This window comes from Malania oleifera, chromosome 12 (assembly GCF_029873635.1).
Source record: "Malania oleifera isolate guangnan ecotype guangnan chromosome 12, ASM2987363v1, whole genome shotgun sequence".
Lineage (NCBI taxonomy): Eukaryota > Viridiplantae > Streptophyta > Magnoliopsida > Santalales > Ximeniaceae > Malania > Malania oleifera.
In genome coordinates, this window is record NC_080428.1 from 34,437,194 (window position 1) to 34,509,282 (window position 72,089).

General features: G+C 36.8%; 1 protein-coding gene and 1 non-coding gene across 2 annotated transcripts; one reads left to right on the top strand and one right to left on the bottom strand.

Annotated features, from left to right (window-relative positions):
* Positions 1-33,678: 33,678 nt before the first annotated feature.
* LOC131145258 (small nucleolar RNA R71) lies at positions 33,679-33,784 on the bottom strand. The gene has a single exon (XR_009134044.1). It is a non-coding gene; the product is annotated as a small nucleolar RNA R71 (small nucleolar RNA).
* A 1,983-nt stretch (positions 33,785-35,767) lies between these two features.
* Positions 35,768-36,520, top strand: LOC131143864 (uncharacterized). Its single transcript, XM_058092228.1, has 2 exons — positions 35,768-35,998; positions 36,131-36,520. The coding sequence occupies exons 1-2, from the start codon at positions 35,768-35,770 to the stop codon at positions 36,518-36,520; spliced, it is 621 nt and encodes a 206-aa protein (XP_057948211.1).
* The last annotated feature ends 35,569 nt before the right edge of the window (positions 36,521-72,089 follow it).

Consider the following 72,089-nt stretch of genomic DNA (forward strand, 5'->3'; position numbering starts at 1 on the left):
AACAAAAATAATTAACTTTAACACTAACTTAAGAATTAAAACCAACTCAACATAATAATAACCTAACCAAAAAAATAAAGCAAACAAGACTCATTCAATAATAAACTAAACTCAACATGATAATAACTTAAATAAAGAAATAAGACAACAAGATCTTAAATAAAAACAAACTAAACTATATAACAAACTCAAACAAAATGATGAAATAATAACCTAACAATACTTAAACAAAAATGCAGAATTCAACAACCAACCCAAACTAAATATTAAAATAAGCATGACAATGATAATGAAGTAAAACAAAGTAAATAGGCAAGGACAAACTAAACTCAAATTAGGCTAAAAAAAGTTCTTCAATAATAAAATAACTTTAACACACAACTTAAAAAAAATATTTAGATCCAACATTTATTTTAAACAAACGCAACCAAGCAAGCTCAACGAATAATATAGCTTAAATAGGATTTAATGGATTTAAATAGAAAGGGAAAAACAAACCGAGTCTAATAATAAAAACAATCCAAATTAAATTTCATTCCAACAATATTTTAAGTAAAAGGAAATAAAGACAAGCTGAATTTAATAATGGAAGAAGCCTAAACAAATGTTTATGTTATAATTGGTGTATTCCAAGAGGGGGGAGGGTGAATTGGATATTTAAAAACTTCTTCTTAGGTTTAATCAGATATTAGTAGTACACAACCTAAGGTGTTTCTAATCATATACCAATTGCCTAGAATATGACATGCGAAAATTAAATCATGCACAACATTCACAATATATTAAATATAACATACATGTGCAGGAATATAAAGTGCTGAAAATTAAAGTAGACAAATGAAATGTTGTCGGGGTTTGGCCAATATTGCCTACGTCCCTGCCTCAGCTCACAAGCCCAAGGATTCCACTAATGCTCACTTAATGGGTGGAGCGGCACCGGTTACAACACCAGGTCAAATTACCAGGGTTAACCTCAACCTTTACAACCGATCCTTATGGGTTAGATTAACACCCCCTCAGGCCACGCCTGGAATACAACAGATAATCAATATAATTTTGTGTACAAATAAAGATGCTTCTAACACAAGAAGATTTGTACCGATACGCACAAACTATATCCGATGCACTTCAATATGATGGGAAATATAAGCTCAGCGAAGATATATGAAACTACTCTCAATATAATGTTAATATGCAATCAAAGTGTGAGAGTGAGTTTAGCAAAGTTTCTTTGAAACAATATATATATATATATATATATATATATATATATATATATCAACCACAAATAAGGTTTCAAAGATTTTCAAGAGTGTAATCAAATATCTCAAAAAGATTTCAGAAAATCAAGCACAAGAACTGGAGATTTGGTCGATCGTATTAAGGCGATTTTGAAAATTTTGAGGTTCGGTCGACCAACAAAGAGGTCGGTCGGCTACTCATACAATTCGATCGACCATGGCCAAATAGAACTAAAGATTTGGTCGATCGAGTGTAAAGGGTGTCAGGCACGTGGCAATTCGGTTGACTGAGGACACTGTGCTCAAAACTGGACGGTAGACCGTACGAGGTAAAAATGTTGACTTTTGTACGGTTCGGTTGACTGCATCATTTATACTGCACAAGTTTGGTCAACTGAGACTTAATCTCCTCAACCAACAGTAGTTCGATTAACTAACATAGTATAACTAGACTGGTTTGATCGATTGAAGCCTTTTTAATGGTCATTTTAAGTCCTGATTTTTATTTGAAGTCACCCCTGTTCACATAATTATAACTTTTGAGTTATAGGGGATTTGTTATGAGATGCTTGGGGACCTAAGGTCAGTCTATGACCTAAGTTTTTTAATTAAGCCCAAAAAATCCATTCGGTCGACCGATGGTGATCCCTAAGGTCATTCTATGGTCTTTGAGCTTATAGTCCCTACCATGTATGCCATGCATTAATTATTACAGACCTTTGAATAATTATTACAAACACGAAATGAATAAAAGAAAATATAATACAACTTGAAAAGGAAGTCAATTTTCATGCCCTGCTCCTTTGCAATTCCATGGAATATGCCAAAAGATGTGCTCGTTTAAGTGCTTCTTGGCTTCCATTTCTCATCTATCATCTGTGCTTAGAAAAGTAAACCTGTTCATATACTTAGCACACAGATGAGATACTATGGTTTGTTATAATTAAAATAGGGGACAGACCCAAAAGGTCAACAATCTCCCCCTTTTTGATGATGACAAATACATGAGCAAAATATGGGTTCGCTTGACAAGGCTCCCCCCTAAGAGTATGCACAAATACAAAAAGATATTCAATAAAGTTCACAAACAAGCATGAAGACTTTAGAAATTTTTCAAGTTATGTATTTAAGTACAATTATCATTTTTCATTTTAAGTAACAAAAGTTTAGGGAGAAAGGACTAATTTTGCTCTTATTAAACATCTCCTCCTTTTGTCATTAGTAAAAGGGCATTGTTGACTCTATAAGTCCAATTCGTTTTTTGATAATGACAAATCACTTGATATTTGATCTGTGCATGGAGTTTGTGAATAGGAACTATATTAACCATGCATGGAAAGATGACAAGTCATGGAGCCTTCAAGTAAAGCTTACAAATCTTGGTAAGATCCATGGAACTCAAAGAGTACGAGAATCAAGGTGCAAGCGGCAAGGTTCAAGAACATCTTGGGAATGGGTATTTAGAACTTATGTATTTACATTGTCATATGATTTAATTTGAGGCTCAACATAACTTAGAACGATTCTAGGATTCATGCTTTTCATGTACATCATTAGGGAACTTCCATGGACTTAGAAATGTTTTTAAAATCATGGAAAAGTTGTTTTATAAAAGACCCAAGCAAAGGAGCAAAGCAGAATTTTAAACTAGAAAAGAAAAATTGAGAATTAATGGGAAACTCAGTAAGTTGGCAGAGGCTCTTCGGTCGCCTGACCTTGGAACCTTAGGCACCTGAACTCACTTCAAGAGCCTGAACTTCCCTCTTTAGGCACTTGACCCTGTATTCCAACTTGATTTTTCAAAGGCTTAAGGAACTTCGGTCGCCTGGACTTTCGACCTCAGGCGCCTGAACTTGCGGGAAATTTAAAAACTTGTTTTTTTATTAAAATGACTCGCGAGCTATTTTATTGATCCAACGGCTGAGATCAATCCTAAGGGTAAGATACTATATATTCTGAGTATCTAAACCCTAGAACAAGAAGTAAGACACACAAGAAAGAGAAGAATACACCTTGTTGAAAGAACGTTGAAAATCTGCTCCTAGTGCTATACGATTGCCTACACTTCAATCTCTAATCTTCGAGTTTGGGCAAATCAACTCAGATTCTCAAAGGGAACTTGTTTACTCAACTGTACTTCAATCTAGTATTGAGGTTTGATCTTTCAAGTTACTATTCTTAAGAACTTCTCATCTCATCTCATTACGTGCTCTTGACTATTATTAGAAAAGTTTTGATCTTGAGTGTGCATATTCGTGTAAAAATTGATTTTTGAAAAGATCATTACTTGAGAAAGTTTATTTAACTTGGTTGATTGATTTTTGATTCAAGAGTATGTAAATATATATATATATATATATATATATCATTCATTGAGCTTATTATTGAAAAACCTATTTTGATTAAAAAGTTGATCTTGAAAGTACCTATACGTATGTATAGTTATTCTAAACAAGATCATTACTTGATTTAAATTGTGTGGTTGATTGAAAGGTTTGATTCAAGTGTGTGTTTTCCAAAGGAACTATATTTTAGTTATATTAACACTTGAATAAATATCCTTGGTACTTGTAACTATATATTTTATTGAGGGATAATTTCTGAAAAACACTATACTCAGTTTGTGATTGAATACTTGAAATAAAACTTTGTGATTTTGATTCAGTTAATATTCAAGACAAAGTTTTGTGAACAAGTTCACATCAAACATACTTGTGCATTTTTGCAAAGTGAATCAAGAACCCTAGCTTACTCCAAAACATTTTGAATATATCTTTACTTGGGAGTTTTGGTTAATTAGGGATTTGTGTATTGAACCATATCATACATAAAATGATTGTATCGTTTTCATACATTCATGAGTTTCAAATTATATCATATGTTAATGTATTAGGAAATTGAATTGTACTCACAGGCTTTTGTTAGAAGCATTGTTTTGAGTGTTATTTTTCAGATTCTATTGTATACACAGTTCAGTGTGTGAATTGGTGTGTGAGGAGAGAGCTGTATCTCTTGTAAGCAGTGGAGTAGGAGGAAGCTATGCCTCTTGTAAGCAGCGGATTGTAAGGGAATCTCCGTCCCACTTTAAGGAGTAGGGATTTAGTGAATCCTTGAGTGGTTGCTCAAGGTGAGGACGTAGGCCAAGTTAGCTGAACCTCGTAAAACCGTGTTTGTCCTCTCTCTTCCCTTTACTCTTTATTTTTCAGAACTGCATTTAAATTGTGTATATTGCATGTTTAGGTTGGATAGCCTTACACCTACATAATTGAGTAACAAGAATTGATTGGTAAACATATAAGAAGGGTTTAAGAGATAAATAAGTGTCAAAGAATTTTTAAATACCCAATTCACCCCCCTCTTGGGATTACACCTGATTCAACAGGCATGAAAAAAAATATGACTATTTTTGAAAAATATGGCGATTAAGTACACAAAACTGTATAACTAGTCGTTAAAAGATTTAAGTGACATGAAAAACATAGTTAGACCAGAATTATCCACAAACCATTTCAGTTCAAATATTTTATAAGACCTGTAAAAGATTTTAGTTCAAAGGACATGACATATGAAAGCAAATAGAAGGTTCGAGCATAAAAATGGTCTAACTAGTTTGCATGTATTTTCATGTGTAGTTACCGAACTAGTTATACAATTTAAAACCATATATATAAATATATAAATAATAAGACAAGACATAAAAATTTTAAGTTTTGAGAATTTTTCTTGCCAAAAAGTATATGTAAGTATATATATATATATATATATATATATGTGTGTGTGTGTGTGTGTGTGTGTGTGTGTATAAATATATATCCCCCTTTGATGTTTGCAAAAAGTCATTGGGGGTTGCTTGCTGAAAATAAAATTTTTTTAATTTAAAGCAAGTAAGCAACAATCATTCTGGTTTAGCATTTAAGAGCCATACAACATATAACCAGAAAAGGACAACCATATAGATCCTAAAATTTAATCAATCAAATGCAAGATCATATAGCAGCACAAAGAACATGTGGCTAATTATTATATTTTTCAATTAAGATATTCAACAAGATCATCATAATTAAGCACGAGCCATAGTGAATAACAAACCAATCTAAGCCAAAAAAAATATTGGTGAGCATAACAAGATAGGCATTTTAATTTTTGGATGCTCCCCCAATTGATTTGAATTCTAACTTAGACGAAATAAATTGCTTATACTTTACAAGGAATTGATTTCATTAAATATGCTAAAGTATAAGTGAGCACTCAAACAATTCTTCAAACACTATACTGGATATTTATTAACCATATTCATCTCTGATCAATATAGTTGTCCCTATAGGCAAAAAATGCATCGAAAATAGATATTAAGGTATTCTATAATGCTCTTTAACAAAAGCAATCCATATCTCAATCATGAAAGCTGGATATTATGCTCAAGGTTTTCAGAAGGGCCTCAATATTCAAAGAGTGAAGTGATGCATGTGAGTCCTTTATGATCTTTCTATAGGGATGGAGTTGCTCCTCTAACTATTTGATGATTATGCTAGGATGAAATTTAATATATAATTAGTTTTTGCTCATCCTTTCAAAAATGTTTTAACTTTTATTTTAACTTAATCATCTTTGGACAAGGTTTTATGTTGGGAAACGTCTTGTCAAAATTTTGGCAGCATGCCTTCTGTAAATCGGACATTGTCCTATAAAACCTGTACCTGATAATTAGTTGTTTTCATCAAAATAGATCATAAAAAGCACGCAATAACCTAAATTCCACTATTAGCATGCAATTCACGTCCACTGCATCCTCCATGCGAGAGGCATTCAATACTAAGCATGCAAACATGTAGCAATTATCAATTCATAAAAAAAATGATCTATCCATAAAGAAAATATAAATAGTAAAAAGCAGTGGATAGATTTGAGTTCAATATAGTGTTCTTATTCATTAAGGCATATGGACATAAATCTTATAAGATAATGAGAGCATTTTAGTTTATATGACCATGAGAAATATATGCTTCCCCTGAGTTATGCAATTAATCATTTTATGCCTTTTTCATATCTAAATATCTTAGCCAAGGTTCTTAAGATTTTCAATGGTTTAATCTTGGCATTGATTGCATTAGGTTTATCGAACCAAAAAGTCACAATAAATATTTGTTAAGGTAATAAGCCGATGTCTGCCTCTTTTCTTATGAATCTTAACGTGTGAGAGACACAAGTTGGAATGACTTTCAATATTAATTACATGTGCATAGGTCACTTTGAGATATACGCATTTATCAAGATTAGGACCTACGCAACCAATTTAGCCATTCAACACAATCAAGGTATATAGAGCTCTAAAGGATTTGATTTAAAAGTTGAGAGCTATGTGAAGCGAGTTAGGACAAATACTCTCGAAGGTTAAACTGATGAGTTCAGAAGAGTAATTTTCTGAGTGGACAATATTCAAGACATATTCGTGCTAGCGTGTATGTCCAAACAGAATGGGCAAAGAGCAATAAGGAGTATTTGAATATATTGACCAATGCTCTTTGGAGGATGGAAGGTATCCTTTAGATGTGATCATGATTTGTAGCAAGGATACAAACCGATGGATAGGCATAGTCTTTTCCAGATATAATCATGGTTTAGTAAAGAGTCCTATGGAGGGGATGGTGAACCAAAATAGAGGATTTTTATATTTCAAGTATGAAGGGAATAAATTTATGATAACTAAATGAAGACTTGATTCCCTTAGTGGATGCCCCTAATTTAATTGAGAAGGGATGTCTTTTAAATAAGCACCTGATGAAATGGGAACTTGATAATTATTAGTGCTTAAGCCTAAAGTGATGACAAAACTTTGATCATACTTTTATGCTCAAGAATAAGCTTAGCGTTAAATGATATACAATGGATTCCCTAAGTCCCAAACATGTGCGATGGACATAATATGCTTAACTTAAGATGTTCATAATTAAATATGTGTTAAGCATTTAAAATAAATTACCAGGCAAACATGTTTTGTCCATTTGGAAGTGGATTTTACTTTGACATACTTTGATCAATATTTTCATATTTTACCCAATCATTAAGATGTAAATGCATTAGGTTCAATTTGGATAAATTTATTGAATTTTTCGTATTGGTATGATTTCACTAAAGTTCTTAGTATACAAATAGTAAAGGCATATACTAAGATTTGAAATTATAAGCACGCACCACTTCCTGAGCTTATAGTCATCACAACCCTTAAACATAGGAACTAAGGAAGAATTAAATAGTTAAGTAATATTAATTTAAATCCATTTTCCTTAGGTCCTACGGGGTTTGCTTTCATGATAATCCATTTCATTTTCTTATCTAAGCCTCTGACACTTCTGAATGGGCAAGTAGATAGAATGTGCCATTTGATTTTATGAAAAAAGCAAGTTTTAAATTTTCGTGAAGGGCCATGCTTACTAATCTTGTGTTTGCGAGATGAGGCATGAAAATTTGTATGGGATCTATTAAATGATTTTGAACCCTTTTTGAAAATTATTTTCTTTTTGAGCCCCGAGGGTTTATCATTTCCCATTTCTCCCTCTTGATAGATTATTTTCAATATTTTATTCATCTTTTTCTTCTCTAAGATGGCATGATAAACTTTTAATTCATCTAATTGTTTAGCAAACCTTTTGTTTTGATTTTTTTTGGAAAAGTTTTATGATAAGACATTCTAACTAGAGACTTATGATTTTTGAATGAATCCTTTTTTGGTTGTCTATTCAATGACATGCTTTCATCATAAAACTCATTGCATGATTCAATACAAGATTTAATACAATAGTTTTCACATGAATCATTGCATACAACATTAGCAGTATTATCACAAAGTTCGACAGATGATTCAAGACATGATATTTTGCAACAATCAACACAAGAATCATCGACTGCATCATAAACTGAAATAAGAGGTGAATCATATACCTCTTCATTGATTTGCATTATTAATACATGATTTACCTCCTCTGGACCATTTAAGTGTAAATCCTTCAGAGTGAGGGTCTCCTTTTCTTTTGCCTCTCCATATTTCCTATCCAACTCTTCCCATATATCCTTTGCACTTGCATATGCCATAATCTTAAGTGAAATATTAGAATCTAACACGCAATACAGTAAATCCATGACATGTGAATTTGCATGCATTAAACTATTATCACTTTCTACTAGCATACAAATTCCTTTATCAATCACCTGCTGGACCCTCCAGTTCATAGATTTTATAAAAATGCTCATTCAAATTTTCCAGTGGTGCGGTTAACACCACAAAATAATGGAGGACTAGTAGGTGACTGTCCCTCTCCGAATGGGGATACACCATTGTGAGCCATCTCGATCTTTAGCAAAAACGTTTAAGTCAATGCCACGAGGCTCTGATACCAATTGTTGGAATTGGTGTATTCCCAAGATGGTGGGTGAATTGGATATTTAAAAAAATTCTCCATAAATTTAATCAGATATCAGTAATACACAACGTAGGGTCTTTCTAATCATATGCCAATTGCGTAGATAATGACATGTGAAAATTAAATCATGCGCAACATTCACAATATATTAAATATAACATACATGTGTAGGAATATAAAGTGCTAGAAATTAAAGTAGACACACGATATGTTATCGGGGTTAGACCAATACTGCCTACATCCCCGCCTTAGCTTGTAAGCCTGAGAATTCCACTAATGCTCACTTAACGGGTGGAGCGGCACTGGTTACAACACTAGGTCAAATTACTAGGGCCGACCTCAACTTTTACAACCAATCCTTACGGGCTAGATCAACACTCCCTTAGGCCACGTCTGGAATACAATAGATAATCAATATAATTTTGTGTACAAATAAAAATGCTTCTAACACAAGAAGATTTGTACCGATACACACAAGCTATATCCAGTGCAGTTCAATATGAAAGGAAATATAAGTTCAATGAAGATATATGAAACTACTCTCAATATAATGTTAATATGCAATCAAAGTGTGAGAGTGAGTTTAGCAAAGTTTCTTTGAAACAATATATATAAATGTATTAACCACAAATAAGGTTTCAAAGATTTTCAAGAGTATAATCATATATCTCAAAAAGATTTTCAAGAAATCAAGCACAAGAGATATTTAGAACACAAGTTTGTCAAAAATTATTTTCTTCAAAGAAAACACAAGACAAGCTCAAGAGTCTTGCAATAAAAATGTAAAGACTCATAAGCTAATAAAAGTTTCCCCACAAAAAGGATTTATGAATTAAATCTATGGGGAAAAACTTTTCTGCTTAACTCTTAATAAAATCAGCAAGCAATCACAACAATGAGTGCAAGGACCCAACCCGAGAAATGTGGATTAAACAAATCAGAAAAGGGGAAGGAATTTAAAAAGGTAAAAATAGCAGGGCTCGTTGACGAGACTCTTTCTCTCATTGATGAAGTCTCTTCTTTGGCTCATCGGTGAGGTTCAAAGGATCATCGAGGAGAGGATATCGAGAGATTTTTGGAATTTTAGAATCTCAGGCTCGTTGACGAGGCTAACTCCATCGTTGACGAACGCCCTTCTTCTGTTCGTCGGCGAGTGCTCCACTTCGTGGATGAGTCTGGCCGGGTCAACTAAATTATAAATATCTTATTCATTACTTCATGGTTAAGAAACTCAAAACTCTCTCTCTCTCTCTATAGAACTCGAAGGAGACTCTCTCTCTCTAGGATTTTGGGCCATCTGTTACCTGAATCATCGATCCAACGTTACTGCGTGGATTAGGGGGAAAGCCTCTGCGATTGTAGCGGATCGGATCTTCGTTTTGAGGATTTTTGGATTTTATCTCGAAATCAAGGTAAAGGTCTATGTAGTAAATAAGATCGTGTTGAAGTATTGTTCTTTGGTTTTTAGGTTTTGGGAACTCGGTTTGCTATTTTAGAGCTGTATAGTTCATGTTTCAGTGTTCAGAGAAAGGTAAGGGGATTTTTTTACATCATTATTTTTAGAAAACTAAACCGCTAAAAAGTTAGCTTATGTTTATATGTACGATATGATTGCTTATTTGCAAAGTTTCACCGATTCAAAATGTCGATTTTACGATATTATGGTTTTGGTAAAAAGTTGGGTTTGGCATATGATCTCTAAACTTTCCAAAACTACTTTATTTGTATTAAACTTAACTTAGGAGATGCTTGGAACCCTTTTTTTTCCGTTTAAATGATATTTTCGAGTTTATACTAAATATAGCATATTTTGATCAAATGAGTGTGACATATGATATGAAATGGAGTGTGATGAACTGACTAGTATGTATGTGAATTATGGGAACTGAAGTTCCAAATTGTTATTAGAAAATGTGGAAAATAGGTGTTGGTTAGATACCGAGCCCTATATGTGAAAAGGGTTAAACCGAGAGAGTGTGTACCGATTTATACCACATTGCGAATGAAAGAAAGAATGCATGAATGAGATTATGAAAATATTGGAACTATACATGTGATTTATGAATTGGAAACAAGTTAATTTGTCTTATTGTAAATTGTATATATGATATTGGGACCGCAACTTGTTACTATGAGAGCCTTAAAAAGCTCAATGTTATATGAAGCCTTAAAAAGCTTAAGCGCGGTACCATTGTTATAATCTGGGTACAATGCAACCACACATCTATTTTTTAGTGTGGGTACCAAGATAGTCGGCTAGATAGGTGTGGCCACTGGTGGATTATTGGACCAGCTGGATTAGATTTAGTCAGACTATAATATGTATATTGCCTAATAGTGCCGACGCAAGGTAGGGATGGTTCAGGGTTTATGATCGCACAACCCATGCCAAGGGGTAGTGTTGGCATTAGTTATGATTGTATCTAAGCTGGATGGTGTTCTAATATGCATATACATGCTTTAAAAATTAAAATGGGCAAATTCACAGGTTTGAGTATCGGGCGGAGGGATTGTACAGTGTATGGGCCTGTACCCTACCCTAACTGATGCAAATTATAACACAACTTCAAAGAAACTTGTCCAAGTGCTAATTGGGTTGGTTATGAGAGCACGAGCAAGGAAATTTAAAGCTACACTCAACAGATTGATTCAAGAGGCATGGAATTAAGCAAATTCGTGGAGGCCCATTGAGCATGACTCACGTGAGCAATAAAGATTCATCAACATGATTGAAGCTCTAGAAGAATCTGGCCAAGACCAAGCTTAAATTGGCATGTTTAAATGCTGTAATAATGGTGTGCTATTCAAATATGGGATTTGACTCTTTGACTTTTGTGTTCTATTTACTTTGTAATCATGCAAGACAACTTGTTTGAGTTGTTGAGCCTACCTTTGACTTTTGTATTTTATTTAATTTGTAATCTTGCAAGAAGTCTTAGTAAGTTGTTGAGCCTAATTTGTAATCTTGGAAGAAGTCTTAGAAAGTTGTTGAGAGTTGTTGAGAGTGGTTTGAAGTGTTTAATACTTTGCCTCTTAGGCTATGCCTATAAAAGCTTTCTTAGTATAAGAACAAAGGGGATCATTGAATAAAATTGTGAGAGTATTTTCTCTGCGGTTCTTTGAAGAACTATTTGAACTTATCAAGATTTCCTATGACGTTCACCAACGACTTATCAAACAGTTTTCCACCACCGTTTGTGGCATCTTCCTTATACAGAGGTTCTTGTTTCGCAATAAACAACAAGTTGAGGTCGTATATACCAAGGTTCTTGTTTATTGTAAACAACATGTTGAGGTCTATCATTCAATTTTGAAAGTAGAACGATCTTGGGTTCCTTTTTTTTTTTTCCTTTCTAGCTTTGCCTTGTAGCAATCATGTCTTACAACAGTGCTAAGAGCGTTACCAAAGATGCTACGGAACTGGCTGATCCAAAAGTGTTTATGGAGGCCATGATGATTGAGATGAGGTGTGTGATGAGGTTGGAACTGGAGTAGGTTCATGAACTGATAGATCAAATGGAGAATACACGTAAGAAGCAGCCACAAAACGCCCCTAATGTGCATAGAAGGGAAAGAGTTCAACCGAGGGGAGTGAGGGTTGAAGATGAAGAGCCTTACGGGGTTGGTTTTGATGAAGAAGCTGATCGGGATTCTATTGTTAGTAATAGGAGACATGGAGGGCGGTTTAGAGAAGCTAGGAACCGAGAAGATAACAACTTGGGTAGTATTAAGATGAAGATTCCATCATTTCAAGGTAGATCCGACCCTGAAGCATACCTTGAGCGGGAGAAGAAGAAGGATTTCGTATTTGAATGCCACAACTATTCTGAAACAAAGAAGGTAAAATTAGCTGTGATTGAATTTTCTGACTATGCTATTACTTGGTGGGATTGACTTGTTATAAACAGGAGGCGAAATAGAGAATGACCAAAAGAAACATGGGAGGAGATGAAAACAGTGACGAGAAAGCAGTTCATTCCAAGTTACTACTACCGAGAGTTGTACAAAAAGCTATAAGGTCTTAGGCAGGGAAGCCGAAGTGTAGAGGATTACTACAAGGAGATGGAGATTGCTATGATTTGGGCTAATGTAGAAGAAGACTGAGAAGCTACAATAGCTAGGTTTTTATTTAGATTAAACCAAGAAATCCAAGATAAGGTAGACATGCAGCATTATGTGGAGTTGGAAGATATGGTGCACGTGGTCATCAAAGTGGAGCAACAACTCAAGAAGGGGGTGTGTCTCGTGCAACCTATAACTCCAGTTCTACCTCTTGGAAATTGAGTTATACCAAGCAGATGGACAAGTCACAAATGTCTAAAACCGGGCCCAAGTCCGCGAACACTTGCCACGTTCCTCAAGGTAAAACTGACACTTCTACCTCTAGGAATCGTGACATTAAATGTTTTAAATGTCTAGGCAGGGGACACATAGCAAGTCAATGTCCAAACAAGCAGGTCATGGTGTTGCAAGAAAATGGTGAAATTGTGACCGAGAATGAAGATTCCGACAACAACGACATGCCACCATTGGAGGTTATTTTCGAGGAGGATTATTTAGCCCCTGATGCATTGACATTGGTGGCACGGAGAGCATTGAGCTTGCAAGCAAAAGGAGTTGATGAAGTGCAGTGGGAGAACATCTTTCACACTAGTTTCTATGTCAAAGACAAGGTATGTAGTGTGATTATTGACAGTGGTAGTTGTGCTAATGTTGCAAGCATAATTATGGTGGAAAATTGGGACTACCCATGTTGAAGCATCCTAGACCGTACAAGTTGCAATGGTTAAATGTAGTGGTGAGACAAGGGTGAACAAGCAAGTGTTAGTCGCATTTTGAATCGGTAAATACGAAGATGAAGTGTTGTGTGATGTAGTACCGATGCAAGCTGGACACTTATTGCTAGGGCGTCCATGGTAGTTTGATGGGCGTGTGAAGCATGATGGCTCTACGAACAAATACTCCTTTGTACTTAATCAACGATCAATCACTCTTGTACCATTGAGTTCGCAGCAAGTAGATGAGGATCAAGTGAGATTGCAAAAAGAGAGTGAACAAAAGAAAAGGAGTGAAAATCAGAGAGAGGCTAAGAAAAATGAGAGAGAAAAAGAAAATCACAATTTGGCCATTAAGAGAAAATCAGAGAGAAAACAGAAGAATTTCTATGCAAAAGTGAGTGAAATTAAGCGAGCAATGTTTTCAAATCAGCCGATGATTGTACTTTTGTTCAAAGAGGCTTGTCTAAATACTAGCGAACTTGACCTTGCTTTGCCTAGTTCTGTTGTTTCCCTTTTGCAGGAGTATGAAGATGTCTTTCCCAAGGAAACACCACATGGATTACCTCCAATTCGAGAGATTGAACATCAAATTGATTTTGTTCCTAGTGCAACAATTCCAAACCGACCAACCTATAGGAGCAACCCCGAGGAGACAAAGGAGCTTCAACGGTAGGTAAGTGAGTTGTTGGAAAAAGGGCACGTGGGGGAGAGCATGAGTCCATGCGCCGTTCCGGTCTTACTTGTACCTAAGAAGGATGGGATGTGAAGAATGTGCGTTGATTGCTGAGCCATCAACAACGTAACAATAAAGTATCGTCATCCTATTCCTCGCTTAGATGATATGTTAGATGAACTGCATGGTTCTTGTGTATTTTCTTAGATTGATTTAAAGAGTGGTTATCATCAGATTAGAATAAAAGAAGGAGATGAATGGAAAATTGCCTTTAAAACAAAGTATGGTTTGTATGAATGGTTAGTCATGCCTTTTGGATTGACTAATGCTCCGAGCACCTTTATGAGACTTATGTATCATGTTTTACGTGCATTTATAGGCAGGTTTGTAGTTGTCCACTTTGACGATATACTCATTTATAGCATAAATGCAGACGATCATGTAGTACATTTGAAATCTATTTTAGACCTTAGGAAAGAAAAGTTTTTTGATAATCTGAAGAAGTGTACTTTTTACACCGATAAGCTTGTATTTCTGGGATTTGTTGTTAGTACACAAGGTAAATAGGTTGATGAAGAGAAGTTACGTGCAGTCCAAGAATGGCCGAGTCCCACAAGTGTAGGTAATGTTCATAGTTTTCATGGATTTCTCTTCATCAACCTGTATACCTTGTGTACTAACAAAAAATCCTAGAAATAAAATCTTATCAGTGTAAAACGTACACTTCTTCAGATTAGCAAACAACTTTTCTTTCCTAAGGTCTAAAATGGATTTCAAATGTACTACAAGATCGTCTGCATTTTTGCTATAAATGAGTGTATCATCAAAGTAGACAACTACAAATTTGCCTATAAATGCACGCAAAACATGATTCATAAGTCTCATAAAGGTGCTCGGAGCATTAGTTAATCCAAAAGGCATGACTAAGCATTCATACAAACCATACTTTGTTTTAAAGGCAGTTTTCTATTTTTCTCCTTCTTTTATTCTAATCTAATGATAACCACTCTTTAAATCAATCTTAGAACATACACAAGAACCATGGAGTTCTTCTAATACATACCCTCACTTATGGCAGAGGAATATCGTGGTTATAAACATAAATCGTCTTAGGAGTTCACAAATACACACACTCCTCATGACCAACCACCTATTCCAATACAAAGTAGGGTAATGTACATAACTCAGAACAACTGTGGATACTTCCAGCGTATTTTTTCTTCCAATTCTCAAAAGGTTTCCTCAACCTCATGATTTTGCCACAATACCTTCACCAACGGGTATCTCTTTAGTACGAAGCTTCTGAACTTTACGATCCAGAATCTGAATAGGTATCTCCTCGTACGCTAAAGTATCCCCAATCTCCAAGTCCTCATAACTCACAACATGCGATGGATCCAACACGTACCTCCTCAACATGGATACGTGAAACACATCGTGGATCCTCAAGAGCTGGGGGTAGTGCAATCCTATAGGCTACCGGACCCACTCGCTCAAGAACCTCGAATGGTCCTATATACCTCGAGCTCAGCTTGCCTTTCTTCCTGAATCTCATCACCCTTTTAATTGGAGCAATCCTCAAAAATACCTTACCCCCCACCTCGAATTCCAACTCATGGTGGTGAACATCTGCGTAGTTCTTCTGTTGACTTTGAGCTGATTTAATCCTTTCTCGGATCAAACCTACCTTCTCAGATGCCTGCTGCATAAGTTTAGGTCCTAACACCTGATGTTCACCAACCTCACTCCAGTACAGAGGAGATCAACACCTCTAACCATACAGAGCCTCGAACGGTGCCATCCTGATACTATCCTGAAAGCTGTTGTTATAAGCGAACTCTACTAGTGGCATAAACTATATCCAGATACCACCGAAATCTAACACACAAGCCCATAACATATCTTCCAAGATCTGTATCATTCTCTCTGACTGTCCATCAGTCTGAGGGTGGAATGCTGTACTGAAAGTAAGCTTCATTCTCAATGCCTCCTGCAAACTTGCCCAGAATCGAGAAGTAAACCTCAGGTCTCGATATGATCTAATGGACATCAGTACTCCGTGCATTCTAACTATCTCATGCACATACATGTATACTAGCCTACTTAAAGGGTAGCTAACCTTCATCGGTAAGAAGTGAGCAGATTTCGTCAACTTGTCCACAATCACCCAAATAACATTCTGCTCGTGAAGTGCTGGAGGCAATCCAGTCACAAAGTCCTTGAAAATATGCTCCCATTTCCACACCGAAATAGCTAAGGGCTGTAAAGGCCCTATTGGATTTTGATGTTTAGCTTTCACTTGCTGACACGTCAGACACTGCTACATGAACTAAGCAATCTTCCTCTTCATACCACTCCACCAGAAGGGCTCACGCAAATCCGGATACATCTTCGTACTACCTGGATGTACCGTATATAACAAACGATGCGCCTCCTCCAGAATCGTCCTTCTGATCCCATCGTCGTTTGGAACACATAGCCTAGTCCCAAACCTCAACACACCTCCCTCAAAGATGTTAAAGTCTGTAGCCAACCCTATCTGTACTTTCTTTATATTCTCAGCTAACTCGACATCACTAGCCTGTGTGGCTTTTATACGCTTAAACAAAATCGATTGGACCACCAAACTAGCAAGGAAAGCCTGATGATCACCATGTGCTAACTCTATACCTGAGCTCTCCAGATCCTATCTGATGTGATGCTGAGCTAAAATTGCAGATACTGCAACGTGATCCGACTTCCGACTCAACGCATCAGCTACCACATTATCTTTTCCCGGATGATAACTGATGGTGCAATCATAGTCCTTAATCAACTCAAGCCACTGTCTTTGCCTCATATTCAACTCCTTCTGCGTGAAAAAGTACCTGAGGCTCTTATGATCAGTGAAGATTTCACGTTGCACATCGTATAAATAGTGTCGCTAGATCTTTAGTGCATATACAACAGCAGCAAGTTCCAGATCATGTATAGGGTAATTCTTCTCGTATTCCTTTAGTTACAGAGAAGCATACGCTACTACCTTACCCTTATACATAAGCACACATCCCAAACCTTTCAGAGACGCATCGCTATAAATCACAAATCTGCCATCCCTCGAAGGAATGGTCAAAATCGGAGCAGTAACCAGCTGGTGCTTCAACTCCTAAAAACACTGCTCGCAATCACTGGTCCACTCGAACTTTACCCCCTTCTTGGTTAATCGAGTCAAAAGCCCAAACAACTTAGAAAACCCTTCCACGAAATGACGATAATAACCCGCCAATCCCAGAAAACTCCGAACCTTCTACACACTCTTCGGCCTCACCCAATTGACCACAACTTCGATCTTGCTAGGATCAACTGATATACCATCACCAGAAACTACATGGCCTAAGAATGCAACTTAATTCAACTAGAATTCACACTTCTTTAGTTTAGCATACAACTTCTTCTCTTGTAGAGTCTATAATACTAACCTCAGATGGTTCTCATGCTCTTCCATACTCCTCGAGAATACCAGAATATCATGAATAAACACCACCACAAACCGATCCAGGTACTCATGGAAAACCCTGTTCATAAGATCCATGAACACTGTCAGAGCATTTGTCAACCCAAACGGCATGACTAGAAACTCGTAGTGGCCGTATCTGGTTCGGAAAGCAGTTTTCGCTACATCCTCAGATCTAACCTTCACCTAATGATACCCTTGACCGCAAGTCGATCTTCGAAAAGACCCGCATTCCCTGAAACTAGTCAAAGAGATCATTTATACGTGGTAAAGGGTAATGATTCTTCATAGTCACCTTGTTTATCTCACGGTAATCAATGCACATGCGCATTGACCCATCCTTCTTCTTCACAAATATTATTGGAGCTCCCTAGGGTGAAACACTAGGTCGGATGAAACCCCTGTGCAGTAATTCCTGCAACTACTCCTTCAACTCTCGAAGTTTTTCTGGAGCCATCCGGTATAGAGCTTTCAAGATCGGTGCCTTGTCAAGCAACAATTCTATCCCAAACTCCACCTTACAATCCAGAGGTAAACCGAGTAAATCATCTGGAAACACATCCAGGAACTCACTGACTACCCGAATATCCTCGAGCCTCAACTTATCCCGCGGTGGTTCCCTCACACAAGCCAAGTACCCCTGACATTCATCCAAGAGTAATCTCCTCGCCTGCAATGCTGATAGAATCTGTGGCTTCGAACGCACACATGATCCCACAAACTCGTACTCATGCTCCCCAAGAGGTCTGAACACTACCCCCTTCCTGCGACAGTCAATCATGACATAACTGGAGAATAACCAATCTATTCCCAATATGACATCAAACCCTGACATGTCGTACTCTACAAGCTTTTTTGGTAGCAACTTCCCCTGGATTACCACTGGGCAGTCTTCCAACATCCTCCTATAGAATGATATACTCCCAGATGGTGTGGCTATAGATAATCCTTCTTCCATGACTTGGGTCTCCACCCCACACAGTTTAACAAAATTAACAGGTATAAAGGAGGGGGTCGCACCCGAATCAAATAAAACCACAACTCTATTTAAAAACAATATCATAGTACCTGTCACCATATTCCCTGCATGCTTAGTATCTGCTGGAGTAAGCAAGTACACCCTTACTGTAGCTGTGTTCATCTAGTGGGTTCCCCGGGATATCTGATTACTTCCCTGATTCTGACTCGAAGAAGGTGTACCCCTCTTCGGTGCGTGACAATCCTGAGCCATGTGACCTGACTAGCCATAGTTGTAACAGTTACCCCCAAACGGCTGGCACTCACCGCTATGCTATCTATGACACCTGGTATAACGATCACCCACCTGGCTCATTTGAGAACCCTGATGCTTGGTATTCTGTTGATAACCCGAGCCCCTGTTCCTCTTCTTCCATGATCCCTGATGAGATCCAGACTGAGAACTAGAAGGTATTGGCCTCTTCTTCAGCTTCTGGTCCACCTCATCCTCTTGGATACGAGTCTCAATCATGGTGGATTTATCCACCAAAACTGAGAACTCACGGATCTGAAGCATACCCACTAATCTACGGATGTCTTTCCTCAGGCCTTTCTTGAACCTTCGAGTCTTCTCGTACTAGTTCAAGATCAAACACGGCGCAAACTGGGATAGCTCTATATATTGAGCAGCATACCCCTACACCGTCATACTTCCCTGAGTCAGAGCAGAAAAATCATCTGTCTTAACATCACGTACAGAAATCGGGAAGTATCTGTCAAAGAACACTTCTTTAAAACGGCTCCAAGACATCTCCATAGGACCGGCCCTCTGTTTTTCCAGTAGATTCACTACAGTCCACCAATGCCCTGCTTCCCCTGACAAGTGGAAGGTAGCATAGAGGATGCTCTGCTTGTCCATGTAGTGTAGGACCTCCAAGATCCTCTTAATTTTCTTGAACCAGTCCTCTGCTATCTTTGGGTCATGCCCTCCTGGAAACGTCGGAGGATGCATGCGTGTGAACCTATCAATAGTGCACCCTACAGGCATTGAAGAACGTTCGCATCTCCTCACACTCTATCCAATCTCTCGTAGGACTTGCCTTGTCAAACCTCGAGGCACAGTAAGAGACTCATTACTCGCCATCTCCTCGGAGCCAATTCCTAGGTCATTATCCTTGGGCTCCATTTTGAAAACAAAACAGAGTTCTATCAAGACTCCTACAACACGTACAGTTAACACAGTTATCTAACCCTAATCATGTTAACTATCACCTGTTAGGTCCAGGTATGTCCTATCACACTGACACGAAAGTCATCAACGCTCTGCTGTGATTTTATTGAAATCGTCATTCTAGGAAAAATATAGAACACCACCGACGAGTCTCGGTCTAGCAACAAAACAAACCTCGACCTACTCTACCCATTTCCAACATCCTATACTCTTGTTTGTTCACTCAGCTATACCTAACCAAGTCTACAAGACCTAACAACCTGGTTAGCTCTAATACCAAGTTGTCACACCCCGAACCCAGTAATGGGACCCAAGGGTGAATAAGTAACCTAACATGTCCCTATATCATACAAAACATCCATGACACAGTACAATGAATGAGGGTTTGACCCCGTGGGGTTCCCAAGCACCTTTAACACATCCATATACAATAGAATATATGTAGCGAAAAATGGTCTTTCTAAATATATCCTGTACCATACCAAAGTCTATACACAAGGAAATTCAGGTCCATAATACAAACACAACCCGAGTGTCAGCCAAAATCACAAAAGACCACCCGATACAGTCCTAGTACTTACCTAAGTACCTCTCGCAGTACACCGACCACTATGCTCCCAACTCAAAGGATGCTAGTTCCGGTTACTCAAAGGACCTAAAAAATATGTACGTACAGCAGGGGTGAGACACCTCTCAGTAAGGCAGATACAAGTTATATCAGTGTGTGGCATTTGAGTGTTATCATGACAGCAAAACATACACAGTTAAATGCAGTTCCAGTGCTAGTTTCAAAACAGTGCATACGCGCACACACACACACATGATCAACCTGGTGTTGTCACACCCTTTGGCCCATAATCAGCCTATAATACCAGGCGTCGGCTCGTAGCCAGCTCGCGATACACAGCATCCCGGCATATGGGGAACCCCAGGCTCCCATGGCATCATACCAGTACAAACTGGTGGATCCACACCCTTCGGTGATCAGCCAGTAAGGCTCACACCCTTGGATATAGAGCTAGACACTCTTGCCAAACATGGCCAGTGATTTCATATGCCCTCAGATATAGAGCCGGACACTCTCAGTACTGTGGAACAACTCAGAACCTAGTTCCGATCGCATTCCACCAAAACACAACCATGCATGCTTATATAACCAAACAAACCACACCTATTTGGTAATCCAAAAATCATGATTTTCCAAACATATACAATTTAAATAAAGTCAAGGCACGACCATCCCTATTACACAGTATAAATCACCATATACATACGGTTTTCCAACAAAACTAGGGATGTAACCCAACCCCCTTTTTTCTGAAACTGTAACATGAAAAACCCATAATTTTACCTATCAGATTCCCCCAAATGAGTAATCAACATGCACACAGGACCGTGAACCACAGTTCTACCTAGTCTAATTTCAAAAATAACCGACGTAAATTGAATCCCCTTACCTTTTCCCGAATGACAAATGCCGAACTCCAAGGCCACTAAACCATGAACCGTGTTCCAAAACCTAAAACTCATAGTACAAAACTTGCTCACAACTCTATTACCTACAAGACTACCAAATCAAAACTAAAAATCGAGCCTTACCTCTATTTTGAGCCAAAACCTGAAAATGCTCGAAACAAAGATCCAATCTATAGAACTTGTAGAGAATCTTGCCCTAATCCTTGTGGTAACGTCAGATCATTGATTCCAATGATGTATGATGAATAAATCTAGAGAGATCGAGAGTAGGTTGAGTTTCTAGAGAGAGAAAATTTGAGTTTTCTTAGTTGAGAAGTAATGAAAATATCTATTTATAGTACCTTTGACTTAGCCATCCTCGTCGACGAGCCCATGTAGACACCTCATCGATGAAGTGGTGACCTCGTCGATGAGCCTGAGATTCCCAGTTTCCCGAAACCTCTCAGCTTTTCCTCATCAACGAGCACCTGAAATTCGTTGTCGAGAACTACAAAGCCTTGGTCGATGAGCTATGGCTTCATCGATGAAGCTTGCTTAAATTCCAATTTTACCCTTCTCTTAATTATTTAAATTCATATATTGCGGTTTGGGTTCTTACACGACCAGTCACTACCAATTTTTTGAAGACATACTTGATTGGGTCGATCTTGGAGATTAACCACATCGTGTAATACAACGTGTATTATCTCAGTCTGCTAACCACCCATACCAAAGCACAAGAAGTCTTTTGCAAATCTGAGTACTTAGATTTGAACACCATGAATTTCTTTCTCAGGTAATAAATGGCTCGTTCTTTTCTTTTAGACTCATCGTGTTTCCCCAACACGCAACCCATAGAATTCTTCGATACTGCCAAGTGTTGTATAAGCGGCCTTCCAAGTACTGAGGGACCTAATATCGGAGGGTTCAAGAGATATTATTTTATCTTTCCGAAGGATTCTTAACACTCTTCATTCCATTTCTCTGAGTTGTTCTTTATTAACAACTTATAGATGGGTTCACAAGTAGCGGTTAACTGGGATATGAACCGGGCTACATAGTTGAGCGTGCCCAAGAAACTCAAGACCTCTTTCTCAGTCCTGGGACTAGGAATCTCTTAAATGGCCTTTCTTTTATCCAGGTCAACCTCGATCCTCCTCTCACTCACTATGAATCCCAATAACTTCCTCGAAATAGCGGTAAAAGTGCATTTCTATGGATTCAACTCTAACTGGAATTTTCGTAACCTTTTAAATGGCTTCTCTAGATTCATCACATGGTTACCTCCATCCTGAGACTTAACAATCATGTTGTCCATGTACACCTATATCTCCTTGTGCATCAAGTCGTGGAACAAGGTTACCATAGTTCTTTGGTAAGTGGCCCCTACATTCTTTAGACCGAATGGCATGACCTTGTAATAGAAGGTTCCCCATAAGGTAATGAATGTGGTTTTCTCTTTATCTTCTAGGGCCATCTTAGTTTGGTTGTACCCCAAAAATCCGTCCATGAATGAAAACAAAACTTGCCCAACTGTATTGTCTACCAACACATCTATGTGTGGGGGTGGGAAGTTGTCTTTAGGGCTGACTTTGTTTAGGTCCTGGTAATCGACTCAAACTCTGACTTTCCCATTCTTCTTCATTATTGAAACTACATTGGCCATCCATTCAGGATACTCGGCTACTTCTAAAAATCTAGCCTAAAACTGCTTTTGGACCTCTTCCTTTATCTTGATCAACATGTCCGGCCACATCCTCCTTAGTTTTTGTTTTATATGCTTACAATCGGGGTAAATGGGTATTTTATGTGTTACCAATTTTGTGTCCAAACCCGGCATGTTTTGGTATAACTATGCAAAGACATCTCGATACTCCCTCAGAAGGTCTATTATTTTGCCCTTTTTTTCACCCCTCAACAGTGCTTCAATTTTTACTTGTTTTGGTTCTTCATCAATCCCCAAGTTTATTGTAACCATGGGTTCACTACTAGTTAAGGTTGGTTTTTCATCAGATTTCAACATTCTTTCCATTTCAGGGGATAAATGCATTTCATCTTCTTCAATTTCAGCCTCTAGGATTATATTTTCAAAATTAACATCAATTTCTGGCTCATGGGTACAAGTATCGTTATTTCCTTTATCCCTGCATGAAACAAAATAAAATAAATTTTTTACCATTAGACTCCTGACGCAAACGATGTAAAGAAATGCATAATCCACTTCATTGCTAAAAAGAGAAATTTTTCTGAGACAATATTATTCATGGATTACAAGACAAGAGAGAAAATTCAAAACAAAGAAAATAAACTCATTACATGAAATGGACAGGATAGTCAAAAGCCTCATAGTTTTGCAATTTTGCTCCTACGGGTAGAGGATGAGTCCATTCGTTAGAGGCACCCATGGAGTCTTCCAGATGCAGAATTGATATACTCATTTGCTTCATTTCTACCTCAAGGTCTGATTGATTGCTCTTTCAAAAAGTTACATCGATCCGTGGGACTTTTGCTCCCCACTTGGCGCTTACTTTACCCGTGAGCTTTTCAATTCTCTATACTATTTCTCCTTTGCTTTCTTTTTGCAATCCGCAAAGGTGGGTACATAATCGAGACCATATCTATCCTTCGTGCCTTCTGGCAGCAATGGTGTTGGAATGCCTTGAAGATTCTTTCCCAATACCTTGCTCGGGAAATACCCATATTTGATCATTTCAGAGGTGACCATACGTGTTGAGGAAGAAATTCGAGGTTGAGGAATGAAAGAAACCTCCATTAATTGATAATTTTAAAGGCCCAAAAAGAATCCTCAAAGGCTTCTTTAGTTGCTTGCGCATAGGGAGTGGAAGAAGGCTTGGTGACCATCAAGCCTGTTTCCCCATATACGTAGACCAACCTATTTTCGATCACGAACTTCACTCTTTGGTGCAAAGAAGATGGAACTGCCCTAGCGTTGTGGATCCATGGCCTCAACAACAAATAACTATATGATGGCATGATAGCTATGACTTGAAATGTAATGTCAAAGGTTATTGGTCTAGTTTGCATGGGGATCTCAATAGACCCTACTGATTCCCTGCGTGTCCCATCAAATGCACGCACCACTAGAATGTTTTGCCTAATGTACGATAGGTTAGCGGGTAACTTTTGCAGCGTGGTCATCAGCATGAGGTCGAGGGATGACCCGTTGTCTATCAATACCCGCACTATCATGTGTTCCTGACATTTGGTGGATATATGCAGTGTGTTGTTATGCCCCCTACACTTTGATGGAATTTCCTCATTAGCAAAAGTAATGTAGTTGGTTGACGTCAGACTACTGATCACATTGTTGAAATTGTTGATGTTGATGTCTTGGGGAATGTAGGCTTGATTGAGGACCTTAAGTAGAGCTTCTTGATGGGATTATGAATTTAATAGGAACAAAAACACTGATATGTGTGCAAACATCTTGCTCAGCTGATCTACAATGCTGTACTCGCTATGCTTGATCCTTTTTAGAAAATTTTCCACCTCTTTGTAGGGAATCGAATTTTGTACAGCCTTGCCTTGCTCCCTTGCCTTTTGTGGGTTTGCTTTCTCCAATGATTCTAGTGTATATATTCTCCCACTACGAGTTATCCCTTTCACCCCTATTATGTTGTTGGCACCCCCTTCGACATATGCTTCACATTCATACTTCCAAGGCACTACTTGGTTACTTTGATAGGGGAATGGTAAAGGAGTAGAGATTATTAGACGAGCCGATGCCTCATGGTGATGAGGGGTTCTCTTTATAGTAAGTATAAAGGGCCGGTTTGTAAACTGAGGATGCTCTGACTTGTCTTCCCCAATGATCAAGACTTCATTAATTTGCTTGATACTGCTGATCTCCACGCATTTTTTGTTCACCAACCCATGCAGGAATGTTCTAAAATTTTTGTAATGTTGCACTGATCCCCTTTCTTTACCCTGACACGAGCAGAGTGTGCCCTCTGGACAAATAAAATTTTGCTCTATCTGGCCTATAGTGATGAGCTCACTGCACACCCAATCTAATGACATCTGATCAAGTTATGCTTTTGGAACCCCTTCCGTCACTTATTCTACCATACCGACAATATTCCCCCCATGATCAGGCAAAGGATTGCCCTAGATTCCCAGTTGTTTATCTTCAAAGGCTAACCAACCCACATCCCTTAGTGCTTATACTTTGTTCTTGAAGGCCCAACATCGGTCAATGGTGTGACCGGGGGAGTTGGTGTGATACTTACAACGGGCCTCTGGATTGTACCAATGTGAGGGAGGGTTTGGAATGGGAAATCTAGGTATTATCGATATTATTATTTTTCCAATGGCTGAGGAAAAGGCTCAGCGTACATCATGGGGATGGGATCTATTCTCCAAAGATTTTTGGGGACATTTGTGTGATGTTTCTACAAATTCTGATGGGCCGACGTGGGCCTAGGAGGATTAAATTGGGGCCCTACACCTGTATGCATTGCTTGATTTTTGGTTGGTTTGAAAATGAAGTTTCTTTTAGGCCCCTCGTTCTAGCCTCTCGAGTATTGGTTTCTTTAGTTAAAATCCCTTTGAATCATTTAGGCCTCTTCTTCTTTCTTCCTATTGGTCCATTTCTTGCTTGGACCTGTTTCCAAGCTGTTGCTTTTGGCATTCCTAGACTTTATCACTGTCTCTATCCTTTCTCCAGTGGACACGACATCCATGAAGTTTTGAGGGGTAGCCTTTAGAAGATGCCCAAAGTAGGGATCTTTCAATGTGTTCACAAATAAGGAGATCGCTTCCTTGTCATCCATTGGAGGGATCACTTGGATGGCCATGTCTTTCCACTTATACGCATATCGTAATGACCCAGAAAAAATTTAAACTATTTAAAATAATAAGAAGGATAGAAGGGAGGGAAAAAGAAATTTTTAAAAGGTGTTAGCGAGCAATCGTCAACGAACCAACTAGTCTCATTGAAGAGCGTTCTGTCTTGGCTTGTCGATGAGGGCACATGTCTTGTCGATAAGAAATTACCAGAATGGGTTTTCACATGACTTAAATTCGTTGACAAGCTTGCTGTTTCGTTGCCGAACTATGTTACTAGGACTTGTCGAGGAGTCCACGTGTCTCATCAACGAACCACTGCCTATAAATAGCGAGTTCTTTCATTTTAGCATGAATTTTTTGGCATGTATCCTCTCTCTCTCTCTCTCTCTAGAATTTCAGCCTTACTACCTTTTCTCTTCCATTTTGGGCCAGATTTAGCTTGGTTCGACGATCGGAAGCTACCACGAGACTCCTGGGAAGATTCTCTGCAATATAGGCGGAGCGAATTTTCGATTTGAGAAGTTTGGGAAACATCTCAGAACCAGGGTAAGTGAAATAATTTAAGGTTTTATTATTATTTTTAGGTATTTGGAGCCTAGGATGTATTATATAAGTATTTTTCTGAGATTTGATGAAGTTGGAATTTTTGGAATATAGGGTCTCGTTTTATTGATTTTAGGTAGGAATTCTGAGGAGTAGGTAAGGGGAAATATTTTATAATAGCTTTTTAATAATTTTAAATGACTAATTTTAGGTATAATTTCTACATATTCAGGTATAATTTTTTGAAACATGCTGGTATTGAAAATACTGATTATATATATATATATATATATATATATATAAAATATTATATTATATTATATTGTGAAAAATTGTGTGGTTGAAACCATTCTTGTTAATTAAATGATTGTGAGCATTGTGAAATGATGAATCATGGAGATTATGAGTAATGTTTGGCTATGATTTCTACCTGGTTGATTATACTGGTTAATTACATATACTATTGTTGTGAATATAGAGGTAGAACTGTGGATGTGTTGAATGATTGGTTGCTGTTGACTTGTGTTGTGGTTTATGTAAATTACGATATAGCATTGACAGTGGTATGAGGAGGATGTTATATCGTACATGGTGTAACCGTCATATAATGTTGGCAGTGATATGAGGAGGTCGTTATGTGGGCATTTATATTGGGAGGTAAACATTGGCAGTGGTATGAGGGGGTTGTTTACCTATTTACCATGAACGGAGTATTTGTTTTGTAACCTATGTGGTTTAATTAGTCCTGTGTGGACATAAATGCTGTGTGGTTTGATTAGTCCTGTGTGGACATATATGCTGTGTGGTTTGATTAGTCATGTGTGGATAGTGTAATTTGTGTGATTGGTTAGTCCTATGTGGACATGTATGATGTGTGTGTTAGAGTCCTGTGTGGAAGATTACATGATATGTGGGTATGATTGAAGAATGTATGATTATCCTGTGTGGATTGATTGTGATATGAGTATATATATGGAGTTTGTTAAATGAATATGGTTGGCTGCGTGTGACTTGAATTAATTAAGTATTTATGGTAAAGTAGATTACTCCACCCGAGGGCTTACTGAGGAAGGCGAGTACTCTAGTAATTATATATGGATACTAGAGTAGAGAGAAGCCACTTGTATGGGAGGGTGACCTTCCCTATTTTCAGTGATTTTACTTGGATACATAACCCGAGGACTTACTGAGAAAGGTGAGTGCCCTAGTGTTAGCACTAGAGTAGAGGGAATCTACTTGTATGGGGGGGTAGACTTCCCTATTCTCGGGAATTATCAGTAAAATATTTATGATTGTGGGCATGTGATTGGATGAAAAAGACGTAGACCATGTTGTGTTTATGAGCGTGATATTTTGGCTGCTTGTGGATCGTGAACGCATTTGGATGGATATTTTAATTATATATTAAACACTTTAGCCACACACTGTTATAAACTATTTCTTCCTTACTGAGAGGTGTCTCACCCTATCATTGTTTAAATATTTTCAGGTTATCCAGGTGATCGAGCTTAGATAGCTCCAGCGCTGGGCAGTTTTGTGAATGGTACTAGAACAGTTATGTTTTTAGTTTTTATGTTTAATATATTTCATCCAGGTTTTGTAATATGGAGAATATGGTTGTATGATATGAATTTGTTGATGTATAAATATAGAACTCTGGTATATTATGTTCGAGGTTATTTTATTATTTTCCACTGAGCGAATGGTATCAGAGACGCGTGTCGGTTTCATAACACTCTGGGCCCCATATGGCAGGTCCAGGGCGTTATATATATTCTCTAAACATTTTAGTGGGCTTCTTTTCCATGCCTTGTAATGTCATGCGGTCAGACGCCATTTTCGTCAGATGACGATACTGGGCTATGAAGGTGTTGGCCCCTCCACGTGTGAACCCGATGTTGTCTTGCTTTATGTACCACCTGATAGCTGCGCCGATTAGGCTATCCTAAAAACAGTGCATCAACAGTTTCTTATCATCTTAATATGCTGCCATTTTCTTATAGAAAATGCGTAGATGTGTTAATGAACAATGGGTTCCATCAAACTTTTCAAAATCTGGAACCTTAAACTTTGGTGGTAGAGTCACTTTCGGTACCCGACAAAGGTCAGTAGGATCGATGGAACCGAATGCATTAGTCCCTTCTATTGGTTTCAAGCGCTCCTTGAGCACATCACAGCGATGCTCGGTCTCAGATGTATTTACCCCCACATCTAGAATCACTATTGAAGGCATTCCAGCCACCGAAAATATTGGTAGCGGAGCAGTAGGAACAAACGGGGGGATATTCAGTAGTGCGCCCTCTGTGACAAGAGGTGGCAGTTCTGATGTTTGCCCATGAATCGGGGTGAACCCTGGAGCGTGTGTGGGGTTCGAATCTACCTCATTGTCTTGTATATGTTTTCCTTTTAGTGTCAGAATGTAAAGACCCAAAAAATAGGAATAATAAGAAAATAAAGGAAAAAGGAACAAAAGAATAAGGAAGGGAATTTGTAGGGGCATTACAACATGGGATCATTGGTGAGTGCGCTGTCCTCGTCGACGAGGAGATCTCGAGAGCCAAGAAATCTCAGATTTAAAGGCCTCGTCGATGAGTGCCTTGTGCTTGTCGATGAGGAGATCCCGAGAGTCAAGAAATCTCAGATTTAAAGGCTCGTCGACAAACCTATTGTTCTTGTCGACGAGTGTCCTTCTGTGACTCGTTGACGAATCTCCTATTCTCGTCAACGAGTACACACAGACCAGCAGCCTATAAATAGGCTTTCAATCAATTTTTTCCAGAAAACCTACTTTCTTCTCTCTCTCTCTCTCCCTCTCTTCGATTTTGGCCCAGTTTAAGCCCGATTTGACGATCAGAAGCTACCACGGGGTCCTAGGAGTGATGCTTAACAAGTTAATCGGAGCAGATTTCTTGTTTGGGGTTTCCAAGCACCACTCCAAACTAAGGTAAGGGTGTTAAATGTTGGTATTTAGTTAATTAAATGGAGTGTATGGGCCTGGAGATATTTAAATGATTATAATTCTGGGATTGAGTTGATTGAGATGGGGGAAAATGTGATTTTAGGGTTTTAAGCTCTATATGCCGCAGGTGAGGGTATAGTGATTTTTAGCAAGCCTCTCAGTAAGCCAAGTAAGGGGAATAAATTATAACAGGTATTTTGGAAAAAAATAATTGTTGAGTAAGAATATGAAAATGAAAATATAGTATTTAGATTTGAAAAACGATGATATAGATGTTTTTCTTGTGATCATTATATTATGATTATTAGTTGAACTTTGTGTGGCATGAGGAATACGAAATAACGATTTTATACTAGGAATGTCATTGAAATTGAAATATGTGGTTTGTACTAAGAAATGAAACTATGATATGTATATTGAAATGTTTTATATAAATATGAAGATATGGGAAACTAGTATTGTTTTTATATATAAGTGTGATGGTATGAGATTTATGTATAGAAATGATGAACTATGAAACCCAGACATGCTTTTACTCAGAAATGATGAAATGTGATATAAAGATATGTTTTATAGAGAAATGATGTAATGTGTTACACATATATGCCTTACTGAGAAATGATGATATATTTATGATACATAGATATGTTTTTACAGAGATATGGTAAAATGAGATATATAGATATGTTTTTACTAAAATGACGATATATGTATTATACATAGAGATGTTTTATACAAAAATGTTGAGTTGAGATTTATACTGATATGAGATGAAATGTATACAGATCTGATGAGAATGATACAGAAATGATGAGAATAATTTTGATACGATGAGATATACAAACATAATGAAATGTGAATTGAGAAATGTGAAAATGAGAACCCTGATGGATCACAGTTTTTCAGTGAGCACACTATCGTTGCTAGCATTGTGTTAGTGCAACCGCACGACTTGTATAGCGTGTGATGTGACAGTCGATTGGGCCAGTGAGAAGGGTAGTGTTGCCCTCTAGAGTTTAGACTAGGATTGGGCAGGCCAATCGTACTATAGACGCGTTCCCAATTTTGATCTAACCTGATAGACCAACCGTGGTTAAGTCCAGCCTTCAGGACGCACAATCTAGTCATGTGGGGTGAATACATGATGATGTGAATATCCTCAGGGCAACAATGAGCTATAGACGTGACATGTATTTTATACTGGTGGATGCTTATGAGCTAGGGAGTATTAGGAAAAGTGAAAAGTAAAATGAACAACCATAGGTTACAGATGCGTCGTGTTATAGGTTGGTGGATACCCATGGGCTAGAAAATGTGAATATGAATATGAGGAATGAAAGAACGTGAAATTGATATGAGAAATGAACAACCGTGGGTTACTGACGCGACGTGCTATATGCTGGTGGACACCTACGAGCTAGAAAATGTGAATATGAATATGAGATATGAAAGAATGTGAAATTGATATGAGAAATGAATGGACATGGGTTACAGATGCGATGTGCTCGATTACGCGTCAAAGATGCGTAATTAGGCATTTGTATTCATGCATAAAAGATTATAACTTTAATTAAATGCCTAATTATGTTTAGTATTTTAACATTGAGCTCATTTGAGATAATTATCCTATTTTTTTCATAAAGTTACAGATATTCCTATTTTATTATTGTAGGAAATTTTTTGGAAATTAAAACCGAACCATGGCTGCATAAGCTTAAGCCCATGAAGAAGCCATGTAAGTCCTTGAGCATCAAATGAGTTTATGCGCCAAAGGCTCTCTTGTACACTTAAAGAAAAATTAATATATATATATATATATATATATATATATAGGTATGTATGTATGTATGTATGTATTGTGCAACAAAAAACACGTGGCCGTGTGCATGAGAATTATGGAGTAGCTGGGCTTGAATTGAAGAACTGGCGATGCACTAGAGCATATTGAAAAGCAAGCCCATGTGCGCATACATGCTGGAGTCTTTAGCGAGTTAGTTGGGCCTTGTGGCCTGTGTATGCCTCGGAATGAAATTTTTAAAAAAAAGAAGAAGAGAGTGGGCTGGGCCTTGCTCTCTGTGTGTGTGAGTTGAGAACAAAAGTGGGCCTTGGCCGTGTACATGTGGGAACAGGAAAAAAAAGGGAGGTCGGGTCTTGATTTGACTCGGCCATGCAAGGTGGGTGCGCTGGGAGTAGGGCTTTCTCAAGGGGTTTTTAAAAAGTTCTTTTGGCCTCAGTTCTCAGCTCTCTCGACCTCTTATGATCTCAGTCTCTTTTATCTTTTTAACTCTCTCATTCTTGTCCCTCTTAGTTCCCTCGTTTTCTCCCTTTTCTCTACTTCCCTATCTCGTCTCTCTGTCAACCTTTCCCTTACTTCTCTCCTTCTCCTCTCCCTTAGTCTCTTATCCCCCTCTTGGCTTTGTCTCATCTCTCTCTTGGCACTCCTCTCATTTGCTGCTATTGCTCTCTACAACTACATGTTGCTGTTGCTCCCTGCCCCAAGTGCTGAGCCTTCCTGCTGCTTTAGCTGTTGCTCCTACTGTCCCTCTCTTCCTTGCTGTGCCTGTTGCATGGGAGCAACCCGAGAGCTTGGTGCCGCTGCTGTGCCGCACCAACTTGAGAACAGAGGTGTCGTCTTATCTCCACACAACTTGCTTATTCTCTCTCTCTCTCTCTCTCTCTCTCTCTCTCTCATCTCTTTTTTTCTTGCATTTAAATACTTGGTTAAATTATTATTGTTAATTTTCAGTTGTGTTTTTATTTTAAAGTCTTGGAATCTTAAAGTTCTATTGGATTATCATTATTAAATTCAGTCTTGTTTTGTTCTTTTTATTTAATATCATTGTTGGAATAGATTTAGGTTGGGATTATTTTCATTATTGTGTTTTAGTTTATTATTTAAATTATCGAAGAGCCAAATTCGTTTTCGGTGAAACCATCATTGGATTAGATTTAAAGTTTTTTTTACGTTAGTGATTGGGTTAAGTTTAGTTTTTAAGTTGGTGATTAATAGGGTTTTTATTTTTATGGTTGAATGCTTCAGTTAATTTATAAAGTTTTGATCATTAGGCTTTTGTCCAGAATTTCATACGTAGGATTTATTTATTGTCTAAGTAGGATTTAATTACCATCATTTGTTTCTTGTTACTGTAAGGATATTAGGTTCTTATTTTATATTTTAATTTTAGGTTCTTAAGTTTTGTTTTAATTTCATCAAAAATCTCAAAAATCCTAGGAAATTGAATCTGAACTGTGTTTAGTAAACCTTTCTTTTCTTATTTTATTTTGGGATTACAAAAATTTTAAAACTAAACTGCATTCCTTGAGGAGACGATATGATCCTTGGGCTAAATATTACACTACTGAACTCCTATACTTGGGATAGCTTTCGAGCTGCTCATTTTTCGAGTAAGTCAAGTTTTTGGAGCCGTTGCAGAGGAGTGCCAGATTTAATTTCAAAGTTTGATTTTGATTTTTAATTAATTTTTAAAAATAAATAAATAAAAAAAATATAAAAACAAAAAAATTGAAAAACTTGATCATGCTTGTTTGCTGTTGTGTTAGTGAATTTCTACTGTTTGCATTGATTTTTGTTGCCTTGGGTCAGAGATCTTTTGAATAGACTGTCTAAAATTTCACTTAACACCAGTAGTGACATACAGAGCACCGAATCTGATTGTTCTCCTTTTAGTTTTACGAACGATTCTGAAATTGATTTGAGTGATCTTTTTGAAGAAATTTTTGAGGGAGTTATGGCTGCACCTGCACCACGTACACTTCAGGATTTTCTGCATCCTACACACACTTTTACACCTTCTTGCATTGTTTTACCACAAGATGCATCGAGCTGCACAATTAAGCATGGTATGTTATCTATGATACCCCAGTTTCACGCGATGGATTCTCAGAGTCCATGTCAGCATTTGATAGATTTTGAGTTGGTCTGTATTACTTTCATTAATAGGGCTGGAACTGATGAGTATGTCAAGCTTCGATTATTTCCTTTTTCTTTGAAAGATAAGGTGAAAATCTGGTTTAACTCTCTGAGACCTAATTCTATTACTAGCTGGGCTGAAATGCAATGTGAGTTCTTACACAAATTCTTTCCTTTTCAGAGAACCAGCACCTGCAAAAGTAGATCAGTCAGTTCATGCAGAAAGGTGACGAGACCTTCCAGGCTTGTTGGGAGAGGTTCAAAGATTTGATGAATATATGTCCACATCATAGATTCGAATCTTGGAGGTTAGTCAGTTATTTCTTTACTGCTCTTACTCCTAAATGTTAATAGTTTGTCAAGACTATATGCAACGAGGAGTTCTTCAGCAAGGAACCGGATAAGGCTTTATCATTCTTTGATTACTTAACTGAAAGTGCCCAACAATGGAACACAGGATATGATTAAGAACCAATAGCAGTACAACCTCTTAGAACAAAATGATGGTGGAGGTAAATATGAGGTTAAATAGGAGACTAATTTACGGGCTCTTACTACTGCTTTGTCTAAAAAAATAGAGGTTATGGAGTTCGAGAAAGTGAAAGCTGCGAATTCGGTGGAGGATTGTCTGCTTCAACCAGTATTGTAGGAGAGTGGATTTGATCAGATGTAATCAGCAAATTGGGTCAACAAATCTCAAAATCAGCCATTTTTGAACACTTATAATCTGGGATGGAGGAATCACCCGAACTTCTCATGGAGGAATGATTAGTCTGGTCCATCTTCCTCACAGTTTTAGCGACTTCTTCAATCTTATGCACCACCTCTACAGCCACCATATCATCCAGTTGTAGCTCCTCAACAACAGTATCAACCCCAACAAATCTCTTAGAGCTACGCACCTTCGAGATTTCAACCTAATTTAGCTCCTATTCAATCAAAGAAATCTTTTGAAGATAGCATGACGCAGATGGTGAATATGTTTCAGCAATTCATGTAGATTCACGTCATGACCAACAGTAAGAATACTCAAGCCATCAATGAACTGAGAGAAACTATTAATAAGATAAGTACATAGCTGAATACCTTTGAAAAAAGGGAAATTTCCAACACAACCTCAGCCTAATCCTCAGATATACCAACAACAACAGCAACAAGTGCATATTGTTTCAGGGGATTCTATTGAAACGACAAAGGTTGTTATTACCTTGAGGAGTGGAAAATAAGTTTCCCATCCTGAAATACCCGTTGATCAACAAACAGTTGCTCCAACACTTGATGTTGCAATTGAGATAGATGAGCCAAAAGAAAAATCAGATGAAGCAAGCTTAGATCCAAAGAAGTCGGGTAATAAGGAGGATGAGACTATTAAGGAGTATCAACCTGTGATACCTTATCCTCAAAGGTTGACAGCTAGTCAGAAGAACAAATATCACAATGAAATTCAAGAAATCTTCAAGCAAGTGAAGATCAACATTCCACTGTTGGAAGCCATACAACAAGTTCGTATGTATGCAAAATTTCTAAAGGATCTGTGCACAGTGAAAAGGAAATTGAACGTAAAGAAGAAAGCATTCTTGACCGAGCAAGTTAGTGCATTGATATTGAGTCAGACTTCTCAGAAGCTTAGAGATCCTGGTTCTCCCACTATTTCTATTATGATTGGTAAATCTCGTATTAGGAGAGCTTTACTTGATTTGGGGAGCAGTGTGAACTTGATCCCATTTTCAATATATGAGCAGTTGGATTTAGGTGAGCTGAAGAAAACACCCATGATGCCATAGTTAGCAGAGAGATCATTAAAAGCTCCACGAGGCATTATTGAAGATGTATTAGTACACGTTGATAAATTTTATTACCTAGTGGACTTTGTGGTCTTGGATATGCAGCAATCTGTCTCCAACATCTACCAGACACCTGTTATTCTTGGACGACCATTCCTTGTTACCTCAAATGCAATGATTAATTGTTGAAGTGGTGTACTGAAGCTCACATTTGAAAATATGACATTCGAGATGAATATGTTTAATGCTTACAAGACGTCGACTGGGTGTGATGATTCAGAGGTACATGCAGTTAATGTGCTAGATGACTTGGATATTTCAGAGCTATTGTCGGCATTTGATTCTGATGGTGCATTTGAGAGTGAATCTCTCGAGTAGCCTAAGGTATTTGATGAAAAAGTTCCCTTGATTAGAGAGTTTCCAGAATTAGAGGGGCAATCCACAGAGATAGATGCAATACCAGTTCGTGATGACCAATGGAGACTGAACCCAACCATGACGGAGGTGGTAAAGAAAGAAGTGCTGAAAGTGTTAGATGCTAACATCATCTATCCTATCACCAACATGTCACACAGCCCTTGGTTTGATGATATTGTGAGCTACCTCATCATTGAACGAACGCTAGAACATGGGGTAACTCAGGATATGTGTAAGTTCTTTGCAGAGATCAAGATCATACTTGAGAAGACGGTTTTTCCTAATCGAAAAGATTGGTTAGAGAAACTGGTTGATGCACTCTAGGCTTACCGAATTGATTTCAAGACAAATTTAGGGATGTATCCCAATAGGTTGGTTTATGGTAAGACATGTTATTTACGTATTGAGATTCAACATCGTGCATTATGGGCTGTTAAACAGATTAATTTTTTACTTGACAATGCCAAAGGTTTGAGAAAGTTGCAGGTGTGTGAGCTTAAAGAATCCAAGAGGGAAGTTTATGACAAGGCTTACTTAGCGACGAAGCAAATGAAGCTACTGCATGACAATAAAATCAAGGATAAACAACTTTTCCCGAATCAACAAGTTCTTTTTTATGACTCTAGATTACATCTGTTTCCTGGGAAGCTAAAGTCCCGATGGGGTGACTCGTACATCTTTAAACATGTTCATCCTCACAGTGCAGTAGAAATTGTGGATCCAAAGAATGATAACGACTTCACGGTCAATGGACAGTGGCTTAAGCCTTTCTTGACTTCCTTTGATCCAAATGAAGATGTCTTGCTTCTGCAAGACCCTAGGGGACTTTAATGACCTTTATCTCCTATTACTTTTCTTTTTTTCTTTTCTATTTTTGCTTTCTTTTTTTATTTATTTGCATTTTTATTTTCTTTTTCTATTTCCTTAGTTGGTAGTGATTTTCTGTCTTTTTTTTTTTTTTTTCTATTAGCTTGTTTCCCCTGTGCATAGTTTTTCTATTTCCCCTATGCTTTCACATTGAGGACAATGTTCCACTTTAGTTTTGGGAGGGGGGGGGGGGGGGTTGAGAATTTGCATGTGACACTATGCGCTTCCACTTGTTGAGTTTTTATTATTTAAAAAAAAGAAAAGAAAGAAAGATTGTTGAAGATAGATGATTATGCCATGATTAACACTAACTTATACCCTTCACATACTTGCATATAACCTAAGAGTTACACACTTGAGTTATTTATGTGTAGTTTTCTTTATATGGCTTTATAACTCCATGTAGGTTGACTAATAGTTCATTCGCGTGGCTATATAAATTCTTGTATTTACATGGTATCTCATGAGGCTAAAAATACACATTCACGTGACTTGTAACACTTAGGGTTTCTTGAGAGCACTGAGAGAGCACCTGTGGCGAGTTTGACACCTTGTGAGGTACTGTTGAGCCATTTATTGTTCGTTTGAGTTTTTGACGTCAGCTCAGAGTTCATGAAACTTAACTTTCCATTTTTTTCTAGATACTCTTTGTACACTTGTCTCAATTTTTGACTTGCTAACCTAGAGGTGACATCTAGTGGGGAGATAGAAACCTAGATCTTGTAGCCTACTCAAGATGTGATTGCTGAGCCACCCCTAGAAATAGTCTTATTTCATGAACTACTATTCGAGCTTAATTCACATAGGTGGTATGAAGACAACAAAAGAAGTGTAATGATTGTCCTAATTGACCATGAAAAGAAAGAAATTTAAGAATGAGGAGAAAAAAAAAGAAAAAAGAAAAAAAAGAAATAGAAATGCACCAAAATGAGGTGAAAGATTAATAACTGCTCCACACAACTATAATAAAAAGTTAGGGACACGACACATGTTCTCCACATATGAAGACTCTTCAACTGCCTAATGCCTCAGATGTATTCACGCTTGGTTGGTGAATAAGTTGATCTAGGGTGGTCTTGATTGGATATGGCGAGTAGGTGAGGAGATGTTAGGGTGAAGGACTAGACACCTCACAAATAGGCTAGATCCTTTTCAGACTAGTCCACTCCATATATTTAGTGTTTGTTGCTTGCAATATGTGGGATGTTTGATCCTGACACTCCTCACATATGATGAGTGAACCCATTCTTTTTGAGTGTTTTTGAGGATACACCAGTTAGGCTGAGTCTAAATGACCGTTTTGTAGGTGTCCACTGGTATCTTAGGTGTAACGAGTCATACACATTACACATGCCCCAAGATTTTGCCTTATACTCGAGTTTATATGATTACATTAAATTTGAATTGTAATTGTTGGTTGATTCTATATGAGCATACTATTCTTAATGGTTACATAATGATGAAACTAGCATGAATGACTTTTTTCGGAGTTGCATGAATTGTGTATGGATGAGCTTGTGCGTGATCTGATTATATTCCTATATATGAAATGGTATATTTTTGTTTCATGTGCATTAATCTAATATTGACTAGAATTAGTGTTTTTGGGTATCGCCCTGGATTTCATTCACGTTATTTGCTAGAGACTAGCAAAATGCTAGTTGGGGGGGGGGGGGTGATTACGCGTCAAAGATGCGTAATTAGCCATTTAAATTCATGTATAAAAGATTATAATTTTAATTAAATACCTAATTATGTTTAGTATTTTAACATTGAGCTCATTTGAGATAATTATCCTATATTTGCCGTAAAGTTATGGATATTCATATTTTATTATTGCAGGATAATTTTTGAAAATTAAAATCGAACCATGCGTGTGTGGGCTTGAGCCTGTGAAGAAGCCATGCAAGTCTGTGAGCATCAAATGAGTTTATGCGCCAAAGGCTCTCTTGTACACTTAAAGAAAAATTGAAAAGAATATATATATTGTTCAACAAAGGATACGTGGCCGTGTGCATAAGAATTTGGGAGTAGATGGGCTTGAATTGAAGAACCGGCCATGCACTGAAGCATTTTGAAAAGAAAGCCCATGTGCGCATACATGCTGGAGTCTTTAGTGGGTTAGTTGGGCCTTGTGGCATGTGTATGCACTGGAATGAAATTGAAAAAAAAAACGAAGAAGAGAGTGGGCTAGGCCTTGGTGTGTGTGTGTGAGTTGAGAACAAAAGTGGGCCTTGGCCGTGTACATGCGGGAACAGAAAAGAAAGAAAAAAGGGAGGTGTTGACTTTATGAGTCCAATCTTGTTTTGATAATGGCAAATCACTTGGTATTTGATATGTGCATTGAGAGTGTGAACAGGAACATTATTTAGCATGCACAGAAGTTGAAGAAGTCATGGAAGCCATGAGGATTAAAGAATATACAACCAGGTACAATCCAAGGAACTAAAAGAGTAGAAGAATGGAGATGCAAGCGTTAAGTTCAAGATAGTCGTGGGAATGAGTATTTAGATTTCATTGTATTATGATATAGCTAGAAGCTCAAAATCATACGCTAGACTTACTTTAGGACACATGCATATCATAAAATCTTTATTTACAATGTCCTAAGTTTTAAAAATTTTAGAGTCAAATTTTTAGAGGCCTTATTGACGAACCCAATGCTCTCGTCAATGAACTCATAAAGGCCACTTGGTGACGAACACTTCGTTCTCGTCGACGAGAAAATACCGAGAGCACAAAAATTTCAGATAGGTCTCTCATGGATGAACTCACATTCATGTCGACGAACGAGTATAGAACACTCGTCAATGAAGGTGTCCTCTCGTTGACGAATGTCGGGTGCTGAACTTAAGTGTCAGTGAGAATGTAGACACATTAGGTTTTAATTTTCATGATCTAACGACCAAGATTGAATATGAGGCCGAGAACACTTATAAATTGGGACCCTAGTGTCTCACCTTTGGATGAGATTGAGTGTCTTGAATGTTTAGCACAACTTGGGAGAGCATTGAGCACATTGCTGAACTCTTGCTTAAGATTTCAAAGAATATATGTCAAATCTGAGTTAAGGCTGCTTTGATTTTCAAAAGGCATCCTAGCGATTTTTGTGCATTCAACTTGTTATTGATGTTCGGTAAATCGATCTACTTGTAATTATTTATTCTCAAAGAGTTTTTCATCTAAAAAAAAAAATTTATCATTGAATATTATTTGAGAGATTGATCTTGAGTGTGCTTATATATATATTGTTTGAAAAGATCACTTCTTGAGAAAAGTTCTGCCAAAGGTTGACTATTTTTTATTCAAGTGTTTTTTCATTTAAAGACTCGATATTTTTATATATTACAAAACCACTTGATTAAATATCCTAAGAGCTCATAAATATATATATATATATATATATATATATATATATTATTGAGAGATATTTTCTAAAAAATATGATATTAGGTTTTTGATCTTCGGAACACATATTCTATATATATATATATATATACATATTCATATACAAAGATCATATTATGTTTTGGATATTTGGAACAAAACTAATCAATCTAGATTTTTGGAACAAAACTAAATTACATATTTGTATTGAGATCATTTAGTTGGATTCAATATTTGAAGCGGAATAATTTTTTTAACCAAAGATTATTCAGAGATTTTATTTACCACATTACATACACTCATTGAGCTTCAAGTTTTATCATATGAACGTGTGTTAGGATTTTCTATTGTACTCATAAGCTTGTATAGAAATGTTATTGAGTTTTTGTAAAGTTGTTATATAGTAATCACAGTTCGGGCTGTGAATTGGGTTTGAGGAGAGAGCTGTATCTCTTATAAGCATCGAATTAGGAGGAAGTTGTACCTCTTGTAAGCAGCGGATTGTAAGGCAAGCTCTGTACCGGTTAAAGGAGCAGGGATTTAGTGGAAACTTTGAGTGGGTTGCTCAAGGTGAGGATGTAGGCCAGGTTGGCTGAACCTCATAAAAATTGTGTTTGCCTTCTCTCTTCTCTCACTCCTTCTAATTTCCACATCGCATTTCATTATCTAACTTGCATGTGTGTATGTTGAATGATCTTACAAACACTTGGTAATTAATTGGGTATAATTGAATATAAAATTATTGGATTGAATTAATTTCAAGCTCTGGTTATTGGTTATGTTAAATCTTAAAACAGGGACTGACTGTTGAAGTAAAATTAAATATTTTCAAAATATCCAATTCACCCCCCTCTTGGGATTACACCTAAATTCACATTTGGTATCAGAGAGGGTTTACATAGACTTAATCGTTGTTTTTGTTAAACGATCACTTGGCACACATCGATGTAACACCATTCGGTGAGGGACACTCGTCCACTAGACCACCAATTTTCTGTGGTGTAAATTACACTTACTGGAAACATAGGCTGAGTATATACCTGTTAAATGTAGATTGAAAAGTGTGGAAAATAGTTTCTAAAGGAAACCATATTCCCATGAAAGTAGTTGATAAGGTAAATGTTCCAAAGACTGAAGATGAATATACAGAGGAAGACTGGAAATCTGTGCAAATAAATGCTACTACAATGAACTTACTATTCTGTGCACTAGATGGCTAAAGAGATTTGGGAAAAGTTAGAAGTCACATGGGAAGGTACTAAGGAAGTAAAAGATAGTATGATAGACATGCTTACTAGTGAATATGAAGCATTTAAAATGATTGATGATGAATCTATTCAATCTATGTACACAAGATTCACACACATCATGAATTCTTTAAATGCTCTCGGTAAATCTTACCCTACTTATGAGTTGACCAGGAAGATACTTAGAGGACTATCACCAGTTTGGGAAGCTAAGGCCACTGTAATAGCAGAAGGAAGGAATCTAAAGGAGATGTCTATTGATGAATTGATCGGTTCGCTTATTACTTATGAACTAGCAATAAATGAAAGGAAGAATGAGCAAAACAAAACTAAAAAGGTTACAGGGCTTAAGGCATCTTCCAACAGATCTAGTGAGGGAAGTGGTTCAGAATTAGATGATAACATGGGACTTATCACTAAGAAATTTGGAGAGTTCGTGAGGAAGAACAAGAAATACACCAGGAAATTTAGGGGCTCAAAAACAGAAAAGGCAGAGTCAAGCAAAAGGAAGCAAAAGGATAATCTTCCCATGTGCTATAACTATAGAGAAGTTGGACATATCAAGCCAGATTGTCCCCAGTTGAAGAAAGTGTCTAAGAAGAAGAAGAAGAAGGCACTAAAGGTTGACTGGGATACTTACAGTACCAATAGTTTAGAATTTGAATCCAGTGACGACGAGATTGCAAATCTATGTCTGATGGCTCGCGAAGACCATGAGGTACAATCTTTTTTGTTCTGCTTCTTCTTATTATTCCATTGATTCAGAAAATGAAAATAGCATGCTTTCTTATGATAAACTACATTAGGAATATCTGTATAACTTTAAAATGCTTTAGAAAATGAATAAGAAAAATTCTGGGCTGAAATTGAAATTGAAAGAATTTTTGAAGTTAGTAGAAAGTCAAAATCAATCTCATGCATCCCTCATGAAAGACAAGGACTTGAAAATTGAAGAGTTAGAAAGGGATTTAAAAGATAAATCTAAGATTATTTGTGAGTTTACAAAAGGACAGGTTAATTTAAAAAAACTCTTTGGAATTCAAAGAAACTCCTTAGAAAAGGAAGGTCTTGGTTATAATGGAAAGGATAATCTAAAACAGAGAGATCTCTACATGGGATATTTCGTAAGAGAGTCAAAGTCTTATGTTCCAACTAAAGACTATTATAAAAATATTTCATGTTTTAAATGTTAGAAGTTGGGTCATATAAAATTTGATTGTCCTTTTACAAATAAAAATGTCAAAATTAAGAAAGTCTGGAAAGTCAAAGAAGAATCTAGTACCAAGCCCCATGGACCCAAGAAAATCTAGGTACCAAAAGTAGTTATCTGATTATGACTTGCAGATGTGCTTGAGATTATCCTCCTCGAAGGACAAGTGGTATATGGATAGCAAATGCTTGCGACATATGACAGGAGATAAAGCTAAATTTGCATCCATCATATCCAAAGATAGAGGATTTGTTACATTTGGGGATAACTCGAAAGGTAAAATCATTGGAGTTGGTAAGGTTGGTAAGGAACCTTCACTTGTCATTGATAACATGTTATTAGTTTATGGATTGAAACATAACTTATTGAGTATTTGGCAACTATGTGATAAAGGCTATAAAGTCTTCTTTGAACATGACAAATGCACTGTAGACAACAAATCTGAAAACAAAGTATTGTTTACTACTGATCGTAATGAAAATGTTTACACCACTAGCTTTGACAATCTTGCTTCTTAACATATAACTTGTTTTTCTGCTATGAATAAGATTAGTTGGATTTAGTATAGGAAATTAGGACACACAAATATGGACTTAATATCAAAATTAGTGAAGGGAAACTTAGTTAAGGGATTGCCTCAGGCAAAATTCGTAAAAGATAAAATCTGTGATGTATGTTAACTAGGAAAACAATCAAGATCTAGCTTTAAGGAAAAGAAAGTTATCTCTACTACTAGGCCACTTCAAATGCTACACTTAGAATTATTTGAGTCAAACCCAACTCACAGTTTAGGAGGAAAATCATACGCATTCGTCATAGTTGATGATTGTTCAAGATTTACATGGGTACTATTTTTAGGTCACAAAGATGAAGCGTATGAAATATTCATAATTGTAAGAAAATTCAAAATTAAAAGGGATATACTATCACTAAAATCCAAAGTGATAGGGGTAGAGAATTTAAAAATCAAGGCATGGAAGACTATTGCAATTCATTAGGAATATCTCATTTTTTTTGTGCTCATAGAACACCACAACAGAATGGTGTAGTTGAAAGAAAGAATAGTTCTATACAAGAAATGGCCAGAACTATGCTTAACGAACATAAACTACCCAAGTACTTCTGGGCTAAGGCAGTAAATACTGCCTGCTATGTTCTAAATAGAGTTTTGATTAGACCATCTCTAAATAAGACTCCTTACGAATTGTGGAATGACCATAGACCAAACATATCGTATTTTCATGTATTTTCCTATAAATGTTTTGTACTTAGAGACAATGAACATTTAGGAAAGTTTGATGTGAAATCAGATGAAGGTATTTTTCTAGGGTATGCCTTAGATAGTAAAGCCTACAGGTTATATAATAAATGAACATTAACTGTTGTAGAATCTATCCATGTAGTATGTGATGAGTCAAATCCCTTCTCCAAAAAGACCGATGAGGATGAAATTGAAATAAATAAGGAATTTGAAAAACTGTCTATTGAAAATGATTCAGATAAGAGAAATGAACTTAAGAAACCATCTGTTGAAAATAATCAAACTAAAAATGAGGTTAATGAACTACCTTGGGAATGGAAGCACATAAAGAATCACCCCATTGATCAAATAATAGGTGAACCATTACGTGGAGTAGCCACACGATCCTCACTTAGAAACATGATTAGTCATTGTGCATTTCTATCTCAAGAAGAGCCTAGGAATGTGAGTGAAGCAATTGAGGATGAATCTTAGGTGAAGTCTATGCAAGAAGAGTTAAACCAATTTGAGAGAAATAAAGTATGGACACTAGTTCCTAGACCCAAGGATAAGACAATTATTAGAACAAAATGGATATATAAGAACAAGAAAGATGAACATGGGATAGTTGTTAGAAATAAGGTAAGATTAGTAGCTTAGGGATATAACCAGTAAGAAGGAATAGACTTTGAGGAAACCTTTGCACCTATAGCTCGAATGGAAGCTATTTGAATGCTTTTAGCCTTTGCTACTTTTAAGGACTTCAACCTGTATCAAATGGATGTCAAAAGCGCATTTTTAAACAGCTACATAAGTGAAGAAGTTTATGCAGAACAACCCCTAGGTTTTGAAAACCATAAGTATCCAAATCATGTTTATAGACTAACAAAAGTCTTGTATGATTTAAAGCAAGCTCCTAGAGCTTGGTATGAAAGACTAAGCGATTTTCTACTGGATAATGGATTTATCAGAGGGATGATAGACATAACACTTTTTATAAAGTCTAAGAATAATAACATGCTTCTAGTTCAAGTATATGTGGATGATATCATATTTGGAGCAACAAATGAAGAGTTGTGCAATGAGTTTGCAAGTACTATGCATAATGAATTTGAGATGAGCATGATGGGTGAACTAAATTTCTTCCTAGGACTTTAGATTAAACAAGCAAAACATGGAACTTTTATAAATCAGTCGACGCACATTAAAGAACTGCTCAAAAGGTTTAATATGGAAGATGGAAAAATACTAGGGACACCTATGAGCTCTTCATTGAAATTAGACAAAGACGAACAAGGTATACCAGTGGATGTCAAGCTCTATCATGGGATGATTGGTAGCTTACTATATCTGACTGCCAGCAGACCTGACATAATGTTCAGTGTATATTTGTGCGCAAGATTTCAGGCTGCATCAAAAGAGTCACATTTATTAGCCGTAAAACGAATACTTAGATACCTGATAGGAACCATTAAACTAGGATTATGGTATCCTAAGTATACATCATTTGAGATTATTAGCTATTTAGATGCTGATTTTGCTGGTAGTAAAGTGGATAGAAAGAGCACAAGTGGCACATGTCATTTTCTAGGACATTCTTTAGTATCTTGGTTCTCAAAGAAGCGGAATTCAGTTGCACTATCCACAGCTGAAGCTGAATACATAGCGGCTGGAAGTTATTGTGCTCAAATGTTATACATGAAGCAACAACTTATGGATTTTGGTTTAAACTATGTCACAATTCCTATAAGATGCGACAATACGAGTGCAATAAACATCTCAAAGAATCCTATATCACATTCATGAACTAAACACATAGAAATTAGACATCATTTTCTTCGTGATTATGTGCAAAAAGGAGATGTGACACTTGAGTTTGTATGCACAAATGAACAATGGGTAGACATATTCATGAAACCACTTGCAGAGGATAGGTTTATCCAAATCATACGTGAATTAATACTACTGCATCGTCGAGAAGTTGCTTAGAATTATATTAGATTACATACCTTAGGGGGAACAACATCAACTAATATTCATAATTGGTTAGAATCTTCAAATTTGATTAATTTGTTTAACTTGGTATTAAACTCAAAGCATGATTATTACATGATAAATTTGTTATGGATAAATGACACATGTTTATGCTCACATAAATATTTGGACGTTAATTGCAACATTGTGTATGAAGGGAGTGCAGTAAATTGAATAACATAGGGGGAGAAGAAATTTTTGAAACCTAAAAGTTAATTTTTTTTTTTAAGCTAAGAACTATCAGAACATTTTGTTTCTACATCTTTTTGTTGATGAAAAAAAGGGGAGAAGGTAGTAAGCAAAAATATCTTTTTATTTTGTCCACAAAGGGGAAGAAGTAAGCAAAATATTTTTTTTAAATCAATGTGCATGAACTTCATTGTATGCAAACTATATTATTACATTGCTAAATTCTAAATTATGCATTATCTTAGGGGGAACCTTGTTAGGAGTAACCCATTTTCGATCGTGTATTTGTCATCATCAATAGGGGGAGATTGTTGACTCTATGAGTCCAATCTTGTTTTGATAATGACAAATCACTTGGTATTTGATATATGCATTGAAAGTGTGAATAGGAACATTATTTAGCATGCACGGAAGTTGAGGAAGTCATGGAAGTCATGAGGATTAAAGAATATACAACCAGACACAATCCATGGAACTAAAAGAGTAGAAGAATGAAGATGCAAGCGTCAAGTTCAAGATAGTCATGGGAATGTGTATTTAGATTTCATTGTATTTACATAATTTATATGATATAGCTAGAAGTTCAAAATCGTACCCTAGACTGACTATAGGACACATACATATCATGAAATCTTTATTTACAATGTTCTAAGTTTTAAAAATTTTTGAGGCAAATTTTTAGAGGCCTTGTCAACGAACCCAATGGCCTCGTCGACGAACTTATGAAGGCCACTTGGTGATGAACACTTCGTTCTTGTCGACGAGAAAATACCGAGAGCACAAAATTTTCAGACAAGTTTCTTGTCGACAAACTCATGTTCATGTCGACCAACGAGTATAGAACACTCGTCGATGAAGGTGTCATCTGATTGACGAATGTCGGGCACTAAACTTAAGTGTCAGCTAGAATATGAACATATTAGGTTTTAATCTTCATGATCTAATAGCCAGGATTGAATCTGAGGCCGAGAACATTTATAAACTGGGTCTTAAGTCCTTGTGCCTCACCTTTGGATGAGATTGAGTCTCTTGAACATTTAGCACAACTTGGGAGAGCATTGAGCACACTGCTGAACTCTTGGTTGGGATTTCAAAGCATATACGTCAAATCTGAGTTATGGCTGCATTGATTTTCAAAAGGCATTTTAGCGATTGTTGTGCATTTAACTTGTTATTGAGGTTTGGTAAATCGATCTATTTGTTATTATTTATTCTCAAAGAGTTTTTCATCTAAAAAAAAATTTATCATTGAATATTATTTGAGAGATTGATCTCGAGTGTGCTTATATATATATTGTTTGAAAAGATCACTTCTTGAGAAAAGTTCTGCCAAAGGTTGAATATTTTTTATTCAAGTGTTTATTCATTTAAAGACTCGATATTTTCAATATTTCAAAACCACTTGATTAAATATCCTAAGATCTCATATATATTATTGAGGGATATTTTTTGAAAAATATTATATTAGGTTTTTGATCTTCGGAATACATAATATATATATATACACACACACACACATATTCATATACAAAGAACATATTGTGTTTTGGATTTTTGGAACAAAACTGAATGATCTAGATTTTTGGAGCAAAACTAAATTACATATTTGTATTGAGATCATTTAGTTGGATTCAATATTTGAAGCGGAATAATTTTTTTAACCAAATATTGTTCAGAGATTTTATTGACCACATCACATACATTCATTGAGCCTCAAGTTTTATTATATGAATATGTGTTAGAAATTTTTTTTGTACTTATCAGCTTGTGTAGAAGCGTTATTAAGTTTTTGTAGAGTTGTTATATTGTAATCACGGTTTGGGTTGTGAACCGGGTTTGAGGAGAGAGCTGTATCTCTTGTAAGTAGCGAATTAGGAGGAAGTTGTACCTCTTGTAAGTAGCGGATTGTAAGGGAAGCTCCGTCCTGGTTAAAGGAGCAGAATTTAGTGGAATCCTTAAGTGGGTTGCTCGAGGCGAGGATGTAGGCCGTTAACTGAACTTCGTAAAAATTGTATTTGCCTTCTCTCTTCCCTTACTCCTTCTAATTTCCGCATCGCATTTCATTATCTATCTTGCATGTGTGTATGTTGAATGATCTTACAAACACTTGGTAATTAATTGGGTATAATTGAATATAAAATTATTGGATTGAATTAAGTTAAAGCTTTGGTGATTGGTTGTGTTAAATCTTAAAATAGGGACTGACTGTTGAAGTAAAATTAAATATTTTCAAAATACAATTCACCCCCCTCTTGGGATTATACCTAAATTCACATTTGGTAGCAGAGAGGGTTTACATAGACTTAATTGTTGTTTTTGTAAATTGATCACATGACACACATCGGTGTAATACCATTTGGTAAGGGACACTCGTCCACTAGGCCACCAATTTTTTGTGGTGTAAATTACACTTACTAGAAGTGTAGGATGAGTATATACCCGTTAAATATATATTGAAAAGCAAGCCCATGTGCGCATACACGCTGGAGTCTTTAGCAGGTCAGCTGAGCCTTGTTGTAATGACCTGCTTAATTTTCACAATTTTTTTTTCTTAAATAATACAAATGAGTATAATAAATCTAGCAGATCATGATCAACCCGAACCCGTGGGTACCATGGACAAAACAGAAACGCATAACGGAAGCCTAAGCAGCTGGAGACATAAAATCATAAATAACTCATAATACCAAACCATCCAACTCAATACCAGAGTTACTACATCCATTGTATTTAAATATATACATCCCAAAAGAGTCCTAGGGTCTTCCATAAAATCCAACTAATCCTACCAAAACTTACCCTTTAGAGAGGGCAGACCAGCTGTACTATCTCAGCGGAGCGTTATCCGCTCTCCTATTAGGGGCTTTTGAAAAGTTCATATAATTTGGGGTGAGAAACCTCTCAGTAAAAGAAATAAACTAATACTAGTGTGTGGCAACATGGATATTTCTGTGTTCTATATAAAATCATACATAAACAAATCAGTATAACTGTCTGTGTTGTATCTGGAAAACACATATTCTCATATCATGAAAGAACATACAGGATTTTCATAAATATAATTCATCTCATATAATATCTCATATAATATAATACAAAAATAACCCTGATAGTTTAGCTGACTGTTGTCATGTATTATCCCCACATGACTGGATTGTGTGGCTTGAAGGTGGGACCTGACAACGGTTGCCTGACCACTGCCAAGTCAAAAGTACAGTCTGTAAGTCTGATGGGTCTGCCAGACCTGGTCCGTACACCAGGGGCGCTCACACATCTTAAAACCACATCAACCATCTGTCCTCACGCTACTCCGTACAGTAGCGTTAACACAAATATCATGATGAATCATGAACACATAGCATCGATACCGTGTAAGTGCTAGCCTAAACCAAGCCAATCAGGTTCTGATAACAACATATAATGAAATTGTGATACATGAATATTTCATACCATTAATTACCAAATCAATATCATCATATCATTTTGCATATATACATATATCATGAAAATCATTGGCCCGTATGCCGGTATTTCACATTTTATCATAACTCGGCTTATACATCGGCAAATCATATCCATAGTTCGGCCCGTACGCCAGCAAACATAGCCATATCTTGGCCCGTACGCTAGCAAACATATCCATAGCTCGGCCCGTACGCCGGCAAACATATCCATAGTTAGGCCCGTACGCCAGCAAACATACATGTAAAAATTCTCGACCTGTACACTAGTTTTTCATTAAAAAAATCCATATTTTATCATATTCCCAGAAAACAGTATTTCATTATAAATTCTACTCATGCCACACGAACTAGGTTTTTCGTATATTTAACATACCATCATTTTCAACAGTATTTCTCAAATATAAAACATATATATATATATATATATATAAATATATTTATTTTCCTGAAATCAGATGCTGTAATAACATACTTACATTTTCATAAAAAAACTAGTTTAGTTTATCCCCTTACCTGATTCCTGAGAAGCCCCTAAAATAAGCAGTCCCATACCCGCAAGGTTCCCCATTCAACACCCTGAAAATGACAATTCCCTGAACTAAACTTCAGTATTTATATGCGTACTATACTTTCTACAACTATCAAGAAGTCAAATATTAAGTAGAAAGCCTTACCCTAAATTTGGGATGGATTCCGAACTAGCCCCACTAACGATCTACTCCGGCAGATATGTAGAGAACTTCCCTAGGAGTGTTGTGGTGGCTTCGGATCGTCGAACCGATGAAAGATCGGACCGAAATCTTTGAGAGAAGTGAGGGGAATCGAAATGAGGAGTGAGAGAGAGAATTCCGCAAGTTTTCGTCCATAAAATGAGGGTTAAACCTATTTATACACTGACCCTCATCGATGAGCCACGTTACCTCGTCGACGAGGTCATGAAGTTAACTCATCGATGGACTCTCTCCTTGTCAACGAAATTCAGAATCACCAAAGAGCCCCCTCTCAGTATTTTCTTGTCGACGAAGAGCACCCTCGTCGACGAGCCCAATATGTTGTGTCGTTGACGAAGAATTGTTGTGCCCCCTTTTTATTTTTTTTTATTTTTCTCCCTTCCTTTTATTATTTAAATATTATAAATTCTCTGGGTCACTACACTTGTGGTTTGTGTATGCACTGGAATGAAATATTTTTTAAAAAAAGAAGAAGAGAGTGGGTTGGGCCTTGCTATGTGTGTGTGAGTTGAGAACAAAAGTGAAAAGGGTTGCCAAGTCTTGATTTGACCTAGCCATGCAAGGTGGGTGCGCTGGGAGTAGGGCTTCCTCAAGGGGGTTTTTAAGTTTTTTTGGCCTCAGTTCTCAGCTCTCTTGACCTCCTATGATCTTAGTCTCTTTTCTCTTCTCTATTCTCTCATTCTTATTTCTCTCAGTTCCCTCATTTTTTCCCCTTTTCTCTGCCTCTCCGTCTCGTCTCTCTATCGACCTTTCCCTTACTTCTCTCCTTCTCCTCTCCCTTATTCTCTTCTCCCCCTCTCGGCTTTGTCTCAAATCTCTCTCTCTGCTTTCCTCTCTTTTGCTACTGCTGCTCTCTACAACTACGTGCTACTGTTGCTAACTGCCCCAAGTGCTGAGCCATCCTGCTGCTTCAGCTACAGCTTCAGCTATCCCTCTCTTCTTTGTTGTGCCTGCTGCGTGGGAGCAACCTGAGAGCTTGGTGCCACTGCTGTGCTGCACCAACTTGAGAGTAGAGGTGCCGTCTTCTCTCCACATGACTTGCTTACTCTCTCTCTCTCTCTCTCTCTCTCTCTCTCTCATCTCTTTTTTTCTTGCATTTAAATACTTGGTTAAATTATTATTGTTAATTTTTAGTTGTGTTTTTATTTTAAAATCTTGGAATCTTAAAGTTCTGTTGGATTATCATTATTAAATTCGGTCTTGTTCTGTTCTTTTTATTCATTATCATTGTTGGAATAGATTTAGGTTGGGATTATTTTCATTATTGTGTTTTAGTTTATTATTTAAATTGTCAAAGAGCCAAATTTTTTTTCGGTGATACCATCGTTGGATTTGATTTCAATTTTTGTTTACGCTAGTGATTAGGTTAAGTTTAGTTTTTAAGATGGTGATTAATTGAGTTTTTATTTTTATGGTTGAATGCTTCAGTTAATTAATAAAGTTTTGATCTTTAGGCTTTTGTCCAGAATTTCATACATAGGATTTATTTATTGTCTAAATAGGATTTAATTACCATCATTTGTTTGTTGTTACTCTAAGCATATTAGGTTCTTATTTTATGTTTTAATTTTAGGTTCTTAAGTTATGTTTTAATTTCATCACAAATCTCAAAAATCACAAGAAACTGAATCTGAACTGTGTTTAGTAAACCTTTCTTTTCTTATTTTCTTTTAGGATTACGCAAATTTTGGAACTAAACTGCATTCCATGAGGAGACGATATGACCCTTGGGCTAAATATTACACGACTGAACTCCTATACTTGGGTTAGCTTCTGAGATGCTCATTTTTCGAGTAAGTCAGTGCTATTTGCTGGTGGACACCCATAGGCTAGGAAATGTGAATGTGAATATGGGACATGAAAGAATATGAATATGATTATGAGGAATGAGAAAGTATGTAAATTATATTAGAATAAATGAGCACGTATATGATACGAGAATGAACGGGTATATATATGATTTGAGAAATGGAAGTATATGCATATATGATTATGAAAATGAAATGAAAGTTTTTGAAATTATGTTATTTGTACTTATGTGATTATGAATATATATTTGTATATATTTTTCCCAGATGACATATTTATTAAAATGGAATGTGTTATGATATAATTAAACTTATGTGCCACACACTCTAAATAATTTATTCCGACTTAATGAGAGGTGTCTCACCCTAATATTCATACATTTCAGGGAACCGTGATATACCAGTAGAGAGAGCTCCGAGATAGAGGGGAGCTGGTACCCTGATAGACAGAGTAAATGTTTTGAGTTGGGAAATGTGATTTGTGAAATTCTTTGGTATATTTGGGTGGATTTGGGAGTTGTATATGTGTATGTATAGATGGGTAGTACTCTGGTATTGTATTGTATTTGGTTGGTATTGTATATTGGGCTTAGTTATGATATGTATTCCGTTGCATGATTATTGTGATTCTGGATGGACTGATTACCCGGTACCCTATTTCGGGTCGGGTCATGTGGATATGGTATCAGAGATAACTGACAGATACTTGATACATATATTTGATAGATGTATGTGATGTTGATTGTTGATTGTTGTTTAATTAGAAAAAAAATAAGGTAGCAAAAATTTGGTCGTCACACAGCAGCTCCAGAATTTGGCTCATTTTATCATTTATCTCTTCTTGCCCCTGTTTCAAACCCATGACTCTGTTTTCTAGTTGTTCGCCCATAATTCTGGCTTTTCTCCGAGTATTGTATGAGTGAGTAGAGGTCTCAATTGTAGCAATCTGGCTTTACTCCTTGCTTTTGTAAAGAAAACCCCTTCTTTAAAATAATGAAATATGGGTATGCTATGCAATGGATGCTTATGCATAGATGCAATTAGTGCCTAAGAACATACAAACAAAGACATGAACATGTGTGCAACCTATTGTACTTTAACCAAGGTTCACTAAAAAGATCACCATCATTTCATTACAAACTTTGCTTCCTTAAAAGAGCTTCTTCATACAACATTTCGAAAATACAAAAAGACCCAGAGTAATTTAAGTAGATCTTGGATTTGAATTCCTAGGCTTGCCCCTGACTGTGTGGCTCGTACCTTCCTGAGTTGACATGCTACAGTGACCACCTGACATTGCAAAGCTCAAAATTTAGCTTCCCAGTAGTCAATTTTTTTTTTCTTTTTTTCTTTTTAACGTACGGTTCCATCTTATCCAGCACTTGGTTATATTTGTCCCTATGCTTATCCCACTGAGTTTCCAATTCCTGTATGTATAGGGATTTCCCTTTAATTTTGGCTTTGGCTTCTTCTAACATCTGAGATTTCTGCACAAGTGTTGTTTGAAGCGAACGTCCTTTCTTTCTTAAAGCCACTATTTCCTTCTCTGATTGCACGCACTAAGTTTTTTGCCGCTTGATTTTCCTGAGATAGAAGTTGTTTAGCTTCTCCTCTCTTTGCTTTATCCATTGATCCTTCATTGCTGCTGTAACGACCCCAAATTACTATCATTTATATATATATATATATATATATATATATATATATATTGCAAAGATACAAAATTACTCAGATACCTATAATAACAACTACAATAACACCTCGGTCCTAAAGTGGGTACTGAGAATACCTGTAAAGATCTGAAAAACTAAAATGATTGAAATAAAAAAATAGATAAATTAACAAATAAATAAATAAAAGGAATGACGTGAGAAAAAGAAGAAAAAAAAACATTTAAAAAATTAAAATTAAAAAATTTAAAATTAAAGTAATTAAATTAAATTAAGATAAATTAAATAATTAAATAATTAGTTATTAAATTAAACATTATTACATTGGATTTAAAAAAAAAACTAATTGAAATAAGAGAAATATATATATATATATATATGTATATATATATGATAAGTATAAGTTAAAGTTTAATATATATATATATAAAGAAGAAGAAGAAGAAGAAGAATTACAGACTCACGCGCGCGTTCGTCTCCGACTATTTCTTTCTCTCAATTTCTCGACAAGTTTGCAGCGGATTAGGAAACAGAAAATGCCGTTGGATTCCTAGTTCCGCTGCCGACATTTCTATTGGAGCAGATTTTTCATGGAAACGGCTTAGGCACTGCTTTTGAGGAAAGGTAATTTTTCTCCATTTTCTCAATTTTGCTTTAAATCTACTGTTAAATTGACGATCAGGCACCACCACCGGGTCTTAGTCGTCGATATCATCATTTTGGCGTAGGTAATTTTTCAATTGAGATTTTCTAGGCCCTACTCCAAAGCGAAAGTGAGATTTGGGAAATTTGGAAATTTGGCTAAATTTAAGGGTATATTTATTTATTTAGAATTTATGGGTTTAGGAAATATTAAAATAATATTTTATTTAGGGATAATTTAATGGAATTAGGATTTTTGATTCAGGGTCCGGGTGAGCACCGCAGGTATTTTTCGAGGTCCCTGTTGGCGTAATTCAAGAAACTAGGTAAGGGGAAAAATATATATTAAACCAGAATTTTTATGAATTTAATGGAAAAATAAATTGTGTTATATGTACGTGTATATGTTTCGGTATGGGTAAAATGCCAGCCATTTAAAGTATATTTTTTTTCGAGTTTAGAGTTGTTTATTAGATATGTATATGCGAAAATGAACTAATAAAAGTGGAAAATATTTTCAGGATAATTATGTAAGAAATGAAAGGTATTTTCAGTATAAAAATATTAAATGTTGGTTGGCTTTGTTTTCAGGTCCATCAGTGCGTCAGTCCTAATAGCTAAAAGGACTGAGAGATTGTTTTTGAATAGCTTACGTAAGCATCTGAATCATGTAGTAAATCTTAGATGAAGTTCCTTTTTGGAGGGTTGTAATAATGAGAATTGTTCTAAGTCCGAATGTATGTAAATTATGGATGTATTAGTGAACTTTGGTATAAGTCTAGTAGTAATCCCAATGGATGTTTATGCTTTTCCGCGACATTTACATCATGATTATGTATGATTTACACCCGTATGTCCCTGTTTAGGGTGGGTTGTTTCCATATCTTGAAAAGGTATAGGTATTTGATGTATGTGAGTGACACTTGAGTCCATGTAAAGGGTCGGGTCGTTACAGAGATAACATTTTAATGCAAGACATATCATAACTGTTGACCTTCTAGGTCATACCCTGTTTTGATAATGACAAATACCGTGGTATTTAATGTTTGATGAGTTTATGTGCAGGATCAATTGGATGGCTCATTTTGGTGCACATGGACTTGAATAAGACAAAGATCTAGATATTTTATTTATTGTAATGTAATTAAGTTTTATTTGGGTCTGTAATAATTTAAGTTCAATGGTCTGTAATAATTAATACCTTACCTTCATGGTAGGATAAATAAGCTTAAAAGGCCTTAGACTAACCTTAGGACACACAACTCTGTATGAAAAAGTTCCCTATTGACTTAGAACTGATTATCATGTGATTAGGGACATTGCATAAGAGGAATAGGACCAAAATGCCCAAAGTTGGCATGTTCGGTCGACTAAACTCTAATACACAGAGGAGCTTGATTGACCAAACTTTCGTAGGGTCAACAGTTTGACCCTTCGGTTGATCGACCATAGAATGTGCTGCAATGCCTTGGTCGACCGAACTGACACGTGGGGAGATCCCAACTGTCTAGTCGACCGAACTTACAGAAGGAAATTAACCTGGTCAACTAAACACCCAAGTTCGGTCAACCGAACTTAGTCTGGTCGATCGAACCTCAGAATTTTGGAAATCGCCTCAAGATTGGTCGACCATCTTCTCTGTTCAAAATTGTCCTGGTTGACCGAACTGAGCACCCTGGTCGACCGAACCATGAAATGGTCGGCCGACCCTCTCGGGTTGCTATGATTTTATCGAGGTTAAAACACTGTTATTTTTTATTAACCTCTTTTAAACTTTTCCAAAAATGCCGGATAGGTCCCAAATGGTTATAATTTTAGGGATGTCAATATATACCACCTCATTTGCATGGATTAGGGAAGGATTAACAAATATAATTAGCAAAAAACTCTTTGAAATTTAAAAATCCCTACTGTCATATTTAAGATCCCTACATTCATTCTTACTCATTCCTATTGCTAAAATCATCTAGTAAGAGTGTTCTTGAATCTTTCTCACTAAGCTTACACTCTTATTTGTTCTTATTGATTAAGATTTTTTATTTGAGAGTAAGCTTTAAGTTTCTAGGAGACTTTGTTAATAAGTCTTCCATAGGAACACTTCTAAGAGCTCATGAGTTTTGCATCTTCATTGCAATACTCAAGAGTTCGTATTGCATTTTGTTTGTGAAATAATATTTTACGAACCAATTTTCAAATATCTCTTGTGGTTTGTTTTGAGAAAAATATTTTTTGAAGATATTTGAAGTGTGCTAGAGATCTTTGTTGCTGCATTGTGATTGATACTATTATCTTGACACAAAGATCCTATCACATACACACTCTCACTTACTGATTGCCACATTTCCATTAATCTTTGAGAGTAGATATTAAGACTACACTGAGCTTATTATATCTTATCATTCGGTAGTGTGTTGATTATATTGGTGCAATTCTACTTGATTGAGACGCACATAGTTTGTACGCAAATTTTATTGTAAATCTATTGTATTCGAGGTGTGGTCCAAGGGGGCGGTAATCCAGCCCAAAAGGATTGGTTGTGTCGGTTAAGGTCAGCCCTATGCTAATTTACCTGGTTATATTTAGGTACCACTCCACCCGTTAAGTGAGCCTATAGTGTAATCCTTGTGCTTGTGAGCCAAGGCAGGGACGTAAGCAGTTTGCCAAACCTCGATAACATTTCTGGTGTCGTCTTTATTTACTGCTTTATCGTGCATGCTTAATTAAATCTCTTGTACAGTTTAATTTTCGCTGAATATATATACTGATTTATTTTATATGCATTAGATTGACCTTAGGCTTGTGTAATACTGTTGCTAGTGGATTGACCTAGGGGATTCAATTTTAAAATACCAATTCACCCCCCCTTAGGATTACAGTAAAGTTAGCAATAACTCACACCTATGTCACTTAAAATACAGGTGTTTCTGAATTTACTATTTAATCATACTTTTAGCTATAATATTTATAGTTTTAGTTTTTTGTAAATCTACATACATATATAATTGTAAAAATTTCCCTGGATGGATAACTGTATATCGTGAATTAACCCCACATGATTCGAGTTGTGCAACCTATGGGCTGGACTTAACTCTGGCTAGCCTACCAGACTAAGTCAAACTATAAACCTCTGTAGTACAATTGACCTACTCAATTTGGTCTTGACTGCTAGGGAGCTTTTCGTCTCTCCTCAAGGCACAATTGACTATCATTCCACACTCTATCTAAGATGTGTGGTTGTACTATCTATATTGTATTAGTTATGGTACCGTGCTCTGTAATCTATTCTGGTCCATTAGGGATCTGATACTATATAAAACTATGTCTGTATATTACTATTTTACCATGATTTTATATAAACTGAAATAACCATGATTCTATAATATCTGTAATGCCATGATTCTGTAATATCTGTATTTCATGGTTCTGTAAAAACTGCATAATCATGGTTCTGTAAAAATTGTATAATCATGGTTCTATAAAAACTATATAATCATGGTACTATAAAAGCTGAGTAAAACTTTGTACTAAACTGATATTTCTCATTCCACATAATTAAATAAAACTCATATACTATAATCTGTATTTTTTTGCTGTATAAGAAATATATATAATCTGTAGAATTTTTCTTGAAATCTAGATTTCTGAATTTTTCTGAAAACACATAATTTCATACCACAATGTCATATTCAGAATTATCTAGAAACCATATCCTAAAAGCACATAACTATATAGATAAAATATTTTACTGATAAAAATTTCTAAAATGATTGGCATAACATATTTCCCCTACTTGATTATTGAGAGGCCGATTAAAATCCCTATACTCACACCTGCGGCGTTCAGAACTCAAAAATCCTTAAATCATGAATTTCTTCAAAATAATGTCACATTCACATTTTTCTCACACCCACATACTCCATTTTATCAATGAAACTCCAAATAATTAAACATTTATCACCCTTACCTCACTTCCTAAGGAAACACCCGTAGGGATCCTAAACCCGTGCTTGCGTCATTCGCGTCGAAACCCTGTATTTCACAAACCCCAATTTTATCAGCTTTACTCTAGAATTATATTCATATTCACATTCCTAGACCTATACACCAATTAAATCAGTAAAACCACCAATCAATTCCATAATCAGCTTCCTTACCTCAGTTTTGGGGTGGTGCTTGGGATCCTCAAAACATGATTCTACTTCAGTAAAATTGATGAGGATCGCCGCTAGGCATTATATACGGTGTTCGATCATCAATTTTGGGTGTTTGGAGTGAGAAAATGAGGAGAGAGAGAGAGAGAGAGAGAGAGAGAGAGAGAGAGAGAGAGAGAGAGAACTCGCAGCCTTATGTGTGTGTGTGAGAGAGAGAGAGAGCTTTTGAAATTTAAAAGAAAAAAATGACATGCAACCCTTATATAGCATTTTGTCTCTAGAAAAAATAGTCGACGATTTTCTTAGGCTTCTTTGAAACCGTCGACGATTTGGTCTTTAACCAAACCAGTTTACCGTTTTACCTTTAAGCCAATTGCGGTAACAGCAAAATTGTCAATGATTTTTTGGCACCCCTACCAAACTGTTGACGGTTTGGTCCACACCAAACCAAAAATCCCCTTTTTATTTATTCACTACATTCTCCCCTCATAAAGTTCGTCCTTGAAATTTGCTATATATTGCTTATACTATCATTTGAGGAAATCTGGTAAAATTTTAATAATTATCGTCACTTATGGTGGAGGAATACCGTGGTTGCAAAGGAGGGTCCTGGGAGATTACCATCAGCTTCAAAGAAAATAAAACTCTCCTAAAATCATTTATAACCTAAAACCAAAAACACTAACTATCCTGCCCAACACTATATAAATCAAAATACATACATTGTCATTCACTTTTCTTTTTACTAGCTCAGCTCTATGCTCCACTGAATAGATATGGATATCTCTGGCGCATCTGTTCCTCTAATTTCCATGAAGCCTCCTCGACTGCATGATTGCGCCATAGTACTTTTACAAATGGAATTCTTTTTGTACGTAGTTCCTGTTCCTTTCAATCCAAAATCTGTATTGACACTTCTTCATAAGATAAGGCATCATCACTAAGCTCCAGTGCCTCATAACTGATCATATGGGAGGGATTTGGGATGTATTTCCTCAACATGGATACATGGAATACATCATGGATTCTAGACATAACTGGTGGTAAAGCTAACTTGTAGGCAACTAGACCCACTCTCTCAAGAATCTTGAATGGTCCAATGTACCTAGGGCTTAGCTTACCCTTCCTCCCAAACCTCATCACCCCTTTCGTTGGTGCACCTCTAAAAATTATATGGTCTTCTGCACCAAATTCCCATTCTCGCTAGCGAGTATATGCATAAATTTTCTGTTGACTTTGAGCTACTCTGATTCTATCTCTGATAAGTTTGACTTTATCATGAGTTTGCTATACCAGATCTGGACCCAAAATCTATCTTTCCCCAATCTCATCTTAGTATAACGGGGATTGATACCTCCTACCATATAACGCCTCATATGGTGCCATCCCAATACTAGCCTGGTAGCTGTTATTATAAGCAAACTCAACTAGTGGCATAAACTCTACCCAACTACACTCGAAGTCCAGCACACATGCTTGTAGCATATCCTCTAGTGTCTGTATTGTTCTCTCCACTGACCATTTGTTTGAGGATGAAATGCTATGCTAAACGTCAACTGAGAACCTATGACCCTTTGAAAACTCCTCTAAAATTGCAATGTGAACCATGGGTCTCTGTTCGATACAATGGACATTGGAAAGCCATGTAGCTTAACTATCTCCTGTATGTACAACTCTGCCAATTTGCTCAAGGAGTAGTTAACTCTGATAAGAAGGAAATGGACAATGTTCGTTAATCAGTCCACGACCACCCAGATGACTTCCTGCCCATGCAATACTAGCGGTAACCCTGTAACAAAATCCATAGATATATGTTCCCACCTCCACTCCGAATGTGGAGTGGCTGTAACTGTCCCTTAGGTCTTTAATGCTCAGCCTTCACCTGCTGGCATGTTAAACCATGCTCTACATACTCAACTATCTCTTTCTTCATATTGCTCCACCCAAAGGACTCCCAAAGATCCCTATACATTTTAGTACTTCCAAGGTGTACTGTATACAAGGATCGATGCTGTCACGCCCCGAACCCACCAGGTCGGCCCGGGGTGTGATGAGACCAAACACCGTCTCTGATACCATAATTAACATACACATAATAGAAAATAAAAACAACGTCAAATAAAATACCAGAGTACTATATACTATATATCCAAAAAGTGTATCTATCTATCCATACTCTTCTTATTACATAACCAACATTTAAAAACATAATTATACATCTATCAGTTCTTGCAACCACTCACAAGTTACCAAAATTCTCAACCCTGCCTCAGAGCTTTCTAAGCTCAATCACCATAAGGACCTGAAAAGATAATAATTCCTCGGGGTGAGACCCCTCTCAATAAGGAAGAAATATATTATAGCAATGTGTGGTAGAAGAGTTCTAATACATATATAAAATATAACCTTATTAATTAATCAATAACCACTGGCTAGGCACTTACACACTACAGTCATACAAACGAAACCAATAATAATAGTGAAAGTTGCTGAGGATTGGGAAGATTACACGCCTATGTATGTACCTTCCCTCTGCTCTAATACCTTTATAGCTACCAGGGCACTTATCTTACTCAGTAAGCCCTTGGGGTTATATTAATAAGAAAAATTTCTGAGAATAGGAAAATTTACACGCCCATACATGTAACTTCCCTCTACTCTGTTACTAGACTATAATTATCAGGGCATTTGCCTTTCTCAGCAAGCCCTCGGGTGGAGAGTTTTACTTTGCCATAAACATTTATACAATTAAATTCACATACTAGTATACATCCACATTCATATCAATCATTCCACATAGTCTGCAAACATATATGCCACAGTTCATTCACACAGGATACAACACAATCCATTAAACTCAGTACATGGCCCACCTAGGGTGACCGCCTACCTACCAGTACGTGACCCATGTAGGGCAACTGCGTACCTCGCTACACATAGCTCACGTAGGGCAGCTTCATATCCCACAATATGTGGCCTATGTAGGGTAGTTACGTATCTCATTGTATGTGACCCACGTAGGGCAACAACGTACTCCACTATACGTGACCCACATAGGGAAATTGCGTACTCACACTGTTTGTGGCCCACGTAGGGCAGCTACGTATTTCACTACAATACGTGTACACTCACAACAAACAGTATTCACAGTTAACCCATATTCACCATCAAGCAATGTTCACAGCTAAGCAGTACTCACAACCAGACAACATTCACAACTGATCAGATTTTGCAAACAGACAATATTCTCAACCAATAGTGTTCTCAAGCAACTAGTATTCTCAATCAGTTAATAATAAAGGATTATTCTCATGCCACATGTTTTTTCCAAATTATAAATTATAACCAAATCATTATTTTAAATTTGATGAACCATCCAGACAATCATACTATATTTATATAGTTCCTATTCTTGAAAATAACCGATTCAAATTTAAATAAAAACTTGGTATAATTTTATTTCCCCTTACCTGATCCTCGAAGTCTTGCCTAAGACGAATAGGAAACTGAACCCTGTATTCCAAAAATCCCTAATTTAATCTATTCAACCCCCAAGATATTTATCATCTAACATCTCCTAGGCCCACACACTCCTAATACTTAATTTAATATTAAAAATATCCTACTTACCCTGACTTTGGAGTGGTGCCTAAGTACTCGAAATCAAGTTTCTACTCCGGCTGTCTTGAAGAGAAACTCCCTAAGAACCTTATGGTGGTTTCTGATCGTCGAATTGGTCTAAATCTAGGCTAGATTTAAAGAAAGAAGGTAGGAGAACCAAAACCTAGTGATAGAAAATGGGAGAGGAGAGAGAATTCGCGGAAGAAAAGGTCCAAGGCCTATTTATAACTTGGCCTTCGCCGACAAATTTAAAAGGTTCGTTGATGAGCTGAAGAAGGATATTCATTGACGAGGCCATCAGATTCGTCAAAAAATCCATTAAAAATATGAATTTTCCCTGCTCTCGGTGATTCTTCGTCTACAAGACACGTGTACTCGTTGATGAAACCCAGAAGGACATTCATCGACGAGGAGAACAAGTTCATTGATGAATCCTTGCTTGATGCCCTTTCTAAATTGCTTTTCCCTTTCTTTTATTTTCCCTTTTCCTTTTTATTTATTTTTCTTTTATTTTATAGGTTTGGGTTATTACATTCTCCCCCCATACTAAATTTCATCCTCAAAATTCATTAATTAATATATATTCTATCACACATTTCACACCTTTCAATATATTCTTGGGACGACCTCCTTAATTCAACATTTTTTTTATATAATCAATATCATAATTCCCAGCTCAGTAGATCATAATACACCTGGACCCGTGGGTACCAAGGATAAATCAGAACACAACACGGAAGCCTAAGAAGCAGGAAACTTATAATCATACTATTATAAACACAAAACATCCATCTCATTACACAAATACTAGAGTCACTACTTTCACTGTAATCCAGTATATACATCCCAAAAATAAAATCTGGGGACATTTCCCACAAAAACCTAACTGTCCATACAAAACTTACCCTTCAGAAAGGGTGGGTAACTGCTCTAGATCAGCAGAGCTTTTCCCGCTCTCCTATCAGGGGCTCCTGAAAAGTTTAAAAAATTTAGGGGTGAGACACCTCTCAGTAAGGGAAATAAACTAATATTAGTATGTGGCAACATGAGTAAACTGTGTTACACATATCCCATATAGAACATATCCAGTAACTGTGTTAGCTTTACCGTGATCCCAAGAGGGGGGGTGAATTGGTATTTTTAAATTTTATCTCCTAGGTATTCCTCCTAGCAGCAGTATGTTCACAAGCCTAGGGTCAATCTAGTGCAAATAATGTAAATATACCAGAAATTAAATAAAGCAGTTTAATCAATCATACAAGCACTAGAAAGCAGTAAAGAGAAGATGACACGCAGATATGTTATCGAGGTTCGGCCAACTGCCTACGTCCCCGCCTTGGCTAACCAGCACAAGGATTATCACAATAACTTGCTCACTTAAACGGGTGGAGCGGCACCTATACAAACCAGGTCAAATTACCACAGGGCTGACCTCAACCTTTACACCAATCCTTACCGGGCTGGATTACCACCCCCTCAGGCCACGCCTGGAATCTCTCAGATATACAATCACAAGATACAATACAAGAGTGCTTCACATAAAGCAGATTTGTACCACTAATGCGCACAAACACAAACACCACAGATGATTTAAAATGTAAGCTCTGTGTGGTTTAGATGGTTCAACTCTCAAACAATTTTTCTATCAGTGTAGTACGCACGTGAGAGTGTCAATAAGAATCTGTGTATTTTAGAGTGTTCAAACAAATGTGTTCACACAGAGTATTAAACAAGACTCAATAATATCACTCAATAGAATATGTCAATCCCACGAATATATATATATATATATATATATATATATATGCTTGGACTGCAAGATATAAGTAATCTTTGTATTTCAGCAAATGATATAGATTTGAATGGATATTGCTACAAAGATTAATATAACACACCCAAATACCTTTTCACAAATATATCAATATGAACACCACAAGATATTCAAATATGTTTGAAAGTATTTTTGCAAGCCCGAAACAAATACAAACTTCCTAAGTTATTGCAATGAGAATGCAATACTTGGGAAGTCACCACAAGTCTTTCTTAGGGTAGGCTTCTTGGCAAAGCCTCCTAAGAAAACTTAGGTTATGCTCTAAAAAAGGATCGATTCAAATATGCAACAAATGAGAAAGCAAACCTCTAAGCAATAATACTCAATACACTTACAAATGATTTAGATAGATGACGAAGGTAAGCTTGAGTAGGTTTCAAAAGGAGTATGAGTAATGAGAAGCAAAAATAAGTATTTTGGCTTGAGAGAGATTTTCTTAATCTTTTTGCAAATCAGTGCTTAATCCACCAAATGAGAGAGTATATATAGACATGCTGAAAATTTTGACCGTTGGGGACCTATCAGGGATTGTTAGAAAAGATTAATGATGTTTAAATCAATTTAACCCTGTTTAAAATTATTTAACCGCGGTAAAAAATAGGAGCAACCCGAGAGGTCTGGTCGACCAGAAATGGTTCGGTCGACCAGGACTCAAGTAGCTCGGTCAACCAGGGGTATTTTGAACTGAGTGGTCGGTCAACCGAGGCAAGGCGATTTTGCAAATTTCCGAGGTTCGATCGATCGGGCCTTTTTGAACTGTGTGGTTCGGTCGACCAGACCACTGGGAATTTTCCTGAGACCCTTCGGTCGATCAGGTTGTTGGAGTACAAAGTTGGTCGGTCGACCGGGAGGTCAAAATGTTGACTCCTTGGTGGTTCGGTCGACCGGGGTCAAATGAACTATAAGGTCCTCAGTTGACCGGGCCTTGGTCAAACTGTTGACCCAGGACTGGTTCGGTCGACCAGGGCCTTTTGAACTACAGGTTTCGGTCGACCGAAAGTGCACCAAGTGTGCATTTCGGTCCTGTATTGAACCAAACAAGTCCTAATCAAGTGCTTAACAAATGTATGTGAATTTGTGTGTGTCCTAAGGTCACTTGGGGGTCCAATTTGGAAACACCGAAAAAGTCTAGTGTCGGTCAACCGAAGGTTCACCCTAAGGTCTTTCTACGGTCCTTTCTCATTCATGGTTCGGTTTGAGCTTATAAAATAAATCATGCATGTGATGTGTGTGAGCTTATTACAAACCAAATGCCCTAATTACCATTACAGACCAATTTCACTTAGAGATATTACAATTTGGAATATGAAACTGTCTTCAAGCTTTTTGATCTGTTACGTGCCATTAATGATTTGCTAATATGGACCTGCACATGAACTAGATATTTATTAAATACTAGAGTATTTGTCATTATCAAAACCAGGGTGTGACCTATAAGGTCAACATTCTCCCCGTTTTTGATGGTGACAAATACGATTGGCAAAACTATAGGGTTAAGCCTAAGAAGGCTCCCCCTCACAATATGCATCCAATGTTTCAAACATAAGTTCTTTTACCCATTATTTATTTTGCCTTCCATCTCCCCCTTTTGGCAACAGCAAAGAGGGTCATTGGAATTAGAGTTCTAGGCAATGGGTGTTTAATACATTTATGCAAGAATAATTTTGGAAAGAGATTTTGAAAAATTTCGGTAGAGTGCCGTTTGTAAATAGGACTTTCCAAAAGAAAACTTGTATAAATGTAACCTGTTTTGAGTGTAAGTTTCCTAATAGTTTATCCACAACTACTCAAACAGTTCAGTATGGTCCAATACAACAAATAAACTCTCAAAGTGAATATGAATTGGACAAATGGTGCAATCATAGATGATAATTAATATGATCATACAAAAGATGTACTTATAACATATGCACAGAATCAACAACCAACTTTCACAATATCTCAAGCAAGAAAATACGTCAACAATAAGATCAGTTGCTAAGACTTGAAAAGTTCCCATGAGAGAGCTCCCCCTAAAATTATGCAAGTTATGAGGCATTTTAGTTTAGGAAGCTTCTCTACTATGCATTAAGCCTAACTCATGTCTAATTTGTATGAATCTATCCTCAGGTAGTGGCTTAGTGAATGTATCGGCCCACTGTTCATTTGTGCATACAAACTCAAGAGCCACATCTCCTTTTTGCACATGATCACGAAGAAAATGATGTCTAATCTCAATGTGTTTAGTTCGTGAATGTGAGATAGGATTTTTAGAGATGTTGATTGCACTAGTATTATCACATTTAATCGGTATTGTTTCATAGTGCAATCCAAAATCCACAAGTTGTTGTTTCATGTAAAGAGTTTGGGCACAACAACTTCCAGCTGCAATATATTCAGCTTCGGCGGTGGATAAGGCAACTGAGTTTTGTTTCTTAGAGAACCAAGAAACAAGAGATTGTCCTAAGTAATGACAAGTGCTGCTAGTGCTTTTTCTATCAACCTTACTATTGGCAAAGTCAGCATCAATGTAACTAACAATCTTAAAGGAAGTATGCTTAGGGTACCAGAGTCCTAACTCTATAGTTCCAACTAGATACCTAAGGATTCGTTTAACAGCTTTCAGATGAGATTCCTTAGGGTCAGCCTGAAATCTAGCACACATGCACACACTAAACATAATATCAGGCCTGCTAGCAGTGAGATATAGGAGACTTCCAATCATGCCACGATATAATTTTACATCAATAGGGATCCCTTGCTCATCTTTTTCAAGCTTTATGGAAGAGTTCATAGGTGTGCCAAGAATTTTACAATCTTCCATATTAAATTTCTTTAGCAAGTCCCTAATGTATTTGGATTGGCATATGAAAGTTCCATGATTAGCTTGCTTAATTTGTAGACCTAAGAAGAAACTAAGTTTACCCATCATGCTCATTTCAAACTCACTTTGCATGCATTTGGCAAACTCATTACACAACTCATCATTGGTTGCTCCAAAAATGATATCGTCCACATAGATTTGAACAAGGAGCATATCATCATTTTTGGACTTTATGAAGAGTGTAGTGTCAATTTTGCCACAGGTAAACCCATTTTCTAGTAGAAAGCCACTAAGCCTCTCATAGCAAGCTCTAGGAGCTTGTTTCAATGCATACAAGGCTTTAGACAATCGGTAAACATGATCGAGATATTTATGATTCTCAAAACCGGGTGGTTGTTCTACGTATACCTCTTCATTAATGTAACCATTCAGAAAAGCGCTTTTAACATCCATTTGAAACAATTTAAAGTTTTTAAACGCGGCAAAGGCAAGTAGCATACGAATGGCTTCTAATCTAGCAACAGGAGCATATGTTTCATCAAAGTCAATCCCTTCCTGTTGGTTATACCCTTGGGCAACTAGTCTGACTTTATTCCTAGTTACTACCCCATTTTCATCTTTCTTATTTCTATATACCCATTTAGTTCCAATGATGGTGTGCTCATTAGGCCTAGGAACTAAGGTCCACACTTTGCTTCTTTCAAATTGATTAAGTTCTTCTTGCATGGACATTACCCAAGATTCATCTTCTATGGCTTCTTTAATATTTTTAGGTTCTTCTTGGGATAAGAAAGCGGAGTGATTTACTATATTTCTCAATGATGATCTTGTGGCTACTCCACGGGATGGTTCACCTATGATTTGATCTATAGGATGACTTCTAACATATTTCCAATCTCTAGGCAACTCTTGATTTCCATTTTCATTATCTTCAAGTGATTTTTCGTTTGCTTCTTGATTTTCACTTGCATTATTTTCAATGGACATTTTCTCTAAGCATTTTCTAATGTCAATGTCATCTTCATCATCTTTATTAGAAAATGGATTAGACTCATCAAACACAACATGAATAGATTCAATCACAGCTAAAGTTCTTTTATTAAAAACCCTATATGCTTTACTATTAAGTGCATAGCCTAGGAAGATGCCTTCATCAGATTTAGAATCAAATTTTCCTAGATGTTCATTATCTCTAAGCACAAAGCATTTACAACCAAACACATGAAAATAGGAAATATTAGGCTTATGGTTGTTCCACAATTCATAAGGGGTTTTATTTATTGATGGTCTAATCAACACCCTATTCATAACATAGCATGCAGTATTAATGGCCTCGGCCCAAAAATATTTAGGTAAGTTATGCTCATTCAAAATAGTTCTTCCCATTTCTTGTAGTGACCTATTCTTTCCACCATTTTGTTGAGGTGTCCTAGGTGCAGAAAAATTATGTGATATGCCCTCTAAGTCACAATATTTTTCTATGCTTTCATTTTTGAATTCCGTGCCTCTATCACTTCTTATGTGAGTGATTTTATATCCTTTTTCATTCTGACTTCTCCTGCAAAGTTTGGTGAAATGTTCACATGATTCATTTTTATGTGCAAGAAATAACACCCATGTGAATCTAGAAAAATCATCCACAATTACAAAAGCATAAGATTTACCACCAAGACTTTGTCTAGTAGTAGATATGAATTTCTTTTTCTTAAAACTAGATTTTGTTTGCTTACCCATTTGACATGCATCACAAATTTTGTCCTTTACAAAAGACATTTTAGGCAAACCTTTAACCAATTCTTTTCTAACAAGTTTAGACAGTAAATCCATGCTAGCATGCCCCAAACGCCTATGCCACAACCAACTAGCTTCATTTATAGCAGAAAAGCATGTTACTTGTTGTGAAGCTAAATTATCAAGAGATGTGGCATAAACATTTTCATGCCTATCAGCAGTGAAGAGCACTTTATGATCTGTTTTATTTTCTACTATGCATTTGTCATTTTCAAACGATACTCTATATCCTATGTCACACAATTGACTTATGCTAAGTAGATTATGTTTCAGTCCATCAACCAACAGAACATTATCAATAGTAGGAGAAGAATCCTTACCAACCTTACCTACCCCGATGATGCGTCCTTTGGCATTATCGCCAAATGTCACATAGCCTCCATCCTTGGGAACAATTGAAGTGAATTTTCCCTTGTCACCGGTCATGTGCCGTGAGCACCCACTATCTAAGTACCACCGCTCCTTGGATGAGGATGATCTTAGGCATACCTGCAATATAAGCTAAGTGACTGATGCTGGTCCCCAAATTTTATTGGGTCCATAGGGGTTAGTAGCAGGGTCTCCCTTAACTACCCATACCTTCCTAATTTTAGCATGCTTATTTCTAAGTGGACAATCAAATTGAATGTGACCAATCTGTTTGCATTTAAAACATTTCAATCTACACTTAGGTTCTTTAGGAGGGATATGAGATTTTGACTCACGTGTAAAATGTCCTAAGTAAAGATTTGGTCGTCTAACATTTTCTATGCCATTAAAACTAAGACCCTCTTTACTTAAGGAATTTCTTTGGGCACCAAGTAATCTTTCAAAATTTTCTTTACCCTTTGTGAATTTAAAAATGATTTTGGAGCTATCCTCCAATTTCCTCTCAAGCTCAGCAATAGTGGTATCTTTTTCTTTAAAAATAGATGCATGAGAGGTTTTTGCCATATTAAACAATTTTGACCAATTTTCACATTTCTTTTTCAAATCATTTTTCTCTTTGGTCATTTTGCCTAGCAATTTTGAAACACGAATATATTCAAATTGCAATTCTCTAAATGTAGGCATGCTGTCAAAACCACAATCATCAGATGAATAATAAGAAGATGATGAACTAGAAGACTATACCTCATCCCCGTGTGCCATTAAGCACAGATTAGCAACCTCCTTGTCACTGTGATCTGAATCCAAGTCGCTGTTGCTGAATTGGTCCCATGAAGTCCCAGCCTTCATGGCTCTCTTCTTTTTCTTAGCCTCCTTTTTCAGTAGTGGGCAGTCAGGTTTGATGTGCCCCACTTTGTTGCAATTGTAGCATGTAGGAGCATTTGATTTTTCCTTTCTTTTACTGGACTCTCCCTTCTCATTAGTGGAGTCTCTATATTTTTTAAACGGCTTCCTGTTCTTCCTGAAAAATCTACTAAACCTTTTGGTTAGCATGGCCACTTCCTCATCAGTGTCAGATTCACTATACGCACTAGATGTGTCATTAGATGCTTTTAGTGCATTCACCTTCTTAGCCTTGTTATGCTCATTAAGTCTTTAATTTATGGACAGTTCATAAGTAATCAAAGAGCCTATCAGTTCGTCTAAGCTCATGGCCTTAAGGTCTCTACCCTCAGCAATGGCCGTAGCCTTAGCTTCCCAAACAGGAGGTAAGCCTCTAAGAATCTTCCTGATCATCTCATATGTGGGATAGGTCTTTCCTAATGCATGCAGTGAGTTTATGATGTGTGTGAATCTAGTGTACATGCTCTGAATGGACTCACCTACATTCATCCTAAAAGCCTCATACTCACTGGTCAACATATCTATTCTACTGTCTTTCACATCTCTAGTACCCTCATATGTGACCTCTAACTTATCCTATATTTCTTTTGCAGTTGAACATGCCATAATCCTGTTAAATTCATTTACATCAAGACTACAATATAAAATATTCATGGCAGTGGCATTAAGACTAACAACTTTCATATCATCATCATCATATTCATCCTCAGTCTTAGGAACCCTAGCTGCACCCTCAATTCTCATAGGGACATAGTTTCCCTTAGAGACAATCCTCCACACCTTCCAATCAGTATTCTGAAGGTAGATGCGCATCCTCTGTTTCCAGAAGGTGTAATTAACACCACTGAAAACAGGAGGTCATGTGGAAGATGGTCCCTCAGGGAAAGGGGTCATGGATCTATGAGCTATATGTGATCTTTGTGCAAAATAACAATTAGTCCATGCAACGTGGCTCTGATACCAATTGTTAGCTTTACCGTGATCCCAAGAGGGGAGGTGAATTGGTATTTTTAAATTTTATCTCCTAGGTATTCCTCCTAGAAGCAGTATGTTCACAAGCCTAGGGTCAATCTAGTGCAAATAATGTAAATATACTAGAAATTAAATAAAGCAGTTTAATCAATCATACAAGCACCAGAAAGCAGTAAAGAGAAGATGACACGCAGATATGTTATCGAGGTTTGGCCAACTGCCTACGTCCCCGCCTTGGCTAACCAGCACAAGGATTATCACAATAACTTACTCACTTAAACGGGTGGAGCGGCACCTATACAAACCAGGTCAAATTACCACAAGGCTGACCTTAACCTTTACACCAATCCTTACCGGGCTGGATTACCGCCCCCTCAGGCCACGCCTGGAATCTCTCAGATATACAATCACAAGGTACAATACAAGAGTGCTTTCCCGTAAAGCAGATTTGTACCACTAATGCGCACAAATACAAACACCACAGATGATTTAAAATGTAAGCTCTGTGTGGTCTAGATGGTTCAACTCTCAAACAATTTTTCTATCAGTGTAGTACGCACGTGAGAGTGTCAATAATAATCTGTGTATTTTAGAGTGTTCAAACAAATTTGTTCACATAGAGTATTAAACAAGACTCAATAATATCACTCAATAGAATATGTCAATCCCATGAATATATATATATATGCTTGGACTGCAAGATATAAGTAATCTTTGTATTTCAGCAAATGATATAGATTTGAATGGATATTGCTACAAAGATTAATATAACACACCCAAATACCTTTTCACAAATATATCAATATGAACACCACAAGATATTCAAATATGTTTGAAAGTATTTTTGCAAGCCCCAAACAAATACAAACTTCCTAAGTTATTGCAATGAGAATGCAATACTTGGGAAGTCACCACAAGTCTTTCTTAGGGTAGGCTTATTGGCAAAGCCTCCTAAGAAAACTTAGGTTATGCTCTAGAAAAGGATCGATTCAAATATGCAACAAATGAGAGAGCAAACCTCTAAGCAATAATACTCAATATACTTACAAATGATTTAGATAGATGACGAAGGTAAGCTTGAGTAGGTTTCAAAAGGAGTATGAGTAATGAGAAGCAAAAATAAGTATTTTCGCTTGAGAGAGATTTTCTTAATCTTTTTGCAAATCAGTGCTTAATCCACCAAATGAGAGAGTATATATAGACATGCTGAAAATTTTGACTGTTGGGGACCTATCAGGGATTGTTAGAAAAGATTAATGATGTTTAAATCAATTTAACCCTGTTTAAAATTATTTAACCGCGTTAAAAAATAGGAGCAACCCGAGAGGTTTGGTCGACCAGAAATGGTTCGGTCGACCAGGACTCAAGTAGCTCGGTCGACCAGGGGTATTTTGAACTGTGTGGTTCGGTCGACCAAACCGCTGGGAATTTTCCCGAGACCCTTCGGTCGACCAGGTTGTTGGAGTACAA

Bases quoted from the DNA above. Each gene is read 5' to 3' on its own strand.
- LOC131143864 (XM_058092228.1), top strand. From the start codon at position 35,768: ATGACGGAGGTGGTAAAGAAAGAAGTGCTGAAAGTGTTAGATGCTAAC. The intron at 35,999-36,130 runs GTTGATGCACTC...GCTGTTAAACAG, and splicing joins AAGATTGGTTAGAGAAACTG to ATTAATTTTTTACTTGACAA.